The sequence below is a fragment of the Phalacrocorax carbo genome, chromosome 2 (genome assembly GCF_963921805.1).
Source record: "Phalacrocorax carbo chromosome 2, bPhaCar2.1, whole genome shotgun sequence".
NCBI lineage: Eukaryota > Metazoa > Chordata > Aves > Suliformes > Phalacrocoracidae > Phalacrocorax > Phalacrocorax carbo.
Window position 1 is genome coordinate 145,654,742 of NC_087514.1, and position 71,732 is coordinate 145,726,473.

The 71,732-nt window shown below is 38.5% G+C and overlaps 2 protein-coding genes across 2 annotated transcripts in view; both read left to right on the forward strand.

Annotated features, from left to right (window-relative positions):
• The first annotated feature begins 966 nt into the window (after window positions 1-966).
• LOC104052265 (macrophage mannose receptor 1-like) lies at window positions 967-37,306 on the forward strand. The gene is made up of 30 exons (XM_064444731.1): window positions 967-1,131; window positions 2,975-3,376; window positions 4,541-4,714; window positions 6,233-6,391; window positions 7,300-7,413; window positions 7,903-8,037; window positions 8,885-9,067; window positions 10,748-10,905; window positions 12,737-12,850; window positions 13,182-13,297; window positions 13,604-13,752; window positions 16,037-16,236; window positions 17,627-17,754; window positions 18,381-18,468; window positions 19,718-19,862; window positions 20,838-20,873; window positions 20,986-21,161; window positions 21,800-21,867; window positions 23,403-23,503; window positions 25,558-25,694; window positions 26,735-26,849; window positions 27,419-27,615; window positions 28,683-28,773; window positions 30,145-30,377; window positions 31,211-31,376; window positions 32,443-32,595; window positions 33,036-33,152; window positions 33,361-33,522; window positions 35,674-35,706; window positions 36,360-37,306. The coding sequence occupies exons 1-30, from the start codon at window positions 1,074-1,076 to the stop codon at window positions 36,527-36,529; spliced, it is 4,278 nt and encodes a 1,425-aa protein (XP_064300801.1). The 5' UTR covers window positions 967-1,073; the 3' UTR covers window positions 36,530-37,306.
• A 2,093-nt stretch (window positions 37,307-39,399) lies between these two features.
• Window positions 39,400-71,732, forward strand: part of LOC104052266 (macrophage mannose receptor 1) — a 34,795-nt gene continuing 2,462 nt past the window's right edge. Inside the window, exons 1-27 of the mRNA XM_064444732.1 lie at window positions 39,400-39,564; window positions 40,743-40,916; window positions 42,130-42,291; window positions 43,234-43,347; window positions 44,443-44,589; window positions 46,362-46,544; window positions 47,444-47,598; window positions 48,841-48,954; window positions 50,138-50,253; window positions 51,166-51,314; window positions 52,175-52,374; window positions 53,731-53,858; window positions 55,125-55,212; window positions 55,810-55,954; window positions 58,259-58,294; window positions 58,395-58,558; window positions 59,087-59,154; window positions 60,075-60,175; window positions 60,522-60,661; window positions 61,834-61,948; window positions 62,587-62,768; window positions 63,416-63,518; window positions 65,028-65,257; window positions 65,831-65,996; window positions 67,266-67,412; window positions 68,508-68,624; window positions 69,952-70,119. Coding sequence (XP_064300802.1) covers window positions 39,504-39,564; window positions 40,743-40,916; window positions 42,130-42,291; window positions 43,234-43,347; window positions 44,443-44,589; window positions 46,362-46,544; window positions 47,444-47,598; window positions 48,841-48,954; window positions 50,138-50,253; window positions 51,166-51,314; window positions 52,175-52,374; window positions 53,731-53,858; window positions 55,125-55,212; window positions 55,810-55,954; window positions 58,259-58,294; window positions 58,395-58,558; window positions 59,087-59,154; window positions 60,075-60,175; window positions 60,522-60,661; window positions 61,834-61,948; window positions 62,587-62,768; window positions 63,416-63,518; window positions 65,028-65,257; window positions 65,831-65,996; window positions 67,266-67,412; window positions 68,508-68,624; window positions 69,952-70,119 — 3,673 coding nt within the window. The 5' untranslated portion in view covers window positions 39,400-39,503. The remainder of the gene's footprint in view (window positions 39,565-40,742; window positions 40,917-42,129; window positions 42,292-43,233; window positions 43,348-44,442; window positions 44,590-46,361; window positions 46,545-47,443; window positions 47,599-48,840; window positions 48,955-50,137; window positions 50,254-51,165; window positions 51,315-52,174; window positions 52,375-53,730; window positions 53,859-55,124; window positions 55,213-55,809; window positions 55,955-58,258; window positions 58,295-58,394; window positions 58,559-59,086; window positions 59,155-60,074; window positions 60,176-60,521; window positions 60,662-61,833; window positions 61,949-62,586; window positions 62,769-63,415; window positions 63,519-65,027; window positions 65,258-65,830; window positions 65,997-67,265; window positions 67,413-68,507; window positions 68,625-69,951; window positions 70,120-71,732) is intronic.

The following is a 71,732-nucleotide window of genomic DNA, read 5'->3' on the forward strand; positions in this document are numbered from 1 at the left end:
AGCTTCAGGCCTAAGAACAATTTTGCTCTTTCTAGGCAAGGTCTTGGCAGCTGATTAAGAGACTTATGTTTAAAAAAAAAATAATCTAGAAAATTTTTCTCCAGAAATATCTGTTGACTTTATAATTGCTGTTAGTATATTTTGTCATCATCTGAAAAACAAAATTCAGTTAACGTAGCCTGTACTTTCCTAACACTTGTACCTACCGTTTCTTTGTAATTTCTTATTTCACAATTCAATTTCTCCTTTTTATTTTAATCTTGTAGTCTTTCTCAGGGAATTAACTCTTTTTCTTGCATTGGCTTTCTGCTGAACTGCCAAGTAGGAACAAATCCTGTACTTAGGAAATACAATCATTCTGGAAGCCAACAGGAGATGATGGTGAGTTTCCTTGATGTCACATTTTTACTACAGGTGCTGAACAAATATGTTACTACACTTCAAATAATATTTTCACACCACAAATTGTTTTTTCCATTTAGCAGCTTTTCTAAACAAAATAAAACATTTCCATGGTAAAAATCTACTGTGATTTAGAAGGAAAGAATTTTTTATAATGTCCTGCAGAGTGAATTTCACTTAAATCCTCTAAAATTCAATCCTGTCTCATCTCACACATGAAAGTATGAGACTGACATGTTTTCCTGATGGTATTTTTTCACTGTATAATTAAGCTGTAAGATATAAAAGCTGAGGCTGAATTTCTGCCTTTGCTTTTTACTGTTGATTTGATTCCATGAGCTTCCCAGATGCCTCTTCAGAAGAGACAGCAAGAAAGTATTGAGATATAACCTTCTGTGTATCACCTGCTTTCCAAAGGCAGCATGGTTTGCCCTCAGTGAGAAGTCATTCTTTTTTGAAAGCAAAATTTGTGCTGTGTGGTTTTGTTTTTTGAACTGTGGCATGTGACAGAGTATTTCCTTATTTAGCACTCAAAGCTTGCTATCCAACCATCCAGCTTTTGAAAGTGAGGAGGACCAGTCACTGTCCTTTCTTCAGCAGAACTTTATTGCCAGCAACTCTCATCGTCCAGCTTTTGGTGAAGGGAAGAAGAGAAAACAGCATTTACTGTTATGTTCTCGAGGTTCTTGCTTGTTCTTTCTCTTGTTCGCAGTGCTTTGCAACTGGCAGGTAAGTGCCTCCCACTTGCCTCCTGTAAAGGTGTCTGTGAAAGTGCTTCCATGTCCTCTGGCATTTCTGGGTGATTTATGGTTCTTTGTGTCTAATAATGTGCCTATATGCACATTATTACTTTGGGACATACAGTTGGGGAGCCACTTAATGGCAAGCAAGAGGCAAGGGCAGGATCTAACAGAAAAGTGAGCAAAGACTGAATTCTTAATGGCTTTATTCACATATAGTGGCATTATAATTTCAATAACCCTTGAAGATCAGACCTAAGAAAATAATAAGATATGTTTAAATATATTTTTTTTTCTTCTTTACTTCTGTATTCTGTATTTTAAGCTGTTCATGTCTGGGTAATTGTTAGCAAAATCAGGCAGGAAAAGCTTCAGGAGTGGTGAAATGTGGTATTATTTGTAGGGCATTAAGACATTTGCAGATGATAGCTGTGCAATCCAGGATTATTTTCATTCACTCTTTTGAACAAACTCACTGAATTCCCTAGCATTGATAAAGCAGATGAAGTAAAATTTTTGTGAAATAAAGTTGGGTTAAGTTTCAGAAAATTATTGTAGAATTGCAGTGACAATATTACTGCCATCCTTCTATCTGCACTTCTACTGTGGGTATTAAACAGATGACTTCTGGAGACCTGAATGTCCAAGGTTAAACCCTTTTAGCTTTGTAACTCCTGAGTAAAACTATTAAGGATTACTTCAGAGTATGTGGTGGGTTTTTTGGTAGCCCATGGTATCACTGTAGGCCAGAATAATTATTTTCAGTATACTGTATATTATCAGCTAAATTGATTTCAACTTTTGAAGGCTTTTTAATGAAATATCTTTAGCTTTTTAAATATATTTTAACTCAATATGATGCTCAGCTGTCAAGACATATATCAGGGACCAAAATTGGTTATGAATCCCATAAGCTTTGGAGGGAAATACCACCAGGTAGGTCACAAGGTACACCACAAAGCAGCAGAGCAAATTCCTAGGCATGATTCACTATTGCTACTGAAAAACTCACTGTAGGACTGAAATTAGCTCAGCTACTTCTACTTTACATTAGAGCCAACACTGTAGACATAATCAGAGAAACTACCTGGAAAGCTAAAGACCCAATTTCTGCTACAGGCGGACCTTCTAACTTCCACTAGCCTTTCTACATTTCCTAGTGGTGGTCATATGCCACTACTACCCTGTCCTTCCTACTTTCTTAGACTGTGATTGGCTTCCCAATGTCATTCCTAGCTTTACACTGCAGTGGCTCATAGCAGATAATGCAGGTCTTGTAGGTCAGCAGGGTCAATGAGCCCAGAGTACTCCCTGTGAGCCCTGGAGGTGTTCACCCACATTTATACAACAAAAAGGAAAAGAAATGTCGATTCAGGAGTAGGGAGACAAATGGCTCAGCAAAGACGGCTATGACCCCACACCTGTAAGATCTGTCAGGGTGAGAAAAGTTTGAGGAAGTCAGAGGTCTAACAAGGCCATGCATCTGAGGATAGATGGAAACAGGGTAACGGTAATAACAGTGTGGTTGAGGGAATTCATGTGACTGGTGTAAATCAGGGCAACAGGGTGTGCTCAGCCCCACTGATGCTGCCGACTGCCGTTATTCCAAGTATGGTGACATAATAAACAATAGGATATATATTTCATTACCTTATTGCTTTTTAATCAGTAAAATTGATGATGCACTGGACTTTGTTTAAAAATATCATGTTTCTTTCTAATATGAATGCAGTGACTCCTAGGTTATGTGAACTGGAAGCAGAATTATGTCACATATCTGCTATACATATATTCCATATTAACCAATTACTATGTATTGTTTTGTTCTGCAGACACTGAAACATTTTTAATCTATAATAAAGTCAACAAGCTCTGTCTTCAGGCATCTGTCCTGCAGTCAGTCAGAACTGCTGCTTGCCATCAGGACAATGAATCACAAAAGTTCAGGTGGATCACTGATCATCAGCTTATGAGTGTGAGACTGAACCTATGCCTGGGGGTGCCGTCAAAGGAGGATCAGGCTGTGATCGCCCTGTATCCATGTAATCAAACAAGTGAGCTCCAGTGGTGGGAATGCAGAAATGAAAGCTTCCTTGCAATCCAAGGAGAAGATTATTTTTTCAGCCCTGGCAATGAAGAACTTGATAATGTTTTGTTAGAAAAGGGGCTGAGTGCAAAGAATAAGTGGAAGATCTATGGCTCCATGGATGTTTTATGTTCACGGGGATACGAAGGTACAGAAAATTGATTCTTTCATACTTCGCACTAATTTCTTTGCGAGTATTAGAGTGTTTTGGATCTTGGGCTTTGACTATTCTGATTCCTTCAGTGACCATCAGAGTTTTAGAAAATCAGTACACTGACAGTGTTAGCCTTGAATTTATTGTCAAATTTATGGTCAAATGTGTATTATATAAATATAATATATATTTATATATTATATAATATACACACTGTTTTAGTGTAGGTATTATAGTACATTAGTGTTACAAGTACTATGAGTATTATGTATACTCTATTCCCTAAATATATATGGTATAAAAGTAAGTACATATGTATATACTAATATATAATATATAAGTATTCTCTAAAGTCACTATTGCTCACCATACTATGTTGCTACATTGTTAATAGAGAATATAACACTGTAAGTTTCTTATACAGCAGCATGGAAATGCAATTACATCCTCAACAAAGAAACACAATATGGGTGAGCTGAGAAAGAGCTGGAAGTATCAGTCTAGGCGGAGGAAGTGCAGCTTTTGTGACTCAGTAGATGAGGATGCTCATGGAATAATTATAACTACCCATGCAATTACCCTTTGTGATTAGCTGAAGTCTGATTGTTCTGAATGGCTTTCCCACATCCAGAATGAATGTTCTAAAAACCAGCTCAAAGGATATCTGAAGTATTAAACTCTGTGCCTTGCATGTGGGAGCTGCTCCAATATATGTAAGATAATTAAATGATCACTGGAATAAAAACAGAGATGGATTGTCTAGGCTGATGTTTACTTTTTCCAGGAAGTAGGACTTCTAAATATTATTTCCTTTCCTTGCACATTTTATATAAATGTTAACGTTGTTTAAAATGGTAGTATCCTAGGGTAGAGCTCCAGAGCCTCACTAAGTTTGTAAAAGCATCTTGTTCAGAACAAAAAACTAGTTGTAGACCTCATCTATGAAATATTACTTTACATCAGAATAGCACTGCTCTAAAACATATGTCAGCAGCTTAAGTCCAAAACGTGTTGAAATGAATTTTGTTATGGTTATGGGAAAGGTAACATGGAAAGCATTCTGAGATGCAATTCAGCCATTAGCATAGGCTTCACATTTTTCACAGTTTACATTCATTTATTATTTTCCATACCATCTTCCTCATTTTGTCTCCTCAGAGACCTTTACACTGCTAGGAAATGCTTTCGGGGCGCCTTGTGTATTCCCTTTCATGTACAATAAGCAATGGTACGCCGAGTGCACAGGCGCCGGCCGGTCAGATGGCCGGCTCTGGTGTGCAACCACTGCAGACTATGACACAGACCAGCGGTATGGATTTTGCCCATCAAAAGGTAAATCACCTGTTCCCACGCAGTCCCCCTCAGTGTGGTATTGGCAAACCAGCACTAGCAGAATATGACTATCTTTATAATAACGCATAGTTTACATGAGTGCATTTTAGTATATAATGTATTGCCACATCCTGCAGCTCTCTACGCAAGGAAATAACACGTTGCATAAAAATGTGGAGAAAAGTGTGATTGAAGAGTAAAACAGCATGCACTTCCCACTAACTGTGGGGGTGTTTCTGAGCAGCATGATAATTTCGAGCTCCTCGCTGTTTCCCAGCCAGGATGTGTGCTGTCACTGTTGTACAACCCTTCTCTGAAGACCCCCATTGCGATGGATGTAGGCACAAAGATGAGTGCTGTAGGAAGAATAATGATGAAGTTAACATTTCAGTCTGCATGATTCTCATGTGAATATTTTTTTACTTATGGATAAAAGGAAACTTTCCACATGCTTTTAAGACCAATTCACATTGCCTGGGAAACAGTCCTTCCACCCCTTCAGACAACTGCCTTCCATCGCTGGCATTTTTGTACAACTTCAATCACTTTCTGAAAACTGTCTTCCATTTCTGTGGTCACTTCCCCCTCCATCTCCCTTTGTGGCCTTGTTCTTGGCAGGGGAGCTTTGCATTCAAGGCATTGAAGAATCCTCCTGACACTTCTCATCTTTCCCCTATACTCCTCTCCATTGCTCCTGTTCATCATTACATCTTTTATTATTAAAATGCCCATTTATTCCAGTTGATCCAAAATGTGCTTTTGGCATGTTTGAAATCCACAGTCAAATATGCTTTCCAGGTCCCTAAAAAGATACTTATGACACTGAGCCCCGAAGGCATGTGACATATGGTCAATGAATGATTTCAAAGCTTTTGAAAGCTAGTCCCAGATCTCGGTTCTTTTTTTAATTCGACTTCAAACTGACTTTTGGGAATAATCAAGTATCTGATTCAATTTTGTATTGCGCTGGGTTAAGCATGTATAGATCTTTAGCAGACCAAAGACGCAAAGGTAATTGGAAGAGGAGCACAATGCAGCTCAGCACCATTGCAGTGCCTGGGGTGTGCAGCTGTGTGCCAGGCACATCCAGAAGCTCTTTTTCAGGGGGGGATTTATCTAAGAACAGTTTTGATGCTAAGTTCAAGTCTAGAGCTAGTTCTCACAGCTCTAGGTGGGAACTGCTGTCCGGAAAGGGAAGGAGGAGATGTTGCATATCTTTTTATAGATTTCACCCAGGATTTCTGCCACAGGTCTCCATGCAGTATATTTTCCTATGCAGTCACGTCCCTTGAAGTAACTCTTGAATTGCATATCTTCGTGGAACAGGAGGCAATATTTGCCAGCTCTATCTGTCAGTTTGCAGGCCTTAACTTTGTCCTTCCCCATCCTGCTCGTAACATTTTCAGTGCTTTTGAAAGAACAGTGCAGGTGACATTTAATGAGAATGCCATGTATAACCTGCAACCTCTTTTTCATGTGGGTGAGTTACTGTCACTTCCAAAATAACTTTCTCCACAGATAAAGACACCACCTGGACTACAGACCTGTTAACAAATGTTGACTACCAGATAAACTCTGAATCGGCTCTCACGTGGCACCAAGCCAGGAAGAGCTGTCAGCAGCAAAATGCAGAATTATTGAGTATCACAGACATTCATGAACAAACATACCTTGAAGGTAAGCTAGTAATGCAAACCCTGACTTACAGTCAGGATTTGTTCAGTCCGTCATCACAGTTAAGGACTGTTTAGTATGATTTTGGTTAATGACTGTGGGCCTAAGTATGCATAAGTAAATGAAATCTTTTAGAATTTGCAAGTTCATATCAAAATCACTACCAGGTTTAAACAGAATTCAAAGTATTCCAGCATCCTGTAAGTGTAACAATTTGACTATCTGTCTAAAAATGTTATCTGGTATTAAAACTTCATTGTGTTTGTTTTTTTTAAAGGGAAAAAAAAAATTCTGAAAAGTAAATGAATGTTTCGTTTTTGGTCAAAAGGAACCTTTAAAACAAACTGAAAATAAGAAAAAAGAGTTATCTTTGTGCCAAAATAAGGACGTGTTTTGTGTTAAATGCAGTTTGACATCTGTTTTTTTCTTTCCACAAACTGAAAACTATCAGTTATTCATAGATCCCAAATTGTGGCTTCACCTACCCATGTATTGCGGGAGGAATGGTATGGAAGAAACTCTCTCTTGTTATTTTTAATGAGGAATTTAACTTCTAAAAGCTTTATTATTGTTGTTTATACTTACATTGTACCAATATTTCTACTTAAATAAATCCAACCTTGTACAGAATTTAGCCTATTTTACACAAACACTTTTATTTTGGATATACTCTGTGGCATCTCATCTGTGCTCATTTTGCATTAGGTGATAGAACAAGAGAGGCGGTTTTTTGCTTGTTTGCTTTTTACAGTAATTAAAGCTTCAACATATTTCAATTTATTAGGTATCTCAGTATCTAAAGATATTTGTAGTTAGTTCTTTAAGAATTGTAACTCTTCCTAGAGACATTATTGGTGACTATTGCTGATAAAAAAATGATTTATAAAATCATTTATCTTTTGATTACTTAGAGTTAACAGAAGGTACAGATTCTGCACTGTGGATTGGACTCAACAGACTAGACTTGAGGAGTGGATGGGAGTGGATTGGAGGCAGCCCTTTCCAGTACTTAAACTGGGCTCCAGGTAGCTGTGACTTTGTTTGATTCTGTATTTCCAAAAAAAAAAATAAATAAAAAAAAAAAATCCATACCTCAATTACTGCTTTAAATTCTATTATCAGATAGATATGCCATGAGATATTTTAGCTTTTCTTGCTTTAGCTTTAGAAGAAGCTTTTTTTCTATATCAATATAAGCCAGAAACTTCTACGGATTGCAAATATATTTTAGCTCTGAAAGCAATACTGTCTTTCACAAAAAACAGAGTCTTCCATTTCTTGTCTCTAGCAACAAAACAATAAGGGGGTTACACGTTCATATCCACCTAAATAATACTACATTTCATACATTCCCACTACCACAGACCTACTTCAGTTCTTGCCAAAGCTGGGAAGGATGATCTTTGGGGCTTTCACGTCAGCCAGGAGGGATTTCTCCTGTGCGTTTTAGATCTTAGAGTTCTATTTACCTCTGAGAAAATGTCACTTTTCTTTTTTCTGTACATTTCCCAAAGGAAGCCCCTCTCCAGAATCTGGAAAACTCTGTGTGGTTTTGAATCCTGAAACAAAAGCTAAGTGGCAAAATTGGGAATGCGATCAGAAACTCGGTTACATTTGTAAGAAAAGAAACTTTACCTTGGTTCTGTCAGGTATGTTGACATATGCTGAAAATTAAAAGTAGAAGCTGTTATCTGAATTGCTTGGCATTCACATTGGCAAAGATGAACAGGAGAATTTTATTAGAAATAGAAAGTATTTCTTGTTTATCTGGTTTGCTTTGTGCAACCATTGCACCCTTTCTAGGCTGGTTTCCAGTCTCACAACACACAGAATGAAACGGATAAAAGCAAAGAATGTCCAGCTTGTCCGGTCTGTCCATGTATTAGTAGTCAGGTCTCCCCTTTGACTACACACGCTAGTGAGCATGAAAAGGGAGAACAAACCAAAAATTATTTTTCAAAAGGGAATGTTAGTAAAAATAAGCAAAAGGAAAAAAGATGGACACACTGCAAAGATAAAAGATATTTCAAGCGTATAAAGATTTCCCTGTTGGTGTTTCCCTATGTATATATTGAGTTGTAAATCTGTCTAGATGACATTTACTCTATCAATATACTTAATCTTTTAAAAACTCATAAGCATTGTTAGGTACAGATAATTTCTTATTTCTCTTATCTGACAAATAAGTACAAAGTAATACAGAAGCTGTTAAAATTAATACATTAATGTATTTGTTACAGACATTTGACTATATAAGAACCTTAAAATTTAAATAATATGTGTACTAAACAGCTTTCCTTTTCCAAGCTCAAAAAGGCCAGATTTAGAATCATATTTATGTTTACTATGGTTTGTGTCCATCACTTCCTCATAATGAAAATTTCCAAAGAAAATTCTTAGTTTAGAACTTTTGCACAGAATAAGCGAAAATATTTTCATTGTCATGTCCCTTTCATGGCATTTGAACTCCTCTCAAACATTGATATTTGTTCCCAGGTGACATAGGGACTGTTTTTTGCCCAGATGAATGGGTACTGTATATACATCACTGTTACAAGATATTCAGAGAGACCAAAGGATGGGAAGAAGCTTTGACCTCTTGTCAGAAGGAAGGGAGTCACCTGGCCAGCATCCAAAGCCTTGAGGAGCACAGCTTTATGGTGTCTCAGCTTGGGTACAGTAAGTGTTTCTAGCAGGGGCTTTTGCCTTTTTCTGCATATAAGGAGGACTGGCTAGCTGAACTGAGATGTAGCAATTGTATTAATATGAAACACTGCAGCCAAAGACATGCAAGGAGCCAGAGGTCCAGTGGCATGAGGCTGCTGCAGGGCTTTCCTTTCTGCTTCATAATGGATGACACCTTCTGTGCTGCAACTTGTAGACTTACACAACTGTCTTGACTTGCGCTTTGCTTTGCATGAGGGTAGAGGGACATCAGTTATCCCATTGAGAAGCTTTCTTAGTGAAAGAGTTATGAAATATAACTTCCACTTTTAAAGCATGCTTTTTCTAGGAAAACAACATATTTGTATTGCTTTCGGTGCATGTGGAGAACTTACAGTGAGGATCTAAGTCATTCTCCACGTCTTGTGGTCAACCAGCACCCAGATTAACAAGCTCACAGGTCTCTGCAGAAGTGATGGAAGAAACCTACTAGAGAAAAGTTTTGGTCTCTACACTGCCAGGTGGAAAAGATCAGCAAAACTAGCCAACGTAGTTTCCAGGCAGCAAATTGTGGAATTGCCTGGGCTGCCTGAAGACTCCTGCTCAGGTCATGGGATCTAACATGTCAGCATGGTCTCACCATGGCCTTTTTAATACCCCTGGCAGAAATGTGGAGAGTCTGTAGAAGTGATGCTACTTTTTGCCCCTGTTAACTCTTTGCTTTTTTGTCATGCTTAGAAGTAGTAAAAGCCTTAATGAACTTTTGAAAAAGTGAAAGATATTCAAGACAGAAAAATTTTTTTCTTCAGAAAAGGTAATTTGTCTGCTTTGTGTCTGACCATACAAGGAGATATTTCTGGTTTCTTATACTTTTTGTTTCTGGTATCATACCCCAGTTTAGTGACTACTGAATTAATTGTGAATATGCTTTTCTTTCTCCCCTTCCCTCTCCCTTTCTTTCTCTTTCTCTTCTTCTCTCTTTTTCTCATTTTTTGTGAACACTTCCTAAATTTATCTTTCATTTTCCTTGCTTTCTTTTATTTCATTAAGAATGACTAAAACCATACGATCATACACTGGTTTAGGCCAGAAGGCACCTTGGAGGTAACCTGGTCCAACCTCAGCTTGGAGCAGGGCCAGCCTCAAAGTTAGGTCTGGTTGTTGACAGCCTTTTCCTGCTGAGTTTTGGATGTTGTCGAAACTCTGATTTTACTTATTTCCTAAAAAATTGTTCTAGGGCTTGGGGGGGATGGGCTTAGGGGGTTTCTCTGCTTTTTTCATTTTGTTGAAAGAAGCTTAAAACATTCACACTTCAAGTTACAGAAAAACAGTATTTTAAAATCTGACCAGTGCAACAGAACCTAAAAAGAAACTATTCACACAGTTCTATCATACCACCATAGTGTATTAGCATTAGGCTGGTAATTTACTCTTCCCCCACTGCTTTGAGGAAGAGAAGTAAAATTTTTTTATCTAGTGCAGGGATTTCACTATAGCTTAATTTTCCAAAGCATACTATCTTTATTCCAATATCTATGTGAAAATATTAATTTGTAAAATGATCATGCAAAGACCAAATGATTTTATGTTTCATAGATTTATGAAAGGTATTATATGTTCTAGAGCTTGAGGGTGCTGTGAAAAGGATACAGGGGCATAAAAAGTCTTTTCTAGTTCTGTGTTTCCATGTTTTAGAGCCAACAGACAAGCTATGGATTGGGCTGAATGATCATAAGGTTCAAATGTATTTTGAATGGAGTGATGGTACGCCAGTGACATACACAAAATGGCACCTGGGAGAGCCATCCACCACAAACAACAGGCCAGAAGATTGTGTACTGATCAAAGGCCAGGTAACATTATTCAATACATAGTTTCAACATTAAAGCAAAATAACTTCCAAAGAGAATAATGTGCCCTGCTATTTCAGCAACTGGCTAGGGCCAGAAAAAGGGATCACAGAATCACAGGAGTTGGGAGGGACCTCTGGAGATCATCTTGTCCAACCCTTCCGCTTGAGCAGGCATGCCTAGAGCAGGGGGCACAGGAACGCATCCAGGTGGGTTTTGAATGCCTCCAGGGAAGGAGACTCCACAGGCTCCCTGGGCAGCCTGTTCCACTGCTCTGGCACCCTCACAGGAAAGACCTTTTTTCCCATATTGAGGTGGAACTTCCTGTGTTTCAACTTGTGCCCATTGCCCCTTGTCCTGTCATTGGGCACCACTGAAAAGAGTCCAGTCCCATCCTCTTGACACCACCCTTTAGATATTTATAAGCACTGATGACATCTCCCCCCTCCCCAGTCTTCTCCAGGCTAAACAAACCCAGGTCTCTCAGCCTTTCCTTGTATGGGAGATGCTCCAGTCCCCTGATCATCTTGGTAGCTCTCTGCTGGACTTGCTCAAGCAGTTCCGCGTCCTCCTTAAACTGGGGGGTCCAAAACTGGACACAGTACTCCAGATGTGGCCTCACTAGGGTGAAGTAGAGGGGGAGGATAACCTGCCTCCATCTGCTGGCCACAATCCTTTTAATGCAGCCCAGGGTACCGTTGGCCTTCTTGGCCACAAGGGCACGGTGCTGGCTCAGGGTCAGCTTGCTGTCCACCAGCACTCCCAGGTCCTTCTCAACAGAGCTGCTTTCCAGTAGTTCAGCCCCCAGCCTGTACTGGTGCCTGGGGTTGTTCCTCCCCAGGTGCAGGACCTTGCACTTGCTCTTGTTGAATTTCCTGAGGTTCCCCTCGGCCCAGCTCTCCTCTCCAGCCTGTCCAGGTCTCGCTGGATGGCAGCACAGCCTTCTGGTGTATCAGCCACTCCTCCCAGCTTGGTATCATCAGCAAACTTGCTGAGGTTAAACTTTATCCCATCATCCAGGTCATTGATGAATATGTTGAACAGGGCTGGACCCAGCACAGACCCCTGGGGAACACCACTAGTGACAGGCCTCCAACCAGACTCTGCTCTGTTGATCACAACCCTCTGAGTTCTGTTGCTGAGCCAGTTCTCTGTCCACCTCACTGCCTTCTCATATAACCCACACTTCCTTAGCTTGCCTGTGAGGAGGCTACAGGAGAAAGTGTCGAATGCCTTACTGAAGTCAAGACAGACAACAATGTCTATCTTGATGTGGGGACAAAGGATAGGATTAAATATGACCTTTCATTTAGGAAAAAGAAAAAATAAAATGAAAGTACTACTGCATCATACTGATTAAATTCTCTCTTTAAATTCATCTGAAAGACACCAATGAAGTTATTAGGGCTATAGAACAGGTCTCTGAATGCAGTTTGAGTACATTCTCCTGCTCCTTTTCCTCTGGTGATAATGGTGGCATTTGGGGATCCCTGCTGCCTCCTCTGTGCCTGCTTGTTTGCCCACCCCTCCATGGCACAACTGCCTGTGCAGGGCCTGCAGAACAGGTTGGGGACCAGCCCCCTGCATCCTCATCCCTTCTTATCACTACCAGCCACAGCAGTACTACTGTAGCCCAGCCTTCTATTTCACTGAATGTGAGCAGATCTATTTTTGTTATCAACTAGGGGAATTGGATAAGGAAAAAAAATATTTCTGTTTCAAAATGAAAGCAGAAAGAAAATGAATAGTTTTCATTATAAGGAAAGAAATTATTCATTTTCTTTAGATTATTCATTTTCATCTCATTGTTATTTCATTCTTTTTCCTGCCACAGGACGGCTATTGGGCAGACTATATCTGTGAGAAGAAAGCTGGCTACATTTGTAAAAGAAAAGCTATACCACGAATAGCTGGAGAAAAGGAAATTACTGATGCAGGTTGCAAAACAGTAAGTATATAAGAATAGAATATAATTTTCCCAGATCAAATAAGTACCTTGTCTGAGAATCACCTAGAATTGTTTGAATTATTTATATTATTTTTTGTATGGATTATTTTTGTTTTTATTTGTTATGAAGTTTCTCTCTTAGTTACTTTGAACTTTAGAAAGCCATTTACAGAAACCACTTGGAAGGAATCTGTAACTGCGCTGCAAAAGGCTCTAACTCATAATATTAATGATTATTGTGCTTCATTCTTTTTGAAATGGTACAGCTCACTTAATACAGAATACCATAATTATTTAAAAATCATATGGAAATTGTAAAATCATGTTACAGGGCTGGAGAAGATATGGGGCCTACTGCTATTTTATTGGACATGTTCCAGCAACATTTTCAGAAGCAAACACCACTTGTGAAGGAGAAAAAGGTTACTTAGCCACAGTTGAAAGTAGGTATGATAATGACTTTTCCTTGGCTTTTAAATGGGTAAAGGTTGTATGTTCTGAAACATCCTCGAACTACAATTGTAACACAGTGTCAAACAGCAAATTATCTAAGTTAGAGGTGAGGTCTCTAGTTAAACAACGAAAAAGTCTTGCTTTTGTTTGTTGATTTATAGAGTCAGAATCCTATCTTAAGGTCCTTTCCCCCAGTTTGAAGCAAGGAAAAAAGGAGAAAAGGATTAATCATCAGATTAGAGAAGCAGTATTTGGATAAATTACTTTGTTTTCACTTGTGTCTTTATGATCACTTTACAGGTATGAACAAGCCTATCTGACTAGCCTTGTTGGGCTGAGGCCTGAGAAATATTTTTGGCTTGGTCTCTCTGATGTGGACGACCCAGGCACTTTCAGATGGGCCAATGGTGAAGCCATCTCCTTCACGCACTGGGATGCAGCAATGCCTGGTACGTGCTGTGACAGCAGATTGTAGGAGCTCTCTGAGGTCATGGTCCCTATTTGGGTTTGCGTTGGCAACACTCTGAATTTTATGCTTTACGGTTTCAGTATATTTTACAAGAACTGGCAGTTCTCAAGCCCCATCTTTTAATTTCAAAGGGAACAATCTGAACTGCAGTTTTTTATTAGGATATCTGATATATTTACGTGTAAGATTAGCCTTTTGGCTCATCCTCACAAAGAGATGAAGAGGAGTTACAGGCAGTGCCTGAGATTATGCCACACTCATCCCTCTAGTGGTAAAGTTAGTTTAGGGGAAGAGTCTGAAATAAAGCAACTGTAATAAGGATTCTAAGCTAGAATTACAAAATTACAGTATCAAAAATGACCATACCATTATTTATTTTAATTGTGATGCTAAGAAAACTGCATTCATGGGAGCACACTGTACAGAATAACAAAAAACAAGATTTCAAAATACCACGAGAATCTGCTCTCCCCAAGACATACTACATCCCTCCTAGTGATCATTGCAAAAGACATAGGATAATAAAACTTCTGTAAATGCCACGAGAAAAAAGCTTGCAGGGAGTCTATGGTGCCAGCAGATGATCAGAGTATAAAGGGAGCACTCAGAGATCAGTCTGGAACAGTGAAGAAAAATCAGTTTCCTTGCATCTGTATTCACTGAGGAAGAAAATGGGCTTTCTGTGCTGGAAGGTTTCCTTGTGAGGGTATGATTAGAGATTCTATTTCAGGCTGAAACATCAGGAGAATAGATTACAGGACAAATAGATGACCTGAAGAATAGCAAGTCAGTATTAAGCACAGCTGCAAAAGCATCCAAGAACTGTAAAGGTTAGATAAAGTGAAATGTTGACTTTAAAGTGTAACTACCTGTCAGAACTGCCTTGACAGCTAAGGGGTGAAAAACCACAAATTTGGTGCCAACATTTAAAATGGTTCCAGGGAGATGCGGGGAAGTACAGACCAATGGGTCATTGGTAAATTAGCTGAATCTGCAATAAAGACTAGAATAAAGAAGACTTAGTGGGAAAGATTTATAAAATTGCTTGTGTAAAGGGAGGGCATGCTCATGGGTCTCCTGGAGCTCCCCACATGAGCCAAAAGCATATGAATAAGGGAAATCTAGTCAGTGTGGCCTAACTCAATTACCAAAAGACTTTCAGTTAATCTGACTTGACACAGGAAATCTCCCACATGAATAAAAATTTTGATCAAAAGGCAGGAATGGAAGCTGGAGGGATTTTTATGGGGCCTATTTTTTACTGGGGAAGAGTTCACCAACAGAGTCCCATAATGATCTGTGCCAAAGCCCATGCTGTTCAACATATTTACAAACAATCTGGAAAAGGTGAAATACTGAGGTGACAGGATTTGTTCATGATACTAAATTAGTGAAAGATGTGTCTATGAGAAAACACAGGATGATCTCAGGAGATTAAGTGAGTAAGTAAGGACAGAGTGAGCATGATCAGTAGAATGGCAGCTGAACTTTGATGCAGATATAGTGATGCTCGTAGGAACAAACATATGTCTTGAACTGACATAAAATGATGGACTTATAGCTGATCATTTCATTTCAGGAGCCATTTCATGGCACCATAGTAGACAGGTCTGTTAAACATCAGGTCTGTGCTCAACAGGAATTAAAGAGCAAATAAAATGTTAAGAATACTTAGGAAATGAAGAAATAACACAAACGAGCCATTGCATAAGGACATTGTGTGCATTTGACTTCATCTTGTGTGACGTATGCACCTCTGGTTCCTTCTGAGAGCGTATGCAAATATTACAGCAAACATCACAGGATAAGCTTCATCACATCTCTGTCGAGGTTTGCCTGCCTGCCCTAACTATGCACCAAGGGTCTTGTTCGCTTCTATATGAAAATCACTAGTGACTGAGGTTATGTTACCTGATATAAAACAGGGTTAATGTAAGTAGGAGTAAGGTCTTGAAAACACAGATTTTCACTAAAGAGGAAAAAAAAAAAAAAAAACCCCAACCCAACCCAAACCTTTACTTTGTACCCATAGAATTAATTATGCAGGACATTCAAAATGAAAAAAAAGAGGATCCCAGACTGACCATGACCTCAAACAGAAAATACGAATTTTTGCCAGTGTGAAAACTACCTAAAATGTAACTCTGCTATTCAAGTGTTATTATACAGCAAGAAGTGAATGGCCGGTGTTCACAGATTTTAAGTAAGAATTAAACAATTTAGACTGTATAAAATATCCAACATGGTTTTTGTTTCTCATAAAGGAAGTAATCCAGGATGTATAGCCATGAGAACTGGGACTGCAGCTGGTTTATGGGATGTTCTTGACTGTAAGACAAAGCACAAATATATCTGTAAGCAGCGGGCAGAGAGTGCAACAGCTCTACCTATTCCAACTACTGCTCTGGTCCCCACGTGCCCTGAAGGTTGGGTATCAAACCACTATAGTAGTTCCTGTTTTAAAGTAAGTGCCTAAATACTTAGAATAAGAAAGGCTTTGAACTGCTTGTTGGAGACAGGGGAGGGGGGAGTGGAGAAAGAAAAAGGAAGTGACATCTTCCTTTTGCAGTATCTGAGACTGGAATATAGCAAAAGAAGAAAAACCCAAATGTCTCAGGGCATTATCCATAAGAGGGGAGAAATTAAGGAAGAAAGATGAGGTTGAAGGGACTGGACACAGGGGGAGGGAGACAAACACAGGAAGGAAAAAGAGGAAGTTTGTACCCCAGGGGTTGAATGAATTGGAGCAGTAAAGGGAAGAGGAACATAAATATGTCCCTAGAAAGATGTACAGAAAAGAGAAACAAGAAGAAACAAGAAGTAACTTTGTATTTGCAAAATTATTGAGAGAACAATGTCAAAATGCTGTATTAAATGGCAGAAGCAACAAAACTTGGCTGTTAGCATGGATTTTTATATCAGTTGTGGTCCCTAGGTTGTGCAAAGATCCCATATTTATCTGAGGTGTGTGAGAGTTCAGGGAACAAAGTAGAGAAACAGTGAAGTATATCCGCAAGCAGCACAATGCCTAAGAGCAGACCTTGCTAAGATAAGCGCATTACCCCCCAAAATAAAGCATAAGAAGTCACATGAAATATTAATTAAACCAGTGCTTATGAAGGACATTTATTAGAGAGTTTGTGATGCAAAGCTACAGTAGCTTGTATTTGAAGCACACTCAGTTATGCCTGAGCAGGCATACAAAAGGACTTTGAACAAGAAATAAGGGTAATGTGCAAACATTGATTTGGGATCATGCAGAATAGAAATGTGCTAAGTGTGAGATGTTAATACTTCTTACCACTTTATAGAGTTAATGAATCCTTCTATTTTTATTATGTTATTGATTTCATTTCTTTCAAACTCAGCTGGAATGCTATTTACTTGGGCTCCTTTATATCCAAATAATCATTTTTTAGCTTTGGTCAAACTTGTGCTTATTCTCTGTTCAACTACCAAAATGTTAGACGTCATATTGCAAATGTAAAGAGAGAGTTGTAAACCACCATCAGGTCATTCTTTTGCCTGTGTCTTCAGACTCCTTCCAGGCCACCTTGCCTCTCCACCACAACCATTCTCCTTTCATCTGGAAGGTGGACTGGGCCCTCCTCCAGGCAGAACAAGTTAAAGAGAATTGTATTCCTTTTTAGCAATTTCTTCCCCTTTTTTGTCACCACTATGCTAACTAGCTAGAGGACTCTAGTACAAAAATTTTATGAACAGGGTAATTAATGCTATTTCTCCTATGGACTTTTACTTGACTTGTATGAAACCTCATTAACGGATAAGCAAGACTATGATTTTTTTATTTTATTAGACCATATATAATATGTTTTAAAGTAATTTCTTCACAGTGTTTTTACAGATCAAATGTTAAAAAGAAATCATGGCTTGAAGCTCGAGATTTTTGTAGACATATAGGAGGGGATCTGGTCACCATTAACAGGAAAGAGGAGATACCGTTACTAACAAGAGCAACGTAGTGAGTATCTGATGTATATTTTACCAGATTTAAGAGATGTTTCATATGAACTATTATGGATGCTCTTAAATGATTTCTGAAACATATGGATTCTTCAAAAGCCAAAAAAACTGTGATACTTTGAAATTTTATCTACTCATGAATGCTTTTAACTGCTTAATGAAAAAAAGAGTTGTTTTTTTAAAATTTCCTGGATATAAAAACCCAAAACAGTATCATGATTACTAGATGTAGTTTAGAAACACATGAAATTGTAGGGGGTGGTATTTTTAGTAGGGTAGAAAACTTGACCAATATATTCACTTTTGACTCACCTTGAAGCAGTCAATGCTGAGACAATTTTCTGAATCCGTGAAGGCCTTTCCTAAGAAAACAGAATATAGAGGAAATTCAGGATCAATACTACTAACAAGTCTGATAAATAAGCCATTGCCACTGAAACACAGAAATAGTAGGTATTTCTATGAAGAACATACACATCTGTATGTTCTTCACCAAAGGTAACAGAGTGATTACTACAACTTCACTGCACTTTACAATGTGCTCTAGAAAGTTTAATGATGTGTTGCCGGATGGTATTTTTGTGTTGATACTTACACACTGCTCTGCCTTGTAATTTCTGTTAGTGCCACTCGCTGTAGCTTTCAAAAAGTTTGGCTCGGTATATTTTCCTTGAATCCAGATGAAGGATTTGCCTGGAGTGATGGCTCTCCAGTAAGTATTTTAAATTTTCACCAAATTTGTCTGCTTAAGATGTTTTGGGGTTTGTACACATACTTTTCAGGTTTTTACTGTTATCGTCATCAAAGAAAAAACTAATCCTGTGAACATTTACATGGCTGTTAACCTTTATTATCATGAGTAAAATCAGGGCAACATATCTGAATACGTGGAAACCATCTGTATCTCATCAGGATCTGTAGCCTTCTGAACAGCACTCCAACGTATTTTCTTTTCCAAGAATATAATAAGAACACAAAATGTCAGAACATAAAAATTAATCTTACTGGATCTTGTATCCTGTCTCTGGCAGTGGCCAGAAGCATCTTAAAAGCTAATCAAACAGCAAGCATATTTCCCAGTATAATCCTGCATCTCCCAGTAAGTGATGGCTCAGGGTCCTTCAGAACTCCAGCTTTGATTGGTAATCTTTATTTCCATGAATTTATCCAGTCATCTCTCCAGCTCATGTAAATATCCACAGATGTGTGAAATGTTCTTGCATGATTCTACTGGTTATTACCACCCCCCCACCCCCCCATTTACTACTACTCTCTATTCCCTATTTTTTAACCCAAGCAAGGACCTTTCCTCTTATCCTGTCACACATTGATTTCCATAAAAGTTTTGGGAAGTGATCTTATCAAGAACTTTTTAAAATTCCTAAGCAGGTTATATTGAATGGTTCTCCCTTCCCATTTGGATATTAGCTTCTTCAGAGGTAACTCCAGTAGGTTTGTAGGACATGACTTCCCTCCAAAAAGCCACACTCCCATCCTCACTAACCACAGGGAAGGGAAGATGTGAATCCTGAATTGATGCACGATACGGTCACTGCCACCAGACAGCTGTTGGACAATGTATTTTTTAAGCAGGTCACAGCTGATGAAGTGAAAACTACCTTGTCTGCACATGATTAGCATGGGTGGAATGGGGGTGAAATTAATGGCTAGGTGAAGTTAATTAGAAACAGTCCATTTGCTTGTTTCTGTTCTGGCTGTGTCTAAGGCTTGAGGTGCAAACAAGAGGAAAAGCCCTTCACAGCAAGACAGCCTGGTCTCCTGATCACTGGCATCATTGCCCCACTGTAAAACTTCTTATACCTACTGCTTTCCCTATATTTGCACCTCTTTTTAGTGAGAGACACAATCTTTCAGACAAAACCAGTTCATTTCTGTTTGCCAATGGGGAGTACAACTCCTGAAACAGATGAAAAGAGTAAAAAAGATTATTTCTTCTATAGGTTAGGTACACAAACTGGGATGACAGTCCAAGAAATTCAGATGGACGCAAATTCTGTGGCGTACTCAACGGAGGAACTTATTCTAAACGATGGTTTCTTTCGGTCTGTGAAGTACAGCTTGACTGGGTTTGTCAAATAAAAAAAGGTAGATTTATTCTTCTCTTTAAGCAAGAAGCTTAAAAGCTTTAGAAATAGTTGCTTTCTAATATAATTTGCTGGAGACACAAAATTTTGAAGAACTACTTTTCCCAAATGGAGGTTAAAAGCATTAGGTAACATCATATAGGACAGGATTTTGCAATGATGGATAATGAGAATAAATTATTTTATTTCTTCACGTAAATTAGGATGTATAAATAATCCACGTGTTTCTGTAAGTTCCATAGATTGCAAATTTTTGAATATTAAGAGGGGTTTGCTTGTATTTTTTAATGTAGGAAGTAAGGAGTTGTGAATTCATTACAGTACTGGTTTTTACACTAACACAGGTAAAGCTAAAAACCAAATACAAAAGATTTAGTGGTACTCCAAGTTCTCCTTCAACATTATTCAGGATTCAGCTGCTTTTGGAAAAGCAATGGTTCAAAGCAGTGTCATTTCTTTTACTATCAAAACCAGAAATATCTCACAGTCAGTGTATATATAGTCATATTCCCTTCTGCTTATGAATATTTGGGAATGAGAGAATTTTTTGATAGAGCTAAAGTAAATCCAGTGGAAATTTTCTCTTTCTTGATAGGAAGACCCCTCTGGAGGATTATGGACTGTCTACTGATGGATAGTAAAGGGGCTGTAAAACCAAAGTTTAAAGTGTTTCAGATAAATCTACTGTAATTTACAGACTAGAAGAACTATTTTCTCTTACGTTGCTGTATGCAGGAATGTGATCCAGCCAAAGCCATGACTTTGCTGACGTGAAGCACAGGTTGTGATAAGTAGCTGATCATGCATATTGCATAATATGTAGCTGAAATGTGTGGTTAAGCCTGCTTTCTAGTCAATAGCAAAGGAGTGCAGAATCTTGCTCTGTTCCTCACTCTGCTCCTTGCAGTCAGTCACAAGCTACATCATAAAACACACTATGGAGTTGTGTCAGGCCTTCTGTTCTCTTGTTTTGCAGGAGTGCCATTAAAATCTGAACCAACTGACACATATGGTAGGTGTTTGCGTACATTTATTCAGCTTATTTTTTATCAAAATCAGTATTCTAGAATGAGCTTTTGTGTTCTACAGATACAGAATTTAAGGCTATCTTATTTATCTTCCAGTCTATAAAACCACTGCAGATGGGTGGGTCGTATATGAAGATAAACTATACTATATCAGCAAAGAATATGTCTCCATGGAAAAGGCCCAAGAGTTTTGCAGGATGAATTCTGCAGACCTGGCTGTTGTTAATAGTAATAGTGAGAGAAGATTCCTACAGAGAGTGCTAAAAGAAAATGTAAGAATCATTATAAACAGACAGACTAAAGTAGAAATGCTTTTGACAACCTGCTTGCAAAACTTGAATTGCCTCAGAAGTAGAGACATCGTATTTTCACTAATGAAATTGCCTGAGATGAGACCTATGAAATTCCCCCCGAGCGCGCCCTTTGGTCCCATGGGATTTGGTCTTTCCTGCTCTGCGCCAGCTGTGCTAAGGCGGTGAGGCAGGCTGGTAGGAAGAGACATGTGGGTAGGTGCCAGCTGTGCTGGCTTGGGAAGCCGCTGGTGAGAGACGGAGACTTGAGGTCAGCATTAGACGGTGCTGTAGTCCTGTAGGGAGAACGAGAGTCAGGTCAGTTGATGTCTCAAGATCCTCACGATCTCTCAGATGTCAGTTTCTGACTCAAGATCTGATTCTCTCCTACCCCATCCTAAGGGCCCTCAGCACTGCAGGACTCAGCTCTGATGCTCCAGGAAAAACCTGGCTTCTGCACCTGAGTGTGAAACTCACTGCTGCGCTTAACCATAAGCACGTGCTTTCCTGCTGCTGACTTCAGTGACTGCTCTGTGAACCTAACCAATGGCACATCCATTTCTGCTTGTTTTACTTCAAAGATTTTTTTCTTAAATTAAAATAGTACCTCCCTGTTTTAGGAGGAATCCTGTTGTCAGTCAAGAGGATACTTCATTGGTCTAAAAGTGAGTCTTGATAAAAAGTTTAGGTAAGTTAAGATGATCACTGCAGCTCTTAACATGTAGGAAAAAAATACAGTATTTTATGTGGCTGGAGGTACTAAATGTGTTATTTTCAAGGACTGAAAGCAGTTCTACATAACAAGTACAAAGCAGAATGGTACAGTCCTAGAATATTCTAAAGTCCAATAGTTTTCTGCAAAAAGAAATAGGAAAAGAATACTTTTCTTGAGTAAACACTTACCCAAAGGAAGGGTTGGAAGCTATACCCTCCATACACACTTTCTCAAGTTTCTTTCAAAGATATGTCCCATAAATTGTAGTGACACTTTACTATGCTGGATTTTATACCTATACACACACACACACACACACACGTGGACAATGAGTACAAAAAGCTGCTTCTGACAGAAATTTTTAAGGTAGCCTCCGCAAACTCCAGTTCCAGGAGAAATATCAGCAGTTTACAGTACAGTAAAATTAACATGTACTGCAAAAAGACCAATACACAAATAAACTCAAAACTAAAGTAAAAGATACTGAAGATACTGATGCTGACTACCTTCCTATCTGCTAGTTAGGACACATCTGGGACGTGAAAGACCATACTTCTAATCTTGACCTGAAACAGGTTTAGAGGAGATTTGAATTTAACCTTTCTATTTTAATGCTGGTGTTGAGTGTCTGTAAATCACTAACTTTGGAAAGGGCAGAAGAGGAGTGGGGAGACACAAGTTGGTAGTGATTGAGTCAGTGCACAATTCTAACCTCCTGACTTAGGACACAAAGTAGGGAGACAGGGCATTGCTTGTGTCCAGTGGACATCTCCTTTATTTAGATCGAGTGTATCATCATCAGCAAGAGATAGAGAGAGATGAGGGAGCTGAACTTGTTTCCCACTTCAGGCTGAAAGACCTAAATTCTGAAATATTGATTAAAATGCAATGCCAACCTCTTCTTCCTTCAACAGCAATATATTAAAGTGAAAAGCTTGTAAGCACAAATTAAAAATGTCAATTTTGATACTTCAGAAAGGGTGGTTTTAAAGCTGACAGAATGTCCATTAGTTTCCAGACACAAGACTTAATAGAAATAACCTACAGAGATATTTCTCCTCAGGGTAAAATCCACAAAGGAGTATTTTTGCCCTTTTTTGCATCTATGAAAACATCAGGAAAGCTCAGACCGAGAAGCATAATATTAACTAGGTGATATAATTAAATCAGTTAAGATAAACAAAACTTTTAATATTCCTCTTTGTATTACCTGTTATGGCTAACTGAAAATAGTTTCTGTTATTAAATGATGTCTGACCACTCCTGCCCATCAATGGAAAATATGCTTGGCGTTTTCTTTTTCTGCTTCGCAACCAGTAATATTTTACATAAATTTCTTCAAATTAGAATACTCAGGTAAGGAGAGGAAAATCTGCAACTGTCTTTCCAGGTTTAGCCAGTTCCCTTTAATGCTCATGGACCTTCTTAATTGTGAGGTGCTAATTCAGATTCTCATCTCACAGTTGAAGTGTATTAATTAATAACTATTTGTGTATCTTTTCTTTAAGCTGGATAGATGGGACTCCAGTAACCTATGTGGCCTGGGCTCCTAATGAACCCAACTTTGCAAACAATGAGGAAAATTGTGTAATAATGTTGTCAGAGCAAGGTAAGTAACAAAGCTAAACTATTAGATTTTACTTGTCTCTGCTTGGGTTGTTACTGATGTTGTCAAATTTCTGCTGCCAGCTGTCACACAATCTGCAATTCCTTTCCAGTCCAAAATGGCTGTCTTCTGCAATTTCTTTCCAGTGACAAGCCAACAGGATGCTGTAACTGGTGTAACCACCAGTCATGGAAGAGTCTTTGTCCTTAGACTGGGGAGATTTCAGTACCATGTGTATTTAATGCAGATGTCTCTGGATTTATAAGATTGATATTGCACCTTTTTACAGGGCTTTTCACTACTTCTCTAAGTAAAAAGTTGAGTGGGGTTTGACTCCGCTCCCATGAACTTAAGAAAACATTTATGACAGCTACAGGAAAGAGCGGGGTTGAAGGCACAAGCCAATGAGGACAGGAGAGAGACAAATACATCTAATGACCTAAGACTGTCTTACATGCTTATAAGTACTCATAAATGTAAATATCTTGCAAATCCTAGAGCTAATTTTTCCTCTTGGTTGTATTTCTGTAACTTAGCAGAGGCTAATGGGAATTCAGCAATATATATATAAGGAAATAAATCTCTCAATTTATGATTTATAAAGAATTCAGTCAGCAATCCCACCTGAAATTCTGCCTTTATATGAAGGCACCAAGGACAAGATTCACTTTCCTAAACATAGGCATCTGGTCTGATTGAGATGCATCTCTCCTCCTTTAGTTGTTGATCCAGAAAGGGGCAGCTATCCCACTGATCCTGCCATATCTACCAGCTCTGCTTAGACAGCTCAGCATTCCTGGGCTTGTCTCAGATAATGCTAGAGATTTATATGTGGGCAACTGAATTGGACCATATGGAAAACATTAAGCTTGAGTCAAAACCAAAATGTAGCTAATGTGAGCCAGACCTCTGAAGTCTCATTATGGTCAAATGGAGATCTCACCTGCACAGCTACTGCTGCCTGAAGGGCAATTCAGTTTACTCTAGTGCCGTATTCAGTTGCCTACATGTAGGTGACTGTAGCCACCTGCGATGTCCTAGAGTTAGCCCACCTGACTGTAAGTTTCCCACAGAAACAGTACTGTATCTGTCAGCTCTCTGCAGGTACCTTGCATAGCCTCTGAAGTGGTGCTAAGCACCTTTGTTTAGACAAAAGAATCTTGCCCCAGCTCTCTATTGACTACAACAGTAGCTTAGAAACCGAGTGTGTATCTTGACCACTGAAATAAGGTATTGTAATCTGCAAACTGAACCCCTAGATAACATTATATTAACTTGAGATATTGGCCCCCAGGAGACGGCACATATTTAATATGTATGTTTGAACACTATATTGCACCCTTAGATAGATCCAGTATTTCCTGTCTCACCCATTTCTGATCCATTTTCTTCTCAAATTTGCTTGCTGGTGTATTGCCCTTGCTGCCTGTGACATGATGATGCTATAGCTTGAACAAATCAGGAACAGGTATGCACAATGTGGAGAGCCCTGGATGAGGAGCAGAAGGGTCAGGTGGTTCAAATTAAGCAAAAGGGGCTACAGTTGTGCTACTTTTAGGGCTTCACCTGCCTCATTCAAAGCTGCCATGGTTACTTTACCTTCAGATCAAGCTGCAGCCTGAAATATAAAATAGGGAACATTGTGTTTCCCCCCCCCAAAAAAAAGTTCATTTTTTTTCCTCATCCTCTTTCTCCTGTAATTCTCCTACTCAGATTCTTTGATGGAGAAGGGTAGGGAGGGTGGAGAAAGTAGAATGAAGTTAATTGCTGACCAGAGCATTCCTTCTGAGTCACTGGCCCTTTCTTCTCAGTCCTTCATTCTTTCAATTGCTAGATGGTAGCCCAGTAACTAACAGGGATGAGGATCTAAAGTCCATAAATGTCTTCTGTTTATAAAAAAATAATTTAATGCATAAATGTAGTACATGGCTCTTTTACTCACTTTTACGGTCTAATCAGTAAAGATTGGCCTCTTTCTAACTCAAAATAAGAAGTGATAAATCATTGTTACAAATACTATAGTATCTTGACTTGCTATTCAATCTAATTATTTTTAGGCTTGTGGAATGATGTAAACTGTGGTTCCTCCAATAAATTTGTATGTGAAAAACACAACAGTTCTATTAATTCAACGTCTGCTTCTCCATTGCCTCCTGGAGGATGCCCAGAAAGTTGGTTTTTATTTAACAACAAGGTATGTCAACAAGTATCTTCAGTAAATCATGTAAAGCAGTGGAACTGAAAAAAGAATTGCAAAAAATGTTTTTATGATTAGAAAATAAATCTGGAGTGTAACTATCTAGTCTGAACATGCTGGCTGGATGGCTGGGCCTTTTTGGAGGTTGCTATAGACATTTAACTTTGCAGAGAAATACAGTAAAAGCAGATGTATGCTGAATACATTTCAGAGAACATAATCTGTGCAGGCTTAAAATACACTGTTACTGTTTAAGAAAATCCCTCCTTCTCCTCTCCTCTCCTGTGTTACATATTTATGCTAGAAACTAAAATTTGTAACTGTCAGTCTTGAAAAAAAAATAAAAAGCATTTCAGGTGGAAGGATTTAGAGATAATGTATTTGAGTAATCCGTTTGGCTTGTACAGGGTTCCGAAAGCTTTGAGTTCAGAAAGATGATGACAAACTACAATTTTTTTGAGTGTAGTGTTACATTCAGACATGGGCTGGAAGTCCTCACTGCTTTAACAGAAGAATTTGTACCAATTTGAGTTGCAGCTCCATTTGCCAAAGGTTGTTTTGTCTCACTGTGCTACTATTGCATCCTCAGAATGTTAAGTCAATGTGTCAAAGGATATTTCATACACTTTGACAGGATGAACAGTCGTAACCACAGTTATTGGAAGAGGAACAAGGCACAGTAGAGATCATTCCCTGTAGCTGTGTCAGTCAAAGCCATATTTTCTTAGTTTTAAATGATCCCTCTGTTATTGCAGGAAGCAGGCAGATGAAAATGTGAAAAGGGATTATGCACTTGACATCATTACAATGTGTTCAGGTGACACTAGACTCCTGGCTTACACCTTGTGCAATGAGAGGGGCTGAGCACCTACCTGGGTAGACATACATTCTACTCTGGAGCTTTATCACTTATTCTAGCCTTGATGTCTTTTTCTGGAGAAATGTAGGTCTAGCTATATTAATAGCTAATTGATATTAGTCACGTATAATAGTTCTTTCCTTTGCTAGTTTGAATGAAGCGCTTCCTTTTTTTCCAGTGTTTCAAAATATTTGCTTCCAATGTAACAAGAAAGCTCATGTGGCATGCTGCGCGAGATGCTTGTATTGGTTTGGGAGGAAACCTGGCTACCATACCAAATGAACAAGTGCAAGGTACATATATGGGCTCTATGGAAAGAAAAATATATTAATGTCACTAAAGAAACTGTATACTCTCCAAAATAGAATATGGGATTATCTGCGGAAAATTACTTATTAGCCAGGTCAGTTTATGCTCCAAAGTGTGAAACGATAGCTAAATTTTTGCATATAAGAAATAAAACATGTGTTTCCGGTTATTTCAGTTGCTCAGTTTTCATGAAACTTCCAGTCTGTTTTGAGTGTGGTTGTACAGATCCCTCTAACTGACACACATCTCTATTTTCTGGCTTTCTCACTGGCAATATGACTTGCTGGAACACTACGTGTGCATACACAGTGGTGAAGGGGACATTTTCTAATTTGCCCCAGAGCTTTCCTTTTGGCTATTTTTTCAACCTTAATGCCTGTGTAATGTATGTTCCTACAGGTGCTTATCTAAACATCTTGCTCAAGGCAGATGGGCTCTGTAGGGGGAAATGTTATCCTTTTAACATGGCCCCAGTTCTGGGCTTTTGCACATTTTTCCTATTTTGGGTAAGTCATGATGAGCTTTCCTTAATGAGAAATCTTTGCTTCCCCAGCTTTCCTCTTCTATCATTTAAAAGATGCCACAACTAATGTTTGGATTGGGATGAACGATATCAACGAAGAGTCCACTTTTCTTTGGACAGATGGGAGCACCGTTTCCTACACCAACTGGGTTAATGGTGCACCAGAACAGAAACAAAGCTACTTTGACTATTATGACCTTGAAATGTTGACAGACATCACTGTGGAGGTACAGGAAATTTAAGCAAGCTGTGTATCTTAGGCAGCTAGGTGACTTTCCTGAAAGGGAAGTTACAGCAGCAATAACAAGATGCTGAAACAAGTCCTTTTATAAGCACAATGGGGCTTAGCAAATCACCTGATAATGATGCCAAATACACCAAAAATGTTTGGCAGAGGTTCTGTAGAAAGGGACCTATGCTTCCCATCTGACCTACTGCAAAATACCAGCTCTGTAAAACAAGCCCAGAGAGGCATATATTACATCAGTTACCTGCATTACTGCAAACATTAAATTTGGAACACCAAACATAGAAAAGTTATGATAAACCACAATTCAGGTTGTTGGCGCAACATTAATTTGTCTATGTATATGTCCCGTTCCTGGCTCATGTGGTCCCACACTGCTTTACTAGTTTCTGATGGTACAAAAGGATACCTTCAACAGAAGGGCTGCTTCCCTGCTGAAATTCAATCTCTTTTCCAAAGGAGGTAAAAACGTAATTTCTGAGGAAATGGTAGGCAGCTAGTCACCAGGGATTTTTAACATCTACCATCAAGTCAACTTGCTTATGACTAAGACTTGTTTAAATTGGCATAAGAGAGAAAGTCAGAAGAAATGCTGAAAGATTGAAAGGTGGTCACGGCCAGCCTTGAAATCAGGCTCTTGAAATCAAGAGCCATGAAGGAAATCTTGAAGCAATTAAACATAAGGAAGTAAAGAGAAGATTTGTTATTACTAAAGACATCTGATAGTGATAGCTTGATAATGCTACAAACAACTGATAAAGAGTACCTGTTTTCTGAAAGATAGTCTGCTTCAGTTAAGAAAAATCCAGACTGGTAAGTTTATATTTATAGACCTTTCTTTCAGACCTTGACTGGCAGCAGTGGAAGCCTGGTTCAAATTTAAGGGGTCACTAATAAATACCACGTCAAGCTGTTTGGCAGAAACCTAGGAGGTTTGAACTAATTTCATAGGTGTTCAATGAACTCCTCTCCTCTTTTCTCTGGCATCAGGCTCACAACCTCCTGATTGCCTTTTGTAATGGCTGTGTATCTTCCCCTCTCCTTCAGACAGACTGTGTCTTCATAGTGAAATCAGATGGGAAATGGAGAGATGATAGCTGTGACAACGAGAGAGGCTATATATGCCAGATGAATTCACGTGAGTTCTGTTTAACCCAGTCACCTAAATAGAAAAAAGTATCTCAGATAAGCTGAATATATAAGCTGATGTGATTTCTTTCAGCTTTGAGTCTCATTCTGAGTCTCTCAGGCTTCCAGAGCTCCACCAGTCTTAAGGCTGTACTATTTTTAAAGTACAGTTTTTTCCACAGAAATTGCTGGAGAGGAACCACTGTCTTAATTGGGGTTTTATACCTAAATCATGAATAATGTTAGAGAATAATAAATGGAAATGGATTTATTCTCACTGAAATATGAGACTTTTAGGCATACTCTTTAAGTGTGGTGTAAAACCATGCTCTTGCAGTGTTCTCCCCATACTCCTGCTGTCTCTAAGCAGAGCATTTAATCCTCTCTTAAAGTTTCTGCTGAATGCCACATGATGTCTATTAAAATGTACAGCTTTTTGGCTGTGCCTTTACTGTAGAAGGATATTGATTTTTTTTTTGTTAACACTAAAATGAGTAATGAATGTTGACTTTCCTACTGTAGAACTATAATTATGCAAATCCCTGCTGCCCAGTCATATAATGGGAGTGGAGAAGGCAAAGCACAGATAACAAAGCAGTTTTGCCTCACCTTTATTACTGCATTAGTAAAATCTATTCCCTCCTGCTTCAATCAGCTCCTGCAGCCTGTTCAGTTTCAGCATAGCTAGCCTATAAGAACCCCCTCTCCCTGCACAGCAAACATATAGTTTTAGGGGCACATTTTTAGTTTACTTAACCCCTGTTACAGCTCTGCGAATACATTTACATTCTCAACAGTGGATATATACACTGCCTGACTCAGATGTGCAGGCAACGTTCAGGCAGCCCTTACAGACAGATTAACAACTTTGAGTCGACAGCAAGTATCAAAGTCTCAGGTTGTGACAGCAGGGTACAACAGTAAATGCCTTAAACATCTAGCCCTGTGTCCTCTTCACCAGTGTGATCTGAAATAGGTGTGCTCATATATCCAGATTTAGTCAAAATATCTTAAAGCACAGAAACAGAAGTATCCAATTTATGAGTCTTAGTCTGCACTAGTCAGGCCTCTAGCGAGTATTGTCTTTTTTTCAGGGCATCCAGGATTTCACCCTGCTTTTTATATTATGAAATTTTGTTCATGTTTTACAATAAGTTTCTTTTGGGCTTTTTTGTTTTGGTGGTTTGGGTTTTTCGTGTGGGTTTTTTTGTTTGTTTTGGATTTTTGTTTGTTTGTTTTTCTTTCTGAATTATTCATGAGCTTAAATAAAGATTTTGATTTGTTGTTAATAGTGGACCTTTTGACCTATTTTTTTTGTAGCTTCCATGCTAGAGATGAGTGGTATGTTCTAAATTCATGCATTCAGTTTTTTACTCCATAGTTACCATGCAGTCTGAAGTACCAACAACAAATCCACCCTCTGGCTTTGCCCGTTATGGTGACAGTAGCTATTCAATCATCTCATTTGAAATGCAATGGGAAGAGGCCAGAAAAATATGTCAAGACAAATCTGCAGAACTTGCCAGCATTTCAGATGCCTACATCCATTCATTCTTGTGGATCCAGATGCTGAAATATGGAAAACCTGTATGGATTGGTCTTAACAGCAATTTGGTAAGTGCTGGACAGATGAGAGGTGCAGGTGCTTGGTAGGCTCTCCTCCTCTTTATAAATCTGCTGGACGCCCAATTTACAGGAGTGCTGAAACAACTGTACTCTGAATGGCTTTACTGTGTATATGCATAGGGTTTTAGTGGTCCTGTAAGAGTTACTCAAAGACTTCCACGCACCAAATGGAGTGAAGAGTCAAAGAAAAAATTAAGCAGGAAGCTATAGATGAAAGTAGAAAGCTTTAGAAATGGTAAAAGAAATAAAGGTGCAGACTGAGAGTCACAGGCCAGGACATGCAGCTATTGTGAAGCAACAATTAGCCAATCTGAATGTCTAACTCCCTGGTATATAGAGGACTACTTATAACTATTATTATATTAATAAAAGTTATTATAAGAGGTATTTTAAGATTATTTTGACTGTTTAATGTCAATTAATCTTTAGTCACCAAATAGATCCCATTTTTAATTTAACTAAAGCAGAGCGGAGGGGAGTAATTCCCTGTAATTGCTTCTCTTGATATGGGATTTACTAAATGACCTAAGATGAACTCATCTGAGTTTCTTGCCATGTTAGAAAAGTTTGTGTTTCTTCAGAAAAACTCTCCCAAAAGTGATGCACTAATGAACAATGTTCATATGTAGTTTTTGTGTAACTCAGAGCACCCAGTTACACTGCTTAGAACAGTGAATGGTGTTTTAAAAAAACCACTAGCACAGGGCTTTTTTTTCTGAAAAATTCAAATAGAAGTAGGACATTATGTTTACGTGTTAGAACTTTTAGTGTTAGAACTTTTAATGTAAAAAACTCTGTTACCAGAACTTCTTTGTTTTCAGACTGGCAGCTATTACAAATGGACCGATAACTGGAAAACCAGGTACACGAAATGGGCAGCAGGGGAACCAAAGAAGAAAAATGCTTGTGTCTACCTAGATCTTGATGGTACTTGGAAAACAGCATCCTGCAATGAAAGCTACTTTTCAGTTTGTAAGACATCAGAGGGTAAGCAAATGAATGTAATAAAGACACATTCCTAGTTCCATTAGTCTGCCTAATCCTAGAGACTTTGCTCTGGCTTGGGCTAAAACCCTCAGAGGAGTATGCTTCAGGATACTGTCTACCACCCTGCAGAATCTGGAGGTTTGCTATTGGATGATATCTGAATTCAGGCACACAAAAGCCTCTTGTGCAAACAGAGATGGCTGCACTGCTTTCGTGGTGGTGATACTTGCCTAAGATGAAGCTCTGTCTTCAAGGTATTTTGCTCTTTCTGAGATGTGAGCATAAATCACATTTGAGACTGTGTGTAATATAAGTGCTGGGAATGTGCGCTGACTGCGAGGGCTGCAGCAACTGAATAAGTTCATACAGGTATCACTGGGCCAAAATATAGGCAAGAGTTTCACTCCTGTTTACTATTGCTAGAGCTAAAGCAGTTCTGATGTAAGTGAAAGAGCCTTGGGAATGTGAATGAGACTTTAACTCTTTGTATTGGTATGCGGATGCATGTTTACTTGTAGATTTTGTAGAACTGTGTTGTTTTTCCTCCTTGAGGTTTTAAGTTTACATAATATAGTCTGTTTCTGATAGGAGATTCACCATATATTTTGCCACTTCGAGGCAGCTTCCAAGTTAAAGCTTTGTAGCCTTTGTATAAAGTGCCAACATACAGAGACCAGGCAGCCATACAATATGGAACTGTGGTATCAATGATTCATTAGTCTACAATAGCCTTCTGTGTTGTGAGAATGCAAATTTGAGATCTGTATCATCCCTCAAGGTTTGCTTTCCTCACAGCACTGCCAAGGCGGTTAGTTAGATGCTGCAGGATGTGATTTGTTTCCTTGTCCTAAGAAATGTGATTGGAGAAACAAGGTGTTTCACACTCGTGACTGCCTGGCTTTCCCTGTTGTCTGAGCTGGGGGCCTGTAGGAATAATCAGGAGCAGAGGTCCAGATAGTTAAAGCTGGTGAGCTGGGTGAGAGAAATCCCACATATTTACACGCATATCCTACCTCATAGGTTACTCATAATGCAATACCAATTTCATACCATATGGCTGCTTTAGCTATAGCTCCTACTGACCCTGCTCAGCTGCCCGGAGACTGCCCTGAAGCAGCTGAACTCCGAGCTTGGATCCCTTACCGCGGCCACTGCTACTACCTCGAAGCATCAGCTGGGACAAGCTGGGCGCTGGCTTCCCTTGAGTGTGCTCGGTTAGGTGAGAGCCTTCATTATCAACTCATGAGTTTTGCATGAACATTTATACAAAATTCACATAAAAATGTAAAAACATTTATAAAAAAAAATAATTAGAAATACTTTATTTACCTACCAAGCTATTCTAAACCTGGCACAATGAAAATAAACTGACACAAGTAACTTTGTACAGCCTTCTGTCCTCCCAGGGGCTGTAGCCTCCCAGGCGTAGAGCTCCCCATCAGCTCCTGGCTGCTGGGGCACCATCCTGGGGGCAGTGATGGGGGGCCATGGCCGCTAAGCACCCCCAGGGCTCTGTCCTCTGCAAGAAGCAACGGGAAAACCAACATAATAGTGTGCATAATACTTTTAAAAGTTAGTGTTTGTATAGATTTAAAAGAGGAGGTTATTCCAGTAGTTGCTCATGTTGCTTACAGTTATTAGCTTGTTAATGTCTTTCAGGTGCTACCTTGGTTTCGGTAGAAAACGTGGATGAATCTGACTTTCTTATACATACAATACAACCACTTGGAAATAAAGTAGGAGGCTTCTGGATAGGACTTTACCAAAACGTGGATGGTAATGTCTTACTTTCAATATTTAATTGAAATATGCTTCGCTAATATGAGAAAAAATGAGGATAACTGTATTCTTACAAAAAAATGATGTAGTCTTCTGCTGAGAAATGGCTTACTATTATGTTTTTTAAGTCATTTGCTGAGCTAATGAGTTAAAATATTCAGGAGACACATTTCACATTTTTTAAACTCTGGATGTTGCTCTTTAGGACAGTGGTTGTGGCTAGATAATGCTGCACTGGACTTTGTCAACTGGGAGGACAAAGAGTCTGGTGTGGAGCATCACTGTGTTGAAATGACTGCACCATCCGGTTATTGGGACAACATTGATTGCTCTTCTGAAAAAGGATTTATCTGCAAAAAACCCAAAGGTAAGCCCTTAGTGACTCAGCCCTTAGTGACAGAGCAGATCTGTTTACTAGTAACTATTACAGCCCTCCACCATTTCTGGAAGTAATTTCTGTCAGTTTTGTTTGCATATCTCACTTTTCTAAATATTTGCAGTTGCCTGTTTTTGCAGGCTGTGAGCTCTTCACATCACTGTCTGCACTCGTACAGAAATACGGTAATATGCTGTTGAGAACAAGGCTTTCAAAAAAATTTTTGAATACCTAACACAACCACTGGTATGGCATCTGTCAAACACCTGTGCAAGCCTACAGCTTTTCCAGGAACTAAGTATTGTAACATTTATTATATCATTGAAAGGAGGAATGAATGGGAATAATCACGCTTCCTCTTCAAGCTTTTTATACTCAAAAATTATACTACTGCCCAGTGTCAAAAACTGGCTTCATATTGGGCCTGATTCAACAACCTTTAAGTCAGTAATGCCTCAGGGGTACTAAAAGGCCAGCTGTTTGTGTTGCAATAATAACATAAGGAGTACTTCCCTATTAAATGGAAGCTTCAAGTCATTACAGAAGCTGTCTCATCCGCATTTCTGGAAAATTTCACACAGTATTGTGTATACCGGACTAATTTTTCAGAGGTAAAAAAACACGTGTAGTATTCCCAAGTGGAGATACGAAAGATATAATTGTCTGAAAGAAAGCACTATCATTCCATTCTCATAAGTTAGGTGTTAAAATCAATCTTATCTAAAAAATAGTAGGTTGCCATCTTTAAACCTTTGTACTTTCTTTTGTAGTAGTTGTGAGGTCTGGTTCAAATCTCCAGCTTTTGCATTGTCCCCAGTAAATTATGGGGAACATCTCTGTCCTATGCTGAAAACCTCATTTTCTATGTAAAACAATTTCTAGGATTCCTTTGTTTGAATGAAAAGTTGAAAGGACGTGATTTCAATACTAAAGACATCACAAGACACACTAGTTGTCAGAAAAATAATTGAAAATTTAGGGATAGGTTTTAATCACTTTGCAAATGTAGTCTTTAATTAAAATACCAAACTGAAATGCAACCAGAAAACAGTCATCTCCCATGCACTGTTAATTTCCATGCTTAAATCAGCACATGCCCATGGCAGTAAATCAGTTAATCCCCATTAAAGATTTACTGAGAACATCCAAATTATATTCTATCCCATACAGTACTAAAATAATAAGAAAGCACTAAAATCCATCCATTGAATCATAAGATGCTCTCATAGGTAACTATTTCCTGCCTTAGTAGGGGATACTGTTGCTTTGTACCTATTCGTTTTACATTTTGCTCTGCTTTCATTTCATTTTATATTTTGCCTTTATAACTTCTCCTCTGGGTAGCAAGTGTGTTTTCAAACTGTAATGTAAAAGAGCCAATAGGAGAAATATTTTCTTGATAATTTAGGGAGTCTTATAGAAACATAGAATAATTAAGGTTGGAAAAGACCTCTAAGATCATCAAGTCCAACCATCAAGCCAACACCATGTCTCCTAAACCATGTCTTGATTCAGAAGAGTTTTTCTTACTTTATAAGAACATCCAATATGTTTAATTCTTCTTTTCTGCATGTCAAATATTTTTTGTACATCTTCAACAAAAAAAGGTTTTACAAAGGCCTTTTCTTTTTCTCTGTCTTTTTTTTATGCATAGACTAATTGGAAGATTGCAGCCTTGATTCAGAGGGCATTTTGCAGGGAAGGCATTTAAGAATTTTAAACTTAATTGTAACAGCAGAAGCCTGCTGGACATGCAGAGCTTCCTAAAATGTGCTATGTGAAAATAATCTTGAGTTGTACGTCATGTTCTTAGTAAACTAAAGCTAATATTTCAGGAAAAATGTGAAAAAGGTATTTTTCAGTGAACGTAGAAAAGTATCATTTTTTGAATATTGGTAGATATAAATGTAATATAACGTTTTAAATGAATGAATATTGTAGTTTGGTAATGTTAAGTAGGAAGGTAAAGCCTTAGTAACATATTTTTTGCCTCACTTATGTTGCCTTTTGTAACAGATGTATATGTTATTAATGCAATGGTAATACTTCAGGGGTTTTTGTTCCTGTATAATTTTAGCAAAACAGTCAAACTTATGAATTCTAATGAAGTATCATATTATTTCTCTCGAATATTGATTGAAGTTGAGCCAAGTGGGAGTCCTCTAGAGCAAAAAGGTAAGAGCTTTCATAAGAAAATTACCAAACAACTAAATAGAAGAAGAACTTAAAAGGAGTTTTCCCAAATCATCCCCTTTTATAGAACAAGTCGTGCTTATGGTTACTGGGATGCATGGTTATAAATCATTCAGGGCAATCCCATGGTGCCTTTTACATGCACACAAGCACTCACATGCTCTTGGTTGACTGGACTGCTGCAGGGCTAACCCTGAGCTGACAAGGTCGCAGTGGCTCAACTGGTGACTAACCCTGAGAACAGGCACAGAGAGCTTTAACTAGGCTGTTAAAACCTATGTAGATGTATATGCAAATTTCTTCCATAGGTATTATTGTAAATAATGTAACATAAAAATATTGTAAAACTAATTTCCAAATACTTAGCATCCCCTATCCATATCTAAAGCATGCATTTTCACTGAATTCTTACAAGCATCCACTGCATATATTGTATATCACTGTAATCCAGATGCAATAAAACCATGTTAGCTTTAGCAGCTGAGATCTGGCTACTGATCAGCAATTCAGCGCTCAGATTTACACTGAACAGGCTCCAAGTTCAGGCAGGAGGGAACATGTCGTCCATGTTTTTCATGTTGTATGTGGAATAAAAAATTACTAAGATTTCTCACAGTTTTATGCATCCATTTCAGGCAAGGAAAAGAATGAAGAGACTCACCCACCTGTTCACGTCTCTGTTTGGCCACTCATTTTCTTGGCTATTCTCACTCTTCTTGGAGCCAGCATGTCTGCCTATTTCTATAAAAGAAAAAGACAAAACAAACTCTCAACAGATTCTGGCAATGAAACACTTCTAAAATGATGTGTTGGTGACTGAAGAATTGGTGAGAATGGGTCGTGTGGCATGTACCAATTCAGAGGAGTAAGTTACTTGGTGAAATTAAAGGACGTATCTGTTAAAAGTCTCTAGTGAGGATATGTGTAATCTTAAATTAAATCCCTTTTGTCCTTTTGCACTAACAGACTCTTTTGTATCCTGCATATTTTACAAAATCGGAATTATGAATTGATGTTATACTTCTGTAACTGTCAAGATGTTGTCAAGTGCCTTAGCAAAAACACTAGTGTAAATACCTTGTCAAGAACAAATACATGTACTGAAAAAGGACTATAAAAGTCAACTAGTGAGAATGAATGTTCAATAAAGCGTGACTGCTACCTAGAACTGTATTCCCATGACCTTGTGGACACTGCAAAGAACTGAAATCTGTTGTAATCTTGAACTCATTTTGTCTCGCAAACTGCACTCATTCAGACCAGAACTTTTATTGTTCCTTATAGCTGTATCCTATTACACTTACTTATAAAATGGTGCTTCATATACTTATCTCAGATAACTTTGGGATAGAAAACCTTGCCATTTTCATTCTGTGCTATGGAAAATACAGTTCATATCAGCAACGGATATTAAGCTGAGGTGTAGGTTTTGGTCTTTTTTCAATCTGATAATATGATTGTTAACTGTAGTATATTCGCTAACATGAATTAAAATATTCTCACCCTTGCATTCTTCCTTCTTTTTATTAATGCTTTGAAATAAATAAAGTTTTTATTAGTACAATTTTCAGCTTCAGACTTCCCTGTGATTCAAGTGATAGGAAAGGGGAAGGGAGGTGCTCCTCTCTGCACAGTAGCTCTTTTATCAATAACAAGGAGGGCTTCTCTGCCCACCACTTTGAATACAGCTTGAATAAGCACCAACTTGCCATTTTTAAATGTGAGAAAAAGGAACTGAAAACTAAGGAGTGTTGCAGATGATACTGTACTAGGAATCTGCAAGAGGACTAAGTTTAAGATGTTAGGAAAACAGTGGAAAGCAGTACCAAATAGCATTTAGGTGAGCTGCAAATATAATTTAGACACTAACCACTTTATGGAGGAGTGATTAGCAGATAGGCCAAGCAAACAACCTGCCTTCCCCAGGCTGCACAGACTCTACTGAGCAAGCTGGAAACTTAAGAGAAATAATAATAAAAAGTAATGAAGTTTATTATCTAGGCACTGGACTCCTATTTTCTTGGCATAAATTCAATGACGAATTTAGCACACTGGTGAGAACAGGTTATTGCACAAGTGAAATGCAGCACGCAGGATGTTGACCTCAGAAAGTTTGTAACCAGCATTAAGCTGGTTTGTCATGTGAAAGGGGCAGCTCTGAAGTGCTCAGTTCTTCTTTTATCCTACCCCAGTGTCTGCACTAATCCCCCCCACCGCTCTGCAGCCTTGGAGGGATGAATCCTCACAAGCATCCATTTATACAAGAGGGGGACTAAAGCCCAGTTTGAGCTGGAGCATAGCTGGCACGCCATGAGGCAGAAGAGAGAGGTAGGCAGGAATTGTGTCCTCCAGGTACTTTCCCTTGGGCTCCCCTCTGTTGGAGGCACTTCATTTTGTGATTTCAGATGTATCCAAAATATCACTTCATTCAGTAAACTCAGTTTCTGTTTCTCTCCCACCCCATCGTTGACTGTGGCACCACTCAGTTTTACAACTTTGAGCTACCCTTGTAAGCCTTGCTCATGCTAAGCTTTCCTTGAATGTCCCCTGCAAATAGAGTAGTTATTATTAAACAATTTATGCAAGTCCTACTTTTACTGAAATCCAGCCATTTTTCTTCTGAAAATGTTTTTCTGTCTTAGTACTTCATAACCGTCAAGAAGTTTAGCCACTTGCAATGATTTTCCCTAACACCTTATAAATAAAAGCAAAGATCGTTGCTCCTCATATGACATCTGTTCAATTTCTATATATGTCTCACTACTGACTGTTTCACTTCTCATTTTTTTTCAATTTCATTACCACAACTTTTCATTTCACTGGTGTAAATAAGCAGAAGGAACAGCAGGACTTCTCTGCGTGTGAATTTTTGCCAGCACAGCTTTGCAGCATAGTTGTACAGGAATTGCCATGCCAATAGAAGTCTTCAGATGAGCACTTTGCTCGCAGATTAAAAGGAGATTATCCAATTTAGCTTACATTTGGCTTTCTCCTGGAACACCCTCGTTAGGAATTTCTCAAATAGATGAACACATCCTCTTGCTTGACAAAAGTATTCCCAACAAAAGTTTCCCTCCTGTTGCAGGGAAGCTTACCACTAGCCTACAGCATTGAACATCTTCACTTCTTTCAGATCTTCAGCAAGTAGTTATAAACAGCCCAGCCTCAAGCTGTGGTCAAAGCAAGTAGTGTAACAGAGCAGAAAAAAGCAATTTTAGCCCTCAGAGTAATAGTTCATAATACACTGAATACTGAAGATCCTGTAAAATTTGCTCTCTTTCTCCTAGATATGTAGACCTGTGACGTTATAGCAGTGTACTGAACCACTGTGGTTTTGTCTCCCTTTGCTTCTGAGATGCAAGGGTTAAAGCATCATCATCAAATATCATCAATGATATTTCACAGCAGGTTTCTTGTCACCTATTCTCAAGTTGCTTTTTACAAGGTCTGTCCTGTGTAGCACCCCAACAACTGACCCATATATAATACTAGCAAAGTCCCAGAAAAAGACAAATGTCCCCACCTCTAGTTACAAGGACAGAGACTTCAGTTGTGGAAGCGACTCATTCTTCAAAGGGCGCAGTGTTCACAATGTGCATTCTAGTTACTTAAGAATACCACGTGATAGGATATTTCCTTATTTTGTGTACAGAGCTTTAGCCATCAACCCTTTGACACAGAGAAGGACCTGGTACTATCCTCACTCGGAAGGATTTTATATACTGCCAATCTTATAGTCCAACTTTTGGTAGAGGAATGAAAAGCAAGTTACATTTGCAATGAGTTTCTCCAGGTTCCTAGTTTTTCTTTCCCTTTTGCATGGTTCATTACAGTCACTGGGTAAGTTTCCTGTTGGTTTTGTGTTAAACTAGAAATGAAAATGCTTTTCCTGGGGCAGTTTTATAGTTTTAATGCATAGACTGATTATTTTATATTTGTTATCAGATTTGATACACAGTCTAAAAAGTATGTTGGGTATTACCCTGGCAGTTGATTCACAGAGGGGTGTTGGGGGCAATAGAGGTAAATTCCTTTCTGTGGAATTTCTTTCTGTGGAATTTCTTTCTGTGGAAATAGTAAATCAGATGGCACTGTATGGGAGGGCAAGGAGAGATGAGGAAGCATGGAGCTCTTTCCATTTACCCTCCCCATCACAGCCATGGTGCAGCGGTCAGTCAAAGGGGTTTAGAGCCATGTTTTCATGACAGCTGTGCAAGTTTCTCCTTCTGCTCCAAGACATGAGGTATGAGAAGGAAGAACTGGCTCCTCCCCTCCAGTCTGACCAAATTAGAAGAATAGTTCTAGTCTGAAGATGTCTATGACTCATTGGGTATAGGTATAGAGAGAAATGGTAAAGCAGTAATGTATGTAGAACTGAGCAGATAAATGTGTTTGCATGAATGTGATATTGAGAGGATATATCAGAAATTTCAGGATAAAAGAATGCTCTTGTAATACAGTGATAGTTTAAAAAGGTGAAGCATTGCTAATCTTCAAGAATCTGAGTTGAGGGTGAATCTGCAAGACCTCTCTAAGTGCAGAAATGTGCAATTGAAACTTAAGATTTTTACTGTGTAAATATGTCCATGACAACCAAATCTGTATTCTCTCTGGTCAGCTATCCTTTTTCTTTAAACAATTAATGAAAAGATGGAGCAATAAAGTGAACCTATGAGCCATACAGAATACAACAATGCAGTGTACTCATTGTCTGAGATCTACTTGTGGTTTTTCTGTCTTCAGAAACCACAACTTATCAGCAACTTATCATTACAGAATTTGGCTTTCTGATAAAATATATATATCAAACTCTAAACACAGTATTTAAACCCCAAATTTTACTAAACAAACATTTTATTTAAAATCTTTAGCTACACGGGGGGAAAAATGATAAAAATTAATTAAAAAAAAAGATGTTGTGTCCTCTCAATTTAGATAGACAGGTCCATTACTAGAAAGTCAGATTTATGATTTTATAATTATTTTCATAGGTCCTCTTAACACTTTCTTCCCACTAGATACCTTTACATTACGAGGAAATGCCAATGGACAGCCATGTGTATTCCCTTTCAAATATGAAGGCAAACAGTACAATGAGTGCACAGATGCGGGTAGGTCAGATGGCTGGCTCTGGTGTGCGACAACTGCAGACTTTGATGCTGATAAACTGTATGGATTTTGCCCACTAATAAGTAAGTCCTGCATTTTATTTATTAACTTGTCATGAAACATTGCTGAGAAAATCATCTATTGAGCTAGCAGGTTCTTTATCAGCTACCAGCCACACACTCTCATGACAAGCCTTGTCAGAGGAGCCCAAATGAAAATAATCTGACTGAACATTGGCCCCATTAGCCAAGTGCTTCCTCCATAGTGAGTGGAGAGGAAGAGATGCCTACAGAGTGTGGTTCAGCCCAGCCAGGTTCTAACTCACCTGCTGGCGGTGACTGTTTCTCTTTGTGGACCAGAGAGGTGAGGAAGTTCTTTGATATCTCATTTCTTGTGGTTTAAGTACATGGCATGTCCAGCATGAATTTAGACTGATATCCTCCTCTCAAAAAATTCCCACTGCTCTTTATTCCTCAGGCATGCCCTGTAGATCAGTTCTCACTGAAACTGCCGTGTACCGTTTTTTCCCCTTAACATCCATTTCCTATCTTGTTCTTGTCTCCTATTGCCAGCCTACACAAAAATTCTGCTGCTGAAATTATCCTCCTCTCCCATCTTTGTATTAGCTTCTGCAGCAAACTTATATTTGGATCCCCTCACCTCAGGACACAAACTGTTTCACTTTTTTCACCAACTGCCTTCCCAGTACCAACAGTTTCACAAGGTTTTGTGAGTTGTTCTGCAAACAAACACTGCAGCACTGCAGCTGATTTGTACATTGGTGTTGCACAGACTGTTTTTATAGCTCCTTGGGCTGTCAAGGGCCGGGTTCTGCCAGTTTTGAAAAGGCTGCTCCTCTTGATGAGCCAAGAGTGAGTTCCTGTCCCGCAGGGATGAAAAGCCTCCAGGGTCATAGTTCACCTACATGCTTACCTTCCTCCTCTGACTTCACCCTGGAATCTTTTTTTCATCAACAGATATGTCTGGTTTACCTAGTACCACATTTTGTGTAAAAGAGAATTTAGAAGCAAATATTGGAAACCCATTCACTCCCTTCTGAAAACTTAGACATCTAAAATAATGGTTTTAATAATAAAAAAAAAAATTACTTTGTGTTTTTTTTTTTAAATTGATGCCTAATCTGATTTCAATTTTTCTGGTGCTTTAAAATTGATGTTAGCATACAGTTAATACTGTGCATTTTTAGAGATTTTGCATTATTACATACTTAATTTCTTTTAGTTGGTGCAGTGTCAGTCCTCTAACAGCTGTGCTCTATGTCACTTCTTATTCTAGATGACACAGAAAGATTTTGGACAGAAGATATTTCAACTGGCATTTACTATCAGATAAACTCAGAATCAGCTCTAACATGGCACCAAGCAAGGAAAAGCTGTCAGCAGCAAAATGCAGAACTATTAAGCATCACAGAGGTTTACGAGCAAGCATATATAGGAGGTAAAATGATAGAGAAGATGACCTTATATGCTGCCCAGAGCTTTAGGCAACAAAGTTGGCTCCCTTGTCTTCTGTCTCAGCGAAGAAGACAGGGTGTCAAGGGTGGTTCAGCAGCCACCAAAAGGGAGATGGTCTGAACTGCCCTTCCACTAGCTGGTGTGTTTTTTGTGAAGGATTGATCCCAAACCTCTACGGTGGTGGAAACGGCCCCATCCTACCTTTGTGCTCAGGAGGGAGCTAGCACATCTTCTGTAGCCTGTCCCGGGGGAGGGTTTTCTCTGCTTGCTATCCTGCCAGTATACTCATTCCTGAGCAGAGCTATGGTCTGGTCCTCAAATTTGCATTTTTCCTCTGTGTTTCAAGGACTATTCATCTTTCTAGGAGAACATATGATGATGGCTAGATTGGTACTAATATGGGTACATTTGCATACATAAACTCCAAATAATTCCAGTGGATTTCAGATACAAGTATCGTGGTATCAGTTTGGTTATAAATGGTGTGAAGGCGGCTTTGAAACCACTCACAAAGAAAAAAAATCTGTAAAAAACAGATTGGCAAACACTCTTTGTCTTTTTGATGTGTTTGCCCCATGACATCTGTTACAGAAACATTTTAGCACAACTCTCTAAAGAAAATAAGGTATTTTTTACATCTCTTATGTTGTAATGAAACAAAGTGAGAGAAGTAAAGTCTTATTTAACCAGTGAAATAAGATGTTCCTTTGTCCTTTTAACTACTGAGATCTCTGCTAAATCAATATTTATTCATTTACATACTTTAATTTTTTATTCTGTGCACCTCAGTAATGCAGAAAGCACTGTTTTGGGGCTGGTTTAAACTAAGAAATATAAATTTATTACTATTTACTTTATTTCTTTTAAATTAACTTGCTAAGTATGGGAATAGGGAGATATAACTGACTTTTTTTTTCTCATTTAGAGCAAACTGAAAAATTCAGTTTTGCATTCTGGATTGGACTGCACACTTTGAATTTCAACAGTGGATGGCAATGGGCTGGGGGCAGCCCTTTCAGATATTTAAATTGGGCTCCAGGTATGAACTCTGTCTATTTTGTAATCTTTGAATGCATTCTTATAAGACACCAGTTAATAAAAACTGCCCTGCTTTTATTTCAGGAAAGCCCATTCTGATTTACAATAGCTGAAGATCTAGGTCTTTATTTTAAGAAGTAAAATTCCAGATTCCAAATTTCACTATGGATATCAGCTATAGCAAGTTCTTTTATTTTCTTATATAAGGAGAGAGCTTGTTTATGAAAGCAGAGTATCATTTGGAGGGATATATAACCCTACAGACAAGAGATCAGAATTTTTCCATAGCGTGCTGCCCAAGAGTATTAATATGAATCAAATCTTCCAAAACTAGCAAAATATTTATAAAATAATGACACTATGTTGTCTGGAGAAATTCTAAGTATTATTGAGAGGCTTAGAGAACCAGCTCATAATTCCTCAGCAGTTTATGCAAAACTGCACTGGGCCACCTCGAGGAAGGGAGACAGGGGTGGGTTTGTGGTGCTCCTCACACGCGGGGAGTTCTTCTGTTTGTTGGTTTTTTGGTCCCGTGTTTCCTTTGTGCCATGAGTATTTCAAGCTATCTCCTGTTTTGAAAAAGTTACAGGGTGGTAAAGGAATAATAAAACTCTCCTCTAAGTTTTCAAAATACCTGTATCAGTAAATCTCTTTTGCTGCTTACAGGTTTTTTACACACTGCAACTGAAAAGAGAAAAGCTATTTTATATGAAAGTAGAGTTGTGAAATTCTGGAGATATACTGAAGGGATGGTATAATTTAAAACTGAATATTTTGAAAGTTTGGAAGTTTTTGACATAGCATAACAGTCTAGCTTCAGTTGTTCTGTCTGTGAGCACCAGCAGGAAAAGAACCAGAAATTTCCTAGGACTATCCTGACACAAAGTCAATGGTGGGTCATTACTTCACTCTCAAAGCATTAGCTAAAAGCATCATCCTATAAACTACAACACCAGTTATCCTAAGGGAGAGGGCGTCTTCATATTAAGCATTGAAGAAATCAGAATAAGTTGATGTTCCTACTGCTAATATGATGGTTTTGTTAATCTTTTAATTTATTTTCACTGTGAGGTTCTATTTTCTCCCTTACTCAAAGGAAGTCCTTTCCTGCTCCCTGGGAAAATTTGTGGAGTGATGAATCCAAGAAAGAATGCTAAATGGGAAAACAAAGCATGTAACCAGAGGCTCGGCTACATTTGTCAAAAGAGGAACTTCAGTTCAAAGACTGACATTATACCCAAAGGTAGGTTAGTCAAATAAAGATTTTTCTTTGACTTTTAGAAAGAGCAATCTGTAAAGATCTGCAAATGGTAAAAGGTATGCAACATTATTTTTCAACCAAGGTGCTAGAAATCTTTGAAAAGCACAGCTGTACATGTGCACACAGACTTTTAGAGATTGCTTTTGTCCTCCCATTGTGTATTAACCATTTGTAGGAGAATATTATTATTTTGTTTCATCACTCTGTCATTCATTCTTGCAAGATGGATAAAAGCTGCTCTGTCATTGTAACCAGTGCCAGCAATCAAATTTGCCTAAACACAGTAGAAATTTTATGCTTCTCCTTTTCTTCTCATTTGCTCTAAATGTGAAATTGCAGTTACTCTAATATTAATGCAAAAAAAAATCCTCCTCTGACGACCTCAGTGTGCAGTGTGTTGGGTTCATACGAGCAGAGGAGAAGGAATAGTATTCAAAGAGGCTACTTTTCATCCATGGGCCACCCTGACCTGAGGCTTCAGTGACACAACATGGCTACGAACATGCCACATGCAGGAGGGATCTGCTGGAGGCTGTCATCTGGGAATGTTATAAAAGCTATTTTCAAAGACGTAGTTATAGTAAATAAAGTAGAGAAAAAAATTCAATCTTTATTGAAAGAAATGCAGGGCTATATTTTTAAAGCAAGCTTAAGGTAAGCTTTTAAGGATATTTAGGAATCTAAGTAACAAACGCCACTGAGTTAATATAAAAACTACCAACTGCACTAACTTGCACTGTTTACTGCAGTTACCGAAGAATTACTTCATGCTTTTCCATATCAGAAAATTATGTGTGGTTGCAAAAAGACATTAAACAGGAGGCAGAGCCTAATGTCAGCCACTGCATGCAGCAAGGGAGACCATGACACACTGACCAAACTGCTCTGGGGGCAAAGAGGGGAGAGGCTGACTGCTGATGCGGTGTCACGGACACTGCACATGACCAATATGATCAAGCAAATGCCAGTTTATTACAGACACAGCACGGTTAATATAGCTCTGTAATCACCTTATTACACACAAGCCTATTGTTTATTATACACAAGCCTATTGTTAATTGTACACAAGCCTTGGGCTTCATCATAAGGATAGCCACTAGCAGCATCAGCAACTCCTGAATGTGGATTGTCCTGGTTTTGCTAAACTGTAATGAGACACTCCCGCCGGTGATATGGGATGCGGCCCCTGTTGACAGAGTAGCGCCTGTGGCCAACCTTGGAATTTGCAAGTTATTAGGAAGACGTAATGCCACCCTGCACGTCCCCCCAGTAAGTTTGTACAATGCCACTTTGTAAGTCTTGGAAAATACAAAATCACATTTGTTAGTAATAGCTACACACATTGGTTTTAACTTGCAACATCCTTGAGGCCATCTTATTCACAGGCAGATTAAGCCCACACAGTGTGAGCCTGGATTGTTCACTACGTGTCCTTTGCTTTCCAGATATCCCACAGCTGACATCTGCTTTGGTCTCTCTTTCCTTCCAGTGCTTTATGTCAGATTGCATTTCTGACACAATGTGGGCATTTTTCAACAATTCTCTGCTTAAGAAGACATCATTCTATTTGCATATTTAGCATATTGTGCCTTAATGATATTTGTTTTTCATTTGGATGTATTTGCATTTCTAACTACAGCTTTATGTTTATTCATATAGTCCCACTTTTGTTAAAAGTGCTTGAGAGGCCTCATTCTAGTGTCTTTTATATTCCTCTTACAAAATTGCTCTGAAAAATTGTGCTTTGATTTTAGAGGAATCGAGACCTATTAAGTGCCCAGATGGCTGGTGGCCATACACAGGCCACTGCTACAGCATTCAACGGGAACCCAAAATATGGAAAGATGCTCTGACTTCATGTAAGGGGCAAGATGGAGATTTGGCAAGTGTCCACAACGTTGCTGAATACGGCTTTCTAGTGTCACAGCTTGGTTACAGTGAGTATATCTGTAGGCCTGTATTGTGTTTGCCCCATCTGTAACATGAAAGCTGGGCTTCATGTTAAATATGAAGGCTTTCTCTGAAATGTCACAAGTGGAAGGCTGAATCTAATTTACAGTGCTCTTTTATGTGGTTGCTGTTTCATTAACATAGAAGTATATTTATCATGACGTATTCTACATTGTAAAACATCATAAAGCAGGAAAAGAAAAAAATGGTATTCTTAAAAGAGACACTTAAAGATCTCTAAAGATTGCACTTTTGACATCTTTATTCTATGTTCAATATCTTTAGAACTGAACTCCAAACCTAGAAGACATTTAACTTCTCGCTGAGATTAAAACCTCTTGCTGAGGTTAATGTCTTGCTATATCTCCTTCTAAGAAAATATCTTTTAACTTCTGATTTTCCTGAAATATGTAGCAACCAGTCCTGACACTTGCTGCACATGCTAGACTCGCTAAACACCCCTGACAGCCCTCTAATGCTTCCCTGTTATGGAGGTGTATTGGCAGATGTCTTCATGGCTTGGGCTCCGTATGATCTCCTGACAGGCAGGACACCCACAGACACTCACTGTCCTACCCTCCATGCTGGGGACTATTTTGTTGTTCTAAGTCACCGACACTCTGAATGTGTGCAAAAATCTTATGCCAGCCATAAAGAGCCCTGTATCTATTAAAGTCAGGATTTCTGGGTAGAATCCGAGGCATTTGAAAAGGCCAGAAAGGTACAGACCCACATGTCTCTTACTGCAGATCTGAGAGGAAACAAGCATTTTTGTTAAAGCATGAAGACCACCTCTCACGTACCATATCCCAAATTTATCAGTCCCCGTTTGTTCACTGTGTTGTATAGCACTCCATAAGCAAACCTATTTCTTTTCATGCTTCAGAGCCAACAGAAGAGCTATGGCTGGGTCTGAATGACCTGAAGGCTCACTTCTATTTTGCGTGGAGTGATGGGACTCCTGTGACGTTCACCATATGGCAGCGCAGGCATCCCACCTACACAAATGGTCTGGAGCACTGCGTTGTTATGAAGGGGCAGGTATAACCATGCAGTCATTTTATTGTAATGCAAACTAATAACTACATCAGTCTTAAACCACTTGCCTTTATATACTTATTCAGGGGTCATTCTGTATCTTAGCTTATAATAGTTTTTCCCATAACTTTGGCATCAACCAGAAGAGAAGTTCAGAGGTCTGGAGAGATTAGAATTAGAGAGGTAGCATTTTTCCAGTGCTAACTTTTGAGATTTCTTATCTGGTGAAAATCTGATCCAGAAATTTTACATTAGATTCATTCTCTTGGCTGCAGCAATGAAAAACGTTATAGCTTCGGGAGAGGAACTAGTAAATACATTGCGTGGTTGCTATTTACATACCTCATTTTCCAACCTGATTATGTCCCTCAATGTCACTTCATTGACACATGGCATTGAGGCATGGAGACCTGGCACTAGGGCTTGTTTCTTCGGCTGTGACATAAAGAGAGGACTAACACCTACCTGCCAAATACCTAACCTAAAATCCTATACTATTTCTGACTGCTTGACTTGCAAACTTTATTTTCTTGCAAGACATGGTTGTTGACACATTTACATGCATGTGCGTGCACACACATACACACACAAAAAGTGTCGTGAATTTTAAAAGAAAAAATTGAAAATGCTGTTATGAAAGAAATGCTGTTATTGAAAGAGCTGTTGTATTATAGAATAATATTGATGTTTGACAGCATTAGGCATCAATATAATTGATCCTAAACCAGATTTTATGGGGGGAAAAAAGCTCCTGTTTAAATTTTATTTTTTACATAATTCCTTTTTTAAAAGAAATCAATCATTTTCAGAGTCTTCTCCTTGATGGATAAAACAGTTAATTTACTGCAATACACTCAGATGTGCATTACTTCAGTTTCATTGACCTTTTTTCCAGAAGTGTAGTGAAATAATCCTGCTCTAAATGCAGATCCATTAGCCCCAGATGAGACATATCTTTACAAACCCTCTCATTAAATAGATGGTTATGATAGCAAGTAATGCTGAGACTTCAAGATGTTATTTATTTCCTTCTTTCATCTCAAAACAGCATTAAATGGATCTTAAACCAATCCTGACAGATGTGTCTATTTTTTTTTCTTTAAAGTAAATCTCCAGCAATGATCTTATAGCCTTCTAGGTTACATATTTCAGTTGGTCTTGTAATGAAGTAAGAGGAAAACACTAGTTTTCTTAAGTTTATGAATGTCCCTTTTTTACATGCATTTCTTCTCCCTCCTATTCTAGGATGGATACTGGGCAACTGATGTTTGTGATAAGCAACTTGGTTACATCTGTAAAAAGAAACCTGCATCACAATCCTCTGAAAAAGAGACAATTGAGGACCCAGGCTGCCAGAAAGTAAATGCTTTCACATAAATTAATTATGTTGGGAAAAATGATCAGGAATTGATGACGTACTTGTCCTTGCTTCTTTTAGTGTCTTTGTGTTTGTATCTTCTGGAAAATCTACTCTTATTTTCCTACTAGCAATTTACTAACATATGTGCATTTTTAATTTTTGCTCTGAAAATACTCAAGTGAAGATTCATTTACATGTACATGAATACTGCCTTTCACTCTACTACCAGATGAGCCACCCTGTGACAAAATTACGTATATCTTTTAAATCATACTTTCACTGCTATTCTCTCTGTTTATGCTCTTAGCCTAACAATAGATGCAAAATTATCAAAGCTACGTTGTCTCTTCTGTCAGATCTGCTGTCTATTTAAAGTCTTCATAAAGTCCTCACTATATAAGAACAATAAAAGAAAGAAAATCATTTCAGAACAGAAAAGGAACAGCTTTTTTGTAACATATTCCTACCGATGGACTACTTAGTTGGCCTTTGAGTGATATCAGTAGTTTATTTTTGTCCAAACAAGTAATTTTTCCAGAATCGACCTTTCCAGAAAATCATTATAGTGATATTAGTCAGCATACATCTCTCTAAGAGCAGGAAAAAGCATTATATCCCTGATATTCCACCCTTCTACCCTCTCCTCAAACAAGCACTGACCGAGTTCCTCTTGGCTCAGAAAGTCTCCTCACCCACCACAGTTAGGGATGGCAGGGGCAGCCTTGGGGAGCTGTGCTTGTATGAGAATTCATTTCCATATTGCAATATTTTTGTATTTCATTATGTTGGATCCTGCAGTTCTGGATGGCTGGAGCTGCAGCTCCCCCCTTGAATGAATCACAGGCTCATTGTGGTGCAGTTCGCATAATCCCAGCCTAACAAAGCACTGGAAAGCAATAGCAAATAGCACAGTCACAATTCTCTTTGAAAAGTTATGTAAATATGAGAGAGAAAAAGACTAAGATATTAATGTCACCCTTTAAACAAAAAAAGGCTTTCTATAGGAGCAAACAGCAATGAAAAAACAGCTTTTGTTTTTTAGCTGATCAGCCCAGTCTCATCTTGTTTTTAAGCTTAGCTGCAACAAATTTAACACTGAATATTTACACACAAAAGAGCAGAGCTAATTTCTGTATTGAATTATCTTTCAATTTCACATTAAGAACCTTATGTTTGTCACAGGGTTGGAAAAGGTATGGCTTTCACTGTTTTTTGATGGGCTCTGCACTTTTGACATTCTCAGAAGCAAATAAGACATGTGAACAGAGCAAAGCTTATCTAGCTACGGTGGAAAGCAGGTAAGAAAATATCTTTTTTTATACTTCAAAATCAGTGCTTCTGAAGGAGAAACTTGCAAAACTTGTTCAGTTGTTGAACTCTCCAAAGCATTTTATCAGCACTTCTCAAAAGTTTTGTAGTAGTAAGCCAAACAAAATTATCCATGCAGGAAAAAAAGAGACTCCATGTTTTAGGGCTTGCTACTTAATCTATTATAACGGATTTCAAATTTGGGGGGTTCTTGAGTTAAACAGTTTTATCTTTCATTTCCTAATTAAATTAACTTCTATGTTAGTTTTGGTTTGGGTTTTGGTTGGGGTTTTTTTTGTGTGTTGGAAAGTAGCTACTACAATTTTAATCTATTTCCTGATGGGTGTTATCTCATTATGATAGAGAAGCTTTACCAAAAATGTTTTCCTACACCACCTTCTAAGCCAAATTCTGAACAAATATAGGAAATCTTCCTCAGGACCTGCCCCAGCACAGCCAGAATGCATCATCGCCAATCTACCCATACCTCAGTCAGGCTTTGCAGGCTTCATGGCCTCTGAGGAACATGACTGCCTTCAGAGGTGATGGCTAGCATAGCTGGCAGTTTGGTCCTGACTTGGCAGTCTGTTTGAGGCACCTCAAAGTTTTGGAAAGACAAGGAAAATAGTAGAATACAACTAGAAGCCCGTGTGAGCAGTGATTTGCGACATTTCACAGAGCTGAGTGGAAAGGAGAGAAGATGCCTTCAGCTGAAAGGAGAAAGTTGTCCTGCACTGAGTTCTTTTGACCACAATTAAAAGCCTGCTGAGGTTTTGCCTGAAATTCACTGAGAAGCTGTTGCCTCGGGTTCATGCTAGCATGATAGGGATACGTTTATTTGTACCACTTAGATTAATATTGCAAGGTAATAGGTTGTGAATGAATACTGTTTTCTACTTCAGAAATGAGCAAGCCTTTCTGATTAGCCTGATGGGGTTGAGGTCTGAAAAATATTTCTGGATCGGTCTCTCCGACACAGAAGAACGAGGGAGTTTCAGGTGGACCAGTGGTGAAACTCCTCTCTTCACACACTGGAACACAGCAATGCCAGGTAAGCGCTGCATGTGCTCAACCCTTGTGATAGGAGTGCAGCTGCAATTCATGTGGGTTTCTGCCCTGGTGTTAGAAATTAGAGCAGGCACTTTCTTTTGTGCTTGTAGCTGTAGGTGGCGAACACCATCAGACCTTGTGTTTGATGCCAATGCAACAAGCACCATCACAGCTGAGTGTCAGGTGTTGTGTAAGTCAATCTCCTGCAAAGCTTTACAGAAACAGATTTTTAATACGCTAGACTGAAGGCAATACTGTTCAGGTGTTAAGAAGGTCCACAATCTCATGTTTTCCCAACTTTTTAACACCAGTTAACATATCATCAGATTAAGAAAAATTATTACAGACATTTTTTTGACCTTCAAGGTGCATATGTGAGAAGTGAGCAGTGAACCTCTAGCTGTTTTGCATTTCAGCAAAGCAGATTAGCATCTGTGTGGGAACTCTTGCCCTCACGTTAGCTAGTTATGCCTTAAAATAAACTTCTTGTACTTGATATCAGCCTTCTTGAAATTAATTACCCAGATACTGAGAACGCCAAAGTAGTTGTCAGGCCTTCTGCTACATATGTAAATAAAATCAAGTGCCCTTTGCCCTGTGATTTCCCTGGGGTGTCAAGGAAGATTTGTATTCTAAAGCTGCAAATCTTCGTTTTTGGCAAAGGTGTGTCTTTGAGACTCATTGGCCCATACCTGGGCTCTGGCAGGAGGTATCAAAAATATTTTTATATCCAGAATGGTTTTTAACCTCCATAATTTGTATATTCCTTTTCATAATTTTCTATTAATAAAACCAAAAGTCTCATTTCTAAGAGTGCAGTTAAGACTGTGGTTTTGCTACTTTTTTTCCTATTTCACAAAGGAAAACAACAAGGCTGTGTTGCCATGGGAACTGGAATTGCAGCTGGATTATGGGATGTTGTTAGCTGTGAGAAGAGAGCAAATTATCTTTGCAAACAGTGGGCAGTGGGAGTACCATCTCCTGCTCCTCCAGTACAGGTCCCTGCAGCCTCCTGTCCCGAAGGCTGGGACGGAGCCTCCCGGGCAGACTCATGCTTCAAAGTAAGTGTGCATATACCTTCACTGTGAGCCCGAGCATGGGGCAGCCCAGGGGTCGGTGCCCTGGTCACTGTGGTACTCAGGGACCCAGGTGCTGGGTCATTTTTTGGGAATGATCTTTTCCATGGTATTCAAGGGCAAAAATCTGTAAGAAAATCCATCAAATACAATGAAAGTTGACAATTAAAAACCTGAAACAATGAAAACGGAGTGCTAAAAATACACTTTCTTTTATTTAAATGCCAGGTGGGAACTGGCATTCCTAGTTTACTAGCAAGCAAACCTAGTTTACTTGCTTCCAGGAATTTGGGACTTCAGAACAACATAGTATTGCATCTCAAGAGCTGGCAGTGTCACTTGCACAAGTCAATGTTTCTACAAGAAATATGATGGGAACCTGGCCTTCTGACAACCTTTTCTTACACAGCATGTGACACTCCTAGTTATACTTTTAGATCCAGGTTTAGTTTGACATTGGTGACTCTTCAGCAAGTAAAGGTTTGGGGCATTCTCTTGATTTAGCTAAACATGCCTTAAAAAGTCTCATTTTTGACAAGAAAAAAGTGAAGAAAAGGAAAAATAGATCAAGTAAAAGTAAATATGCAACACTGCTCTTCCAGGTCTTTATATAAGTATCCTCTTATTTTCTTTCTTGAGACTCTGCCTGTTGTGGGGCCAGAGATGATTTTAGCCCTGTATTTATACGGGTTTCATCTTCTATGTCACACTTAGTTATTGTTACTAACAGTATTGGTTCTGCCAATTTCCAAACTGTTGCTTATCCTTTCCCCAAACTGCCAAGCATCCAGTTCCTTACTTCAAGAATGTTAAGTACGTCATAGCAGAAAGTGGAGCTACCTGTATGCTTGCACCACCGTACAAAAATCTATTCCTCGGCCAGGGTCAGCACCTTGCCAAGAGGCTTTCCGTCCATACTATCTTTTCTATTCCAACATATTGATTTTTCCCTCCACCTTCCATTTCTCACAAATCTACTGCTTTCTACTGTGAAATACCAGAACTGAGCTATCCTAGCTTTCTTTGAGCCTTTCAGTGGTCAAAGTTCCAATTAAGTTCTAAATTATTTTTTTCTTCTCTGTACTTTGTGATACCTTTTGTTCTCCTCAGATGCCTATGCTACTCTTGCCTTGTTTTAAAATAGAAGGTGCTAAGAAAAAAAATACTTTCCCTTCACATTATTAATGTTTAATATTATAGGTCAAATGCTATGTTGTCTCACTTAAGAAAAAGGGGTTGCTAAAGCGATATTAATTTTAACTATATAGTCAATTATATATTTTTATATGTCAAACTTTGCAGATTTAGTAATTTATTTTTACTTTCTTTTTTTCTCAATAGTTTTTTGTGAGAGAGGGAAACCAAAAGAAGTCTTGGTTTGAGGCTGAAGAATTCTGTAGAGAAATAGGAGGAAATCTGGTCACAATCAATACAAGAGATGATCAAATTTTGTTATGGCAATTAGCATCGTGAGTACTTGCACAACAGTTCTTTTCATGTTCATGCTACGTTACATAAGAATTCCTTCAAAATATATCTGGAGCTGGGCAAGTTAGTGAATAAACACAATCAAATTTTAAATTAAAATGGAAATTTTTCATCTGATTTAAAAAAAAAAAAAAGCCTTGAATATTTCAAAGAGGCTTTAACATTTTTGAAATTTTCATCATGGGTTTTAATCGAGACTGTTCTCCAGATCTGATCAATTTTGTACTTGTTATTCCCTCTCCCAAAAGGGAGACAATAAAATGTTCACCTCTAACTATGCCTTTTTTTTTACCTGGCTGCAATTCATATTTTCATCAACACATTCAGAAAACTCCTTGAGCTAATGTGTAAAGTAAACCAAAATGCAAGGACTTTTTCCCATGAAAGGTTGGACCAGACGATCTTTTGAGGTCCCTTCCAACCTGGCCTATTCTGTGACTGTGACTCTATGACTGTAAACTGAAGACTCCCGAAATCAAACAGGAATTAATTTTAATTAATTTTCACTAGCAGTGTAGACACCATGTCTTGCCTGCAATGTAGAAGTTATGCCATTATTTTCCCCTCACATTAGAGCACTTTATTCTGATTATCCTATGTAATGTCAAGACAACTCAATGGCACATAATATATAGCTATTTAACTAAAACTGTTTGAGATATTGGAGAATCTAGGTTTAATTTCTCAAATAGATTTAAAGCTGTCATATAGAAATGTCTTTGTGACCTCACCCTTCTTCATTTTATTATTTTTCAGTATTGTGAGAAGCTGAACATGTTTTTACTTGTCTGTTAAGCTGTTTTGGTTTATATTATGAAATCTTTGTGGAGGAAAATCTTTGTGTTATGTAGTGAATGAAATAGGACTCTATTTTATCTGGTCCATAGGTATGACAAGATAAATAGCATGAACTTTTAAATAAAATACATAGGAAGTGCAAAGAAACAAATCAAAGCATTTGAAAAAAATTATTTTCACTATTTTTCATTAGTTAAATTGTATTATAGCTCTCTATTGATGTTTTACTTTGCTAAAGCCTCTGTCTGTGAAGTCCTGCTACAGCCAAGAGCTGTGTTGCAGCCACAAGGATGGGAGGCTGAGCTACTTCTGTGCCACATCACTTGTCATTTAACTTCATTCAAATATGGCAAGTCTTGCCCAACACAGAGTACTATCAAACCCCTTCACAGAGTGCAGGCGGCCCCTCTTTCTACACTCATGTATCTATATTGTATGATTTATTTTAGGGATAAAGGACTGCGCACTCAGGCTTTCTGGATCGGTTTATTTCTCTTAAATCCTGATGAAGGATTTGCCTGGATTGATGGTTCCCCTGTGAGTACTTATTTGCTGGATATTAATTGACTTTCTGTCCTTTAGAATATATAGATTTTCATCTTTTTATGCCTTTCTTCCAATCTCTTTAAACCTTCAGAAGGTGCGTGGCAACCCTTTATCCATCAGCTGAACAGCTGCAGTGCTCAGTGACGGCACTGCCTTAGCACACTGATGGAAGTACAAAATTGCCTCTGTTTCATCCCGGTACCCTGTTATACCCCATCTTCCACTGTCTGTGCTCTTAGATCTTCACAGCACCCTAGACCCGGCACTGCTGTGTGTCAGTTCAGAGAAGTCAGGTTGTCATCTTTCACAAAGCGAGTTAAATACCAGTCCCTACATCCATCAGTTTTATCTCCATCAGACACTTGCTTTTCTATACCATGTAACCTTTACACCTTCTCCGGGGAGCAATGGGGGAAGTGAGCTGATCAGCATGACTTTCACAGCCCTCTTAGACCTATCTAAACTACTATTGATCCCATAAACAAGGTACTTGAGATTATGAGATCCTGAAATTGTGTTATGATGGCAATCACAATTACTTCCACTCAGCTCAAATCACATAGTAATTGAGATGCATTTCCAACACAGGTAATTTACGAGAACTGGGATGAAAATGAACCCAACAACCATGAAGAACTTGAACATTGTGTTATGTTTAATACATCACCCCAAATGCGCTGGAATGACTTGCGCTGTGAACGTTTACTTAATTGGATTTGTGAAACCAAAAAAGGTATGTTTGCTTCCCCATTTAATTGGAGCGATAAACCCAAGTGCAAAACCAAATCGTATGGATTTAAACAATTTGAAAAGAAGAAAGATACTGGGAATTGTTCATTTAAAAACCAGTTGCAGTGAAGGCGACACATAAGGCAAGAGGAATGAATTGAGATATTTCAATTGTACTCAGATGCAGGAAGTTAAAGATGTCCCTATTTCTTTATTTCTGGCTTTATCTCTTTCTACCGTGGGTTGAATAAATTTGCAAGGCAAAGGTACTTATTCCCTCTCCTTTATCTCCTCCCAGTATTTCAATCTGCTTCTGGCTTATCCAGAAGAGCCAAAGATGCAGGATACTAGAGTTCTTTATACAAAAGAGAAAAAAGCTTTGCTTCCCACTGTGAAACAAATCATGGGAACCAAAGAGAGGGATCGGTTGCTATAAGAACTGGCAACTCTGAAAAAGAGATCAAAAGTAGACTCTGGTGTAGCCTTGAAGGACTCCTGCATCCACCAGCTTTGCCTGGGAAGCAGGACCCTAACGCCAGGCCTCCCACACCTGGTGCCAGGGCACAAAACAGACCTGATGGACATGTGTTGGGGTGCCTGCCAGTGGGAAACAGGTCTTCATTGGTTGAGAACTCCAAGTGACAACTGATAATGAAAGAACTTGCTTTGCTCACTTGGTCCTACTTCTACATCCCTGCTTTCTGGTTGTAAACTGAGTACTTGTGTGCATCTTCATGGAGCAGGAGATTCTTAAAATCTTCTTAAAATGAAAAGAAAGTTGGATACACACAGTAAACTAATCAGAGGCACGATAGGGAGGGGAAGGGAGAAGCAGTTATATTAAAAGCACTGAGTATATATAATATTTGATGGCTGCCAACAAACCATTGCCCTTGAACAGCAAATAAGGCATCACGCTAACATTGAAAAATTGCTTAACCAAAAAGGAAGGATCACTGTTCCCTTGTGGGTAGATTAGTCATACAAATAAACCATCAAAACACTGACTTCCATATATCAACTCGAAGCAGTACATCCTGTGCAGCCCTTTCTGGTGCACTGAGCACGCTGCTGTGTACAGATGCGTCTCTCTGCTCTTGGTGAGATTACTCAGGAGTAGTTCCGAAACCACGACATAAAGACTCTATTAGTTTATCTTGATCCTAGATGACCTTTCAGAAGTAAAAAAAAAATAATTAGATCTTTTTATTGTGAATCTATATATGATGATCAATGTGAGAGGAGAGATGCTCAGCTGTTAATTCCCTCATATTCACTTAAGACACATACTGACTTCAGATATGCAATTTTATTTTTTTTTAACCAAGGAATGTTACAGTTATGTTAGGATTAAATAATAAAATGAAAATGAGGTGAAGTATGTAAATTAATCATGAATATATTTCTATAATTTTAGTTCTGTTCTTCACTAAATACTTAAGAAGAAAATGTTTAAAAGCTCTCAGCAGAAGAATTTTAATTGCTTTTTCATTTGTTTGTTTATTTCCTATCTAAACTGTTCCTGTCATTTCTTTAGTAATGTGTTCCTCTCCATCAAACCACAGAAGAAATGGTGAAAGCTAAGAACAGAATTAATAGTCTTTGTGAGGAACAAAAAAACAGGCATCCAAATGAAAGCAGAGCTACCTTTGAGGGACTGTAGCTGGCTCTGGGAATAGCAACAGGTTAATTGCTTCTTCCTGGTCCATCCTGTAATCAGCAGCTTGGGTTTGGTATCTACTAACTCTCTAGGACTCTTAAAAACAGACTTTCCTAGTAAAAGCCAAGCCATCAGGACAGGAAGAATGCATTGAGACACTGAAAATGATGTGTGGCATCGACAAATTCTCAGCATTAAGCTTGTGAATAGTTTACTACTACGTAGGTAAACTTGAGAACTTAATATATTGGCTGGATTATGTTGTTTGGCTCTAGTCCCTTGAATATTTAAACAAAAAAATTAATAATAGCATGGCAAGTAAAAATACTATATAAATTTTCAAACTGATGTAAATTTCATCTACATAGTGTTTACTGCACATCCTGGATTGTTTCATACAGTGCTTTTGGCGATACAGATATATGCTTTAAAGATACATATTTTTAACTAGATAAATATTTCTAAATGATACATATTTTTTAATTTAATCCAGTGGTATGTGCTCTAAAATCTTCAAAATGCATTAGATAATTCATAGTTCAGGGTTTCTTTTTCTCTATTATGCAAAGCATTTGCAACTACATAAAGCAAATCTCTCTGAATATTTTGTATTTGGAATGTTGCTCATTATGATCTTTTATTTTGCAGGTACACTGCTAAAGCCTGAACCGAACTGCAAATTTGGTAGGATTTTTTCCTTTTTCAAAGAAAAGCTTACTGTATAGTTTTCAGACTTCCTACAGACCAGATATGAATACAATATATATGATTCTTTGTCTTTCAGAATATCAAACCACCAATGATGGATGGATTATATATGAAGATAAGCAGTACTATTTCAGCAAAGAACATGTCCATATGGAAGGAGCACGGAGAATTTGTCAGAAGAACTTCGCAGACCTTGTTGTCATTGAGAATGAAAGCAAAAGACAATTTCTGTGGAAATATGTAAGCACTGAGCCTATTAATTATAACTGAATTCTGAATGAGAGCAGCTGATAAAATAAGGGAATGGCCTATCTATTTAACTAGGCTAGAGTCTGGGGCTATTGTCCTACATTACATATTTATATAACAATATATTTGTTCAGGACCTGTAAAGAAATTACTGTTGTTTTTAGTAGGTAGAGGAAAAAGGAATGCAAATGTTAAAGGTGCAGCAAAGGATAGTACAGGCCCAGGTTGTTCATCTCTTCTAAGATATGTAGTGTTCAGTACAGTGATTATTGCTTTCTTGTCCAGTGGGTTCCTCTGGACACCACATAGGGACAGGATGTTCCCCATACCCCTGTTGCCTGCTTGAAACCCGGGTCTGAACCTACAATGTTCTTGCCTGAGGCTCAAATCCTGGGGGGAAAAAAACCAAAAAGAACATAAATAGGAAAAGAAATCACAGGCTTGATTAATGGGCTTCCAGGTTTTTGCTTGATGTTGAGGAACTGTTTAGTGCCTAACTGTTAATCACTTTTGGTTTAGATTTACACAAAACTCAGAGTGGAATCATACTTCATTGGCTTAGTTGTCAGCTTTGATCAGAAATTTAGGTGAGTAACGGAAAACTGCTCATGGACAACAAATGATGGTAATTTCATCTCGCTCTGTGGGAGCATCTGTGTGTGCTTTCATTTTACAAGCTAATAACTTGTGTAACTGACCTCTGGATAGTTTTAAGAAGTCTCAGATCAGAAGTCTTAAGTCCTTCTCTATCTAAGCAGAGCAATCTGGTTTCCTTCCAAATCTGGGAGAGCAAAACCAATAGAAATTCATGGCTAAGATTCATTTCACTTAATGTCTTACACTAAGAGAACTGAGTTAAACACTCAAGCAACCCTTCATAGGTAGTGGGGAGAAGCAACTAATTTTGGGATGTTATTCACCTGATCTACTTTAGACATCAGCCTTAGGATGAGTTACCTCTGACCAGGTCTCTGATGGCTACAGACAAAGCCCAGGAGGTTTTGATAAAATGTGGATGTAAGGGTTTAATCACACTAATCCCAGTGGTTCAAGTTATGTGAGCTGGAATCAAAAAGCGTAAGCAACAATTTACCCTTTCTCACACCTATCTCAACAGCTTTCTGAAGTTGCTGGTAGGGAACCTGTTTTAGAAATCTGTTTGTAGAGGCTTCCAGGAGGACACCTTTCCAGGACGAAAGGGAAATCCGTGCACTGGTGAGATCTTGGGGTTTCCGCCCTGTCTAGAACATAAGAAGCCTTCCTTTCAAGTATGACATTGTTTATCCAACCTCTGGCAAAGTGGGACACTGATGGCACTTGAATGTGATAGTACTAACAGATGAGAAGCAGCAGGAATGCTGTGGATATGTCCTCTCCAGTATATGTAGAGCCTTTGTACTCCGGTCAGCGCTAATACCTTGCTTAGCCCTTTACCTAAACAGGCCTGGTAACTAAATGACTGATGGAGACGTCTGTCTGGCAGCCACTGTCCCCTTGTTTCTTTCAGCTGGCTGGATGAGACCCCAGTGAACTATGTCGCCTGGGCTCCAAACGAACCCAATTTTGCGAATAATGATGAAAACTGTGTGATTATGTCAAAAGATTTTGGTGAGTAAAAGAGCAAAAAGAAATATTTAGTTGAAAATTTAGCATCAAAATCCAAAGTGTTTGCTACCTATTTAAATTTGAGGCTACCCCACAAATAGGTAGTTGAACAATACTGACAGTTTATCATAACAAATATGCTGCATTTTAAAACCACGTCATCACTATTAGGAAACAAACATATCACAGAGGAAGGAGGGGTGTATTTGGGAAAATGTGTACATGGCAACTGTTTCACCTGCCTCTGGAAGGTTCCGTTTGTGCTCTAGGAATGCTGTCTGGGGGTGGCTGCTGTAATGGTGGTACAAGAGTTTCAGACAGTGATACTCTGTGTTCCATTTCTTTACAGGCTTTTGGAAAGATATAAGCTGTGCTGTGAAAAATGCCTTCATCTGTGAAAGGCACAATTCAACTTACTCAGGATTTGCTCCTACTGTACTTCCACTTCTGGGAGGATGTCCTGAAACTTGGCTTTTGTTTAACAATAAGGTGCAGTAACAAATCTCAGCCGTATTTAGCAGATTTGCTGTAGGTAGAGAAAACAACTATCCCTTTTATCTCACTATATAAATCCTCTCACTTTATACACCAGTTTATTAAGTGGTATTCTAATTAGCAGTGTACTCACTTTTCACATTGTCAAGACCATATCTAAACCTCAAAAAAAGGTGAATTTGAATGTTCTAAGTTATAATTTCTGTAAATAGTTAGCTATAGTTACTGTTTAGTTTAGACATACTTACTGCACAGGCATTCTGTTCCATTTTCCTTATCTGTCAGTGTAGCCCCTTTTTCTGAGTAACACTGAGATGAAAAAATGAAAGGTCACACTTTTCATATGTAATCGGCTATCACAACAACTCATCTTAAATTGACTAATAAAAACAGCAATAAATGTCAAATCAAATATAGAAAACAAGCAAGCATTGTTTTTTGCTAAGTTAAGCAAAAGTACACCTGGCCATATGAACTTAAAAATACAACCAAATAATGAAAACCACAAATCAATCTCACAGTGTAATCAATAGGAAAATTTTTTATGCATTCAAAGAGCATAAAAGAGGAGAAGCAGCACATGCCAGTCAAAAAACATGTCTTTTGTCCCTCAGAACATACATAAACACAAAACCAATTATTACACTAGTAGTCAGGAAAAATCCCCATGGGATATTAATACACCATACAAAAGAGTACTTCTTCCAGATGCTGTTCCACTCATGCTGAATGCTCACACAAGCTCAGGCTTTAGCATTACATCTGTGGTATATAACTGAAAGAACCTGACCTGAGAAATGCCTGCCCTCAATTATGTTCCCAATCAGGAAATAGTTTCAGTCCCTCAAAAATGCGACTTTTGAGTAATGTGACCTGAAACATCTACTTGGGCACCATGGACATCTTCTTAATTCATCAAAAGCTTTTGCAGGTTGCCCGCTCTTGCCCAGCACTAACCTTGGCCATCCCAGAGGTTTGTAAGTGCTGCATATGCATTGCTGTGATTAGCTGGGTCTCCTTCTTGCTGGCTGAAAGTATTCGCAATTCAGCAGATCCCCCATCTGCTGCTTTTTACGTGCAGGGGCCAGAACTGAATTAATCAAAAGCAATGGTTTTAAAACTCTTTGACACCTGCAATTGTGTCTAATGCTTTACTCTCCCCACAGTGTTATAAAATATTTGGATCCAGTGAAGAAGAGAGACTGACGTGGCACTCTGCAAGAAGTGCTTGTATAGTATTAGGGGGAAATTTGGCGTCTATACACAATGAGCAAGTGCAAGGTATGGCATCTGAACCTTCTGGCCCTAAGTATGAAGCCAGCATATTTTGCCATCTAATGGCAAGGCCAAACTAGTCTCCAGATCTAAATAAGACAACCTATGAAGGAAGACCTGGAGCTGCTTGATCCAGAGAGAAGACTGGACTAAGATATTATGACACTTCCCATCTCTTGGCAAAAATGTCATTTGGAGGGAACTGAATAATCTATTCCCCATGGCCTTGGAAGATGGGATAAATAGTAATAGTTCATAGTAATGAAATGCCCACTGATATTCAAGTTAGACAGTAAACAAACATCCATCAGAAATGACATATGTGCAGTTGATGCTACCTTGGGGAAAACTGGTTATTCCTTTTGAAGTCCCTTCTAGCCCTAACTACTATATTTCCAAGAAGTCTATGTAATTTTTATCTAAAAAACTTTTCCTTTTTTTAAATGAAATCAAACTGCTTCAGTTCATTACCCATTGTAATTTTTCTCTTTTACTATTAACTCATAGTCTAATAACACTGAACTTGATATTTCCAATATTTTAAAAAGTTGGTTGGTTGTTTTCTTTGGACTTTGGTTTATGCTGAAGTTGAAGAAAGACAATTCATCAGCTTTTTTATTTTTTTTTTTATTTTTTTTTAATAGCGTTCCTCACCTTCCATCTAAAGGATATTGCCAATGAAACATGGATCGGACTGAATGACATTAACAGTGAGGGTATATATCTTTGGACAGATGGAAGCTTATTTGACTATTCAAAGTGGGCAAGACAATTCCCATTTAGAGATAAATACACAAAAGTTGACTGGCAGTATATTACAATACAGGTAAACAGAAAAAAAATCAGCAAATGCACAACTTAGATAACATACCTGAGGTTTGAGTAACCAGCCTGACTTCTATCTCAGCTAGGTTCTTTAAGGAGAAGGCAAATGAATATTTCAGAGATCAAGTTTTTAAAGCTGTACCTAGATTAACAGGCCTGTTTAGAGTCTACACTTATTATCATTCATTTGCAAAAGTATAGAACTGCAGAAAAGGAGTGCTGTATTATAATTACTGCTAGAATTCATTAAAATTATTAGAATTATTAGATTTTACTGAAAATATTCAGTATTACTAGCTGGGATTTTACTTTGTTTTATTTTTTCTCCTGGTACAGCATGAATCCAAATGAAAGTTCAACAAATTCAGTACAGATTATCATAGACAACACAGTAAAAACAGCTTTGGTGCACTCCAAGAAATTGTAATAAACTGACAAAAGGTCTTGCAGTGATTTGCCAAGGAAAGTACATTTGCTTAAGATATCTAATGTAATACATTTAATTTCCAAGAAACAATAAATGAAAGTAAGAGCCAAAAAATTAGAAAAAAAAAGCCATTAACTTTGTCTCCTCAAACCTGTTTCTATTATTTTGCCAGACATGTTGCACTTTATCAGCTATAATTTTATTCTTTAATTTTTCCCTAGACTGACTGTATTGCAATGACAAGAAGATCTGTAGATGAAGCAGGGTACTGGGAAAACACTGACTGCCAGAGTAACAAAAGCTATATTTGCCAGATGGACAGCAGTAAGTATTACTTTTTACCTCCTTTGTTGGAAGACATTTACTGAACAATCCAACCGTACGAGTCCTCAGTTGTAACTGCCCGGCTGTGCCTGTAGCAGACAGGGTGAGGGAAGTAGGGCTATTTTCCCAGCTCAGGAATCCCAGACAGAAAACCCACTCTGGCATAAGGATTATAAAAATGTTTTGGCTTTACGGCCTCTCCCCTACCAGCATACCCACCAACGCTCACAGAGGCTGACTTCACCTACCCTGCAGACATCTACACTTAAATCAGCTGCCTGAACATGGCAAGTAGACACTTTGAAGGTAGGACTGACCTGCTTCATCCTGAGGCAAATGCCCAACATAAGTTGGAAATGCTATGCTTTCAAAATACCATTTTTCTCTATTGACAGGAAAGTTTAGCCATCTGTGCTTTACCCAGCTAGCATAGATCTAGGTATCTTAATCAAGTTATTTTGCAAATGCAAATACAAAGCATAAAGACAAATCCATCAGCGACCTCCACCATGGCTATCTCAGCTAGCTAGACAATACACTAAAAGCATCTTTCCCACCCTCACCCCCAGACCTAACTCTTCCTCACTGAAAAACCTTCCCACATACCCCACAGGGGGCTTAACTACAGTGAGTTAAACTGTATATTTTTCTCATTGGTCTCTAGCAATGCTTTTATACCACAAGATCAGCAATAACCAGAAGGGCAAATGTTCTAGTTTTCTTTGTTTATCCTCAGGGTGGGAGACACATCCGGAGCACGGCTACACTGCAGAGTCCACAGGAATAGAAACAGGGAACTGCTGAGCAGCGAGTAAAAATACAGGAAGAAGCCACAGCTGGGCCAGATGCTTCACAGCTCTGTCCTGTGCAAGTGCAGAAAGCTGCACAAGGGCAACACTAGCAAAAACAATTGCCAGGGCATTTTTGACACTGACTGAGCATGAAGTTTTTGTCCTTTTCTTCTGTCCCCATCACTATCTCTAGTTCTTTGTCTTCGACTTCCACAAAATCATTTAAAGTACAGCTACAGTTTCCTTTTTCTCTTCGTCCTACATGGGAAAGAAGCAGCAGCAGAGCCCCAAACTTTGCTTAGAATGATATTGACCCCTATTTTGAGACTTAAGTGGTGTGGAGGTCCTGCACTGTGCTTGTGCTTGGCAGGAATTCACCTGCACTGCGGGAAGGGAATTTAGAGAGCTCTGGGGGAGGATCACTGTGTGACCAGTATTCACATCCTTTCATCTTGTGCAGTATATGTCCACAGATATGCACAGCTCATTCTCTGCCTCTCCCTAATGCCTGAATACACTATTTACACTACAGTTACAAATAATTCCAAATTACTATTAAAATATGTCTCCTGTGTTTTAAATAAGAAATGCTTTTACTTGCTGCTTGTGCTGCCACACTACATTAATCTATTACTCAGAAGTAATGTTGTTATTCAGGTAGCCAGTAATTTTCACTGTTTTCTCTCCTTCTGCCTGAATTTGTACCTCTTTCCTACAGAGCCTGAACTGTTTCATTCCACAACTGCTCCAGATTCTGATTTCATCCATTATGCTAACAGCAGCTATTTAATCATTCCCTCTAAAATGAATTGGGAAGAAGCAAGAAAAGCCTGCAAGGAGAAATCTTCAGAGCTTGCCAGCATTTTTGATTATTACAGTAATATATTCCTCCTGCTGCAGGCAGTGCAATATGAAGAGCCCTTATGGATTGGGCTCAACAGCAATGTGGTAAGATTAACGGATAGGTGGTATGGTTAAACGCTACGATTGGATTACTATCAGTAGGGAGAATTGTAGCATGGACAGATTTAGGAACCTAGGACGGGTGAACAGCACTCACTTCATTTAACTTCATCTATCTTAAATCATTAAACTCCATCTTAGGCAACAGAGAAGGATGGGAACCTCTGACAGTTTGGGCCTCTCTTTACTAACTCTGAGCCTTCCACAGGTTTCATGTTCCTGTGGTCACGGTGCTCTTCAGGGTGATCTGACTCTCTGGGACCATGATTCCACCTCACAATGTTGCCCGACAAGGGACTCGGCACCAGCAGTACCCAGGAAGCATCATTTAGCCTTCAAAACACCTTCATGGGCTCTTTCAGCATGGGCCGCATACTGCTGTGTCTTACTTTTACGTTGCTGAGTCCTGATTCAATTAATATTTTAACAGCACTAGCACAGATATACAAACTGAGCTTTATATATCACTGTGAAAATGTGCATTTGTGTAAATCCTCTTACCTGAAACAGCAGGTGAGAGTGTAGAAAAATTATGTCAATTGTCTGTTTCAATTTTAGAGTTATGGCTATTACAGATGGACCGATAAAAGGAAAATAAATTTTTCTAAGTGGCAATATGGAGAACCAAAACAGAAAATAGCCTGTGTCTATCTAGAGCTCCATGGGTCCTGGAAAACAGCACCGTGTACTGAAAAACATTTTCCTGTCTGCAAAAAATATGAGGGTAAGTTATGGTAATGACTTCTGGTTTTATGGCAGCAACTTTGCTCAATCTGTTTTGACTGAAATACAAATTTCTAAGTATATATTGAGGAATAATATGCCTGAGTGTGTAATGTCTATACCTTTATTTTGTATAAGCAGTGTTTTATTTTGCGGGAGTCAAAGCCCATCTACTCTGGGCCAAGATACTGCCGTTTTACTGGACTGGGGTGACAACCGCCGTAGGAGTTTTCCTATGTTGCAGGCAGACAGAACATAGACATTGTGAAAGTAGTAAAAAATTTCACTTCAAGTCTAGAATGTGAAACTCTAATGACAAGAATTTTGTGGGAAGCATTGTAATCAAAAAAGTCCACTGAATATAAAATAGATTTTGTTCCTTCAACATAAGCAGTCTTCATACACTTGTTACGGTCTCACTGTTATTAGGTTCTAAAACCTGGGGAAAGGGTGAAGAGTTGCATCTGGGGAAAAAAAGATTCCATTATTGGCCCAAAGAAAAGTTCATACTTCATAGCGATTCTATGGGTGTCACTGAGGAATACTAGAAATTAAAAGCTACAGGCAAACCTTAGGATGGGACTGAACCTTTTTGCTTTCTCATTTGTACTAGAGCAGCTGCTGTTACCTCCAGTGACACAGAGTTAATGGAAATTCTGAATTTCCTTTGATCTGTTTTTGTGTAGTTTTTCTTTAATTTCTTTTCCAGACCACATTCTGAACTTCATATCTATTCATTTGCAGCTCGGGTTTTAAAAATGCCTGTGCTCACTAACAGTGTTACTGTTTCATTCCATAATGTCATTGAATGTAGGAAAATGAGGGGCTGCTACATAAATATTCAATGACCTTCCAATTATTCTATACATTGTCAGAGTTAAAGCTGTTCAGAAATTTTATGTAGGGATTATTAACTTGAGGAAAATATTAAATGGGAAATTTCCACAGTAAACTATGATTTAGATGATATTTCATTTATAATCAAATTGAGGGTTTGGGAGTTTTCTGGCTTTTCTTCTTATGCTTTTTACTGTATCTTTTATTTATACAAGTTTAGTTGTTACAAAATGAACTAGAACCAAAAATGCCTGAACACTCAAATATCCTTGAGACAGTCCAAGTGTCACTGATAATTCTAGCACGGTGTGCTGAAGAATATTTTAAGTACCTTTAAGAAAGGTTGTTTGGTTTTTTTTAAAACTTGATTTTATATCTGAAGAACTGCAATCCCTACTGAATGAAAGCATCCATAATATTTCATTTCTTCTAGATGTACTTCCTTCTGATCCCCCACAGGATATTGGAAAATGTCCTGAATCTGATCACATATCTTGGATTCCTTTCCGAAGCCACTGCTATAACTTCAATGCCAATGAAATGAGCTGGGCTCAGTCTGTGACTCAGTGTGTTCAATCAGGTAGTTATTATTTTTGCCCAAAGACAGGATTTCAATCTTTACATTAAAAAAAAAACAAAAAACAACAACTTTAAAAAAGGTCTTGAAAACTAATGCTGCAAAATCTACACACATTAAAAAAAAAATCAGTCTCATTTGTTTTTCACCATTGATGCTGCTTGCTTTTCAGTTATGTTGAAATTAAGGTGATCATTTTTTCTTGGTTTCTTTTTTTTTTTCCCCAGCTGTGCTTGTTTCTTGTTATAGTTCTTCATTCACAGAATTTCTCCTCTTAATAAGATTTTAAAATGGGTTAACTTCTTTCTGTATTCCTTATCCCTTCTTTTCTGTATCGCTCCGTACACAAGAGCAGAAGTAAATGTCATAACAACAGTCACTTATTCTTAACATGGGGTGTGTGATCCAAAGCGGGTTGCATGCATTGCCTGAAAGTCCTTGCTGTACCAGCGGGGCTCCCTGGCAGCCCGCAGACCCAGGGGAGGGCAAATGTTTCCCTCCCCCGTCTTGGAGGCATCTGGTCCTGGCCAAGACCATGAGGTACTCGTCCCTCTTCCACCTATGCTGCTGAATCATCAGCTACCTCATCCATGCTTCAGGAGGCCATGAGAGAGAAAGGGAAGCACTACACTGCACAAAAGTGGGTCGTTTTGTTTCATATCTTTTTATATCCTCTTAGCCCTCTTCTTCCAACACCATTTCCAGAAAAATTAATACTTCAGTTTGAATTGCAAATTTGTTTGCTGCACAGTATTACATGCTACATAATATCCTGACAAATCATGAAAAGCAAATAAATAATCATGTGTAAAACCTATGAAAAATATTATATAATAATTTGAAAATAATGTGCACTTTGCCTGGTGTTTAAAAATCATCATCTTCACTGTGATTTCATGTCTTTCCTTTCTGATTATAACAGAGTCTGTGCCATTGCCCTACAGCTGAATGCTATTTTCTGGTCACTATCTAAATCCGTGCTTACTCCCTACCAGTAGGAGAGGTTTTATTAACATTGACCTCTGTAACTAGCTGTAACTAGCACTGACTTCTCTGGCAGGGGATATCTCCAATCATCTTCTGTTGTTCTTTTTATAGGTGGTATGTTGACTTCTGTAGAAGATCTGGCAGAATCTAACTTTTTAGTAGAGCATGCAGACTTATACACAAGCAAGACAAGTGGTTTTTGGATAGGAATATACAGAAATGTAAATGGTAACTATTTTAACTTCTATAATAATCATAAACAGACTTCATTAAATGGACAAAATATGAATAAGATACATTGTTGTTTTTAAGGAACTAATTGAAGTACAATAGAAGCTAGTTAAAAACAAAAAGATAGGTTGATAACATATAAACTAAAAATTCTTGGAAGTTGATGGTTTTAGCCAATAGCCATGAAAGGCTGTAGAAAAGAAATTTTCTTGGCTTCAATTATGGGTCTTGGATACTGCATGGGTCCACCAAGGGATGCCACCATGGGGGACTGTCTCAATTCAAATATCTTGTCTATATCTGGTTCAGTAGAAAGATGTGGAGAGGTGATAGGAATATCTCTTGAGAGGCACAACACAGAAGAAAGCGAGATTTAACACATAAATTCAGCAGGCCATACCTGAGGCAATCATGGGGACTCATTTCTAAATTTGAATGATCCAGGAACTGCTGTAATCAAGGATAATTTTGCACAACTGCTTATGGCTGCAGTGTCACCGAGGCCCTTTAGAGAGGACCACAGCCAATAACATGCATCCATCCCTCTGACCTCAGCCCTCCCTGAGGATGGCTCCTATTCCCGGTCTCTGAAAAAGCCTTTCCCACCCTGTTTGCTCTGTGCCTCCATGGGGAACATGTCCCGGCTGGCTCTCATCGTCTCATGGCTGGGGAGCACCTGTGTGGGAATTGCAGGTGTCTGACGGGAGCCCACAGCATCGACCTCTGTGTCTCTGTATTGAAAAAATTAGGCTACTGGTTACCAGAAAAAGAGTGCAGTGGAAAACATGCACCTGGAAGAAAACAACGCTAGTGACAATCTACAATCAGTCAGCAAGGATTTTTTTAGATTCATTTTAACTCATTGATACTTCAAATTTTTTGTTTCAGAGTTTATGCAAAAAAAAAAAAAGTTCTAATTTTAACTAAGCATGTTTAAGCATTACAGTAAAAGTTTCTTGATTTTCAGTGATTACTGCTGAAATAATAATTTGGAAATTTAAAAAAAGCCTAGCTTTAATTTTTTTCAGTTTGAAACTTTAGTACCCTAGACAAAAATATGGGGATATGTAAATCAAAACCAAGTTGTCATTGGCAAATCTGCAAATCATAACTTGGAAAAGCAAATACATTGTTTTTAAGAAGAGAACCAAAAGAAACAAAATGCATTAGAAAATAAAAACAGATGGAATTTTTGGGGAAAGTTGTATTGCTTTATTAGGCTGAGTAAAGTAATAATATTAATATTAATATTAATATCCACTGATATTAGTGAAGATCTTTAATGTGGAACTGTTAGTATTGCTACTAACATTTGCCACATTAGGGCAGCTGCTTTGGCAAGACAGCAGTGCCTTAGACTTTGTCAACTGGGATGAAGGACAGCCCTCGGAGGACAGGCTTGATTACTGTGTGGAGTTGTCTGCTTTCTCCGGCTACTGGACTATTCTTCCGTGCTCTTCCCAAAAGGGTTTTATTTGTAAGAAACCAAAGAGTAAGTGACTTCTTTAATATTTGCTTTTGATGTTTATGGTTTTATTTCAGTAGTAGTAGCACAATATGGTCTTTATAAAAGACTGACATAAAACTTTGTATTTACAGTCTTCCTTATAACCTGTTTCAGTATTCAGAAAAAAATGATATGAATATAGAGTTATCCTTTTCTTTGTCTGCCCTGTTCATGTTTTATTGCTTCATAACTTCAGATTTTCTTGCATTCTGTGATGAATATTCAATGAATAACTAAAGATGATCAATATTTTCTGGAAAATTTTTAAATTCCTTTGTAGTTTTTGTCCTGTCCAACATACACTCATATTTTCCTGCTAACATATATATTCACTTTCTATGGAACAAGGGTTGCATCAATAATGTGCTTTTCTTCCTCTTGCTGTACTATGATACATGCTGTTCCAGTAGGAGACGGATGAAGCAATTCCAGTGAAATAATAACAGAACGGAAGCACAATCCAGAGCACGTATAGTGACCTTTGAAAACAGTAGAAGTGTTTTGTTTAGCTTTTTTTCTTTTTTTTTTTTTCAATATTGTGTTTCTGTGTAGCACCATCTGCTTTGGTCAGGAAGCAGAAATACCAGAATATCATGAGCCAAGCAGCCATGTGGTATTTTGGAGTTTAACTGTTAATTCTGCAAAAAAGTATGATTTCCTGCCCTGTTTCGCAACCCTGAGGTTTGGGATGTTTCTGAAGTTCTGTCCTTTCCCCTCCCAGAGCAAAGCTGCAGCTGGTGGGGAAAACAGCCGTACACATCCACAGCAGTGACAGAGCATTATCCAAAAAGGAAAATTCTCCTTTTAGGGCAACCCCTAAATTTCTTTGGGTAGTCAGAGAACTGACAGTACAGAAAGCTAATTCTTTCTTACCAGGTATATCAGAAAGCATAAACTCAATGCCAACACATACTTTATTTGTTGGGTTCGACTGTGAGCGGCCCCTATGTGCAATGCCAAAATACAGAGAATATTCCGACACCAGGTTCTCCAGTCGAATGGGATTTCAGCACAAGCAAATACTACATTACAGTGAGCTCTGCATCCTTCCAAGGGGCAATTTAACAGTTGCTTTTCCTTCATGCTCTCAAACACGCCGGGGCTTAATGCGTTGCTGTGCTTCTGCTGCAGCAGCCCGGCTCCTGGCGCTTCCCACGCTGGAATGTGCATTCCCGCTCTCCCTGTGGTTCCTGCTGCCCATGGGGAAGGTCTGCTCTTGCACCGGCCATCACCCAGCTTGCACCCAAGAAAAACCTTGCAGATGGCGCCCTCTTTGCACAGCCGGGAAAAACTGCATAAGAAAGCTAGAGCTTGTAAATGTAATTATAGATGCATATGAATTATAGTAAATTAAAACCTGCTGGGTTTCAAAGGAATTGTGTGCAATACAGGAAAACTGTCAAATATCCTCAGCATTTGAACAAGTTTTTCCCAGTCTCCGCAGGCATGCAGACCCAGTGAAGAGGGCAAGGTTTATTAATCAGGGGAGAAGAGAGTCCAGCTAAAACAGTGCTTGGAGATTCTTTGGTTATTAAAGAAGAAGCAAAGAGGGGGAAAAACACTGCAGTTTTATAACAGTGAATATTAGGTTAAAAATC

What these genes read in the sequence shown, in the direction of transcription:
- LOC104052265 (XM_064444731.1), top strand. Translation starts at nt 1,074, where the DNA reads ATGTTCTCGAGGTTCTTGCTTGTTCTTTCTCTTGTTCGCAGTGCTTTG. An exon ending in CTTTACCTTGGTTCTGTCAG is followed by an intron (nt 8,038 to 8,884) that starts GTATGTTGACAT and finishes ATTTGTTCCCAG; the next exon opens with GTGACATAGGGACTGTTTTT. An exon ending in AGTTTGTAAGACATCAGAGG is followed by an intron (nt 31,377 to 32,442) that starts GTAAGCAAATGA and finishes TGGCTGCTTTAG; the next exon opens with CTATAGCTCCTACTGACCCT.